The sequence below is a fragment of the Meles meles genome, chromosome 8 (assembly GCF_922984935.1).
Source record: "Meles meles chromosome 8, mMelMel3.1 paternal haplotype, whole genome shotgun sequence".
Taxonomy (NCBI): Eukaryota; Metazoa; Chordata; class Mammalia; order Carnivora; family Mustelidae; genus Meles; species Meles meles.
The window spans coordinates 14,186,305-14,258,393 of NC_060073.1; the positions used below are offsets into that span (position 1 = coordinate 14,186,305).

The 72,089-nt window shown below is 37.0% G+C and overlaps 6 protein-coding genes and 1 pseudogene across 6 annotated transcripts in view; 6 read left to right on the forward strand and 1 right to left on the reverse strand.

The window, feature by feature from the left end:
* The first annotated feature begins 9,845 nt into the window (after window positions 1–9,845).
* LOC123948585 (olfactory receptor 5M11-like) lies at window positions 9,846–10,823 on the forward strand. The gene has a single exon (XM_046015793.1). The coding sequence runs from the start codon at window positions 9,855–9,857 to the stop codon at window positions 10,821–10,823; it is 969 nt and encodes a 322-aa protein (XP_045871749.1). The 5' UTR covers window positions 9,846–9,854.
* Window positions 10,824–23,101: 12,278 nt separating this feature from the next.
* Window positions 23,102–24,058, forward strand: LOC123949247 (olfactory receptor 1030). The gene has a single exon (XM_046016615.1). It carries the CDS (start codon window positions 23,102–23,104, stop codon window positions 24,056–24,058), a length of 957 nt encoding a protein of 318 aa, XP_045872571.1.
* A 12,433-nt stretch (window positions 24,059–36,491) lies between these two features.
* Window positions 36,492–37,430, forward strand: LOC123948586 (olfactory receptor 5M8-like). Its single transcript, XM_046015794.1, has one exon. It carries the CDS (start codon window positions 36,492–36,494, stop codon window positions 37,428–37,430), a length of 939 nt encoding a protein of 312 aa, XP_045871750.1.
* Window positions 37,431–39,538: 2,108 nt separating this feature from the next.
* LOC123948587 lies at window positions 39,539–44,987 on the reverse strand (annotated as a pseudogene).
* Window positions 44,988–45,141: 154 nt separating this feature from the next.
* LOC123948588 (olfactory receptor 5M3-like) lies at window positions 45,142–51,708 on the forward strand. Its single transcript, XM_046015795.1, has 2 exons — window positions 45,142–45,150; window positions 50,743–51,708. Exon 2 carries the CDS (start codon window positions 50,746–50,748, stop codon window positions 51,706–51,708), a length of 963 nt encoding a protein of 320 aa, XP_045871751.1. The 5' UTR covers window positions 45,142–45,150; window positions 50,743–50,745.
* Window positions 51,709–63,752: 12,044 nt separating this feature from the next.
* LOC123949476 (olfactory receptor 5M3-like) lies at window positions 63,753–64,684 on the forward strand. The gene is given in 2 exon segments (XM_046016963.1): window positions 63,753–64,410; window positions 64,413–64,684. Coding segments are annotated over 2 exon segments (930 nt in total).
* Window positions 64,685–71,481: 6,797 nt separating this feature from the next.
* Window positions 71,482–72,089, forward strand: part of LOC123949510 (olfactory receptor 5M3) — a 2,774-nt gene continuing 2,166 nt past the window's right edge. The window contains exon 1 of the mRNA XM_046017024.1: window positions 71,482–71,490. The gene's annotated coding sequence lies outside the window, so the exon portion shown is untranslated. The remainder of the gene's footprint in view (window positions 71,491–72,089) is intronic.

Here is a 72,089-nt window from a genome sequence, read left to right on the forward strand (position 1 = left end):
CCAGGTTTTCTTTGTATAAGATGATATCATCTGTAGAGACTATTTTACTTCTTTCTTTCTGGTATTGGATGCTTTTTTCTTGCCTAATTGTTCTAGCTTGAACTTCCAGTATCATGTTGAATAAGAGTGGCGATAGTGGTCACCTTTGTCTTATTTCTGACCATAGAGGAAAACTTTCAAGTTTTCACCATGAAGTATGATATCAGTTGTGGGCTTGTCAAATATAGCCTCTATTATATTCATGTAGGCTTTTTCTATACCCAATTTGTTGAGAGTTTTTATGATAGGATGGTGAATATTATAAAATATTTTTTATGCATCTATTGAGATGATCATATAATTTTAATATGTTATTCTATTAATGGGTACATCTTTTTGTTCACAAATAACAAATCCCTATAGATAAAGTGTACTATATAATAGTTAATGGGTACACATGAATTTGAAATTTGCTTTTTAAGTTTGATATGTGTACTTTGAACAAGGGATTTAACTCCTTTTATCCTTGAATTACTTTTATTTGGTAATAATAGTAAAATATTATAGGTTTTTAAACATATTAATTTATTTTTGTGTAATTTACATGCAATAAAATGTGTCCACTTTAAGCACAACTCAATGTGTTTTGACAAATGTGTATATCCTTATAACTGCCACCACAATTGATAAATAGAACATTTCATCACTTACAAAATTTCCTTTTTATCCCTTTGCTGACAGTTACTTTCTTGCATACCTGGCTTTTGGTTATCACAATGTAGTTTCCTAACTATATTTCGTATAAATGGAATAAAACCATATACAGTATTTTGTGTGCATATTCTGGGACTTAGCAAAATATTTTTGAGAATCATCCAGTTATTCTATGAATCCATAATTTGATATATTTTCTATTAATGAATAGGATTGCATTTTTTAAATTTACCACAATGTGTTTATCCACCCATCCATTATTGGAATCCGAGTCATTTTTTTAAGTTTTCGACTGTCTTAAGTATCGGTCTTCACAAAGGAGTGATTTCAAGTGCAAAATAAGATTCTCCCACCAACCTGATATAAACTCACATGGAACAGATGTGATTCAATTAAAAACCATGACGTTCTACCTTCTTATGTAAAAGGTGCCTTTTTCTTTCTTCCTCAACTGATCAAGGCACCATGGATATAAAGTCATCACCTCTGAGTTTCCTTGCTAGACTTTTGTAGGCAGAACTGATAATTTTCCATATGAATGTTCTTATTCTACTTTTAACTAAAATTTTGGATGCATTTCTGCTATATTCAATAATAGGCCAAAAAATTAAATTAGGTTATTAGAAGATAAAAATAAGTTTAGGGATCTTCAGCAAACCACAGAGAACTTGCCCTGTAATGGAGGAAGCTTCTCCTCAGCCCTCATGTGCCTCCATGCTAGAATGCAAGCCATGCAGAGTCAGATTATATTGATCTTTAGAAGAATTTCATGATTTTGTAACTCGTGCAAAATTTGTCAATTTAAAAACACTATGTCGGGGCACCTGGGTGGCTCAGTGGATAAAGCCTCTGCCTTTGGCTCAGGTCATGATCCCAGGGTCCTGGGATTGAGCCTGACATCGGGCTCTCAGCTCCACAGGGAGCCTGCTTCCTCCTCTCTCTCTCTGTCTGTGTCTCTACCTACTTGTGATCTCTGCCTGTCAAATAAATAAATAAAATCTAAAAAAAAAATGCTTTAAAAACACTATGTCAACCCAAAGGCATTGTCAGGTGAAATACTGCTCTATTTTTTCAGTAAATTCACTCAAAATTTATGTATGGAACACTTAGCATGTTTGAGTCCCTGTGCTGAGTGTTGTGTATAGAGTGAATATGAAATTTCAGTCTCTGATCCTCTCGGAATTCATGGCCTGGAAGGAAAGACAAATCTTGAGCCAACAGACATTCCATTTACAATTACCATTGTAATGAATGTCATAAAGGAACTGAACGAGGTCACATAAGTGAGAATAGTTACTGTGGTGAGGAGGCTTAATTAGGTGGAACAATTCCTCTCTCAGAAGTTGACATTGAAGCTGCTGTCTAAAGGATGAGCAGGCATGAACGCTAGGACGTTTGGGAGAAGTGGTATTCAAAGCAGGGACATGGCTTACCAGAATTTTCTGAATTTGAAAAAATGATTGTCATGAGACCAGCATGGCTAAACCAGTGAATGAGGGAGAGATTGACAGAGAACGTACAGGTAGATGATATTAGGAACTTTGATTTCAATACATCATTTGCAGAATGTGCCACAACTGAAGACTTCACAGTTAGATTAAGGACTATAAGCACATGGACCATATCATTTTATCTTTGTATCTGGTGGATGAGTGGATAATTGGACACTTGGTAAATGGTAAGAAAAGATAGGCATACTATTTTCACATTTAGCATGTTTGTATTCACTTGTTGGCAGATGAACAACTTGCTGTTAAATGATATGTTCACCAAGTTTTTCATGAAATATTATCTTCTAACACCGAGACTTAACCTCTTGAATGAAATCTGCTGTGGCTCTTTATGATATCTTATCCAAATGATTTTACTCACTGTGTTTAATAACTCACTGCTTTATTCTAGATATCAAAGTCCTTTCAGCAAACGTTCATTCAATAGCAACCACGTGGACAAAATGCAATTCAGACTAGGGAAAATCACAGAAACATAAATCCCATGTATTGTATCATTATTTTATGTCTTTATTAATTGTCCTATATACCTGATTAGAATAAATGGTGATCCATAATGCAACGATTCCATGAGAATAAACTTCTGATCACTCAAAGCAATCAGTTCAAAATGATTACCAGCTGGGGGTTCCTGGTCAGCTCACTTGTTTAAACATCCAGCTCTTGATTTTGGCTCAGGTCATGATCTCAGGGTCATGTTCTCGGGATTATGAGATCCAGCCCCACCATGGGACCTGTGCTCAGCAGGGAGTCTGCTTCAGGTTTTCTCTTCTCTCCCCCTTTTCTTCTGCCCTTTCCACACCACATGTTCACTCTCTCTCTCTCTCTCAAACTAAATAAATAAATCTTTAAAAAAAATTACTACTAACTGATGCAATCACATTGTGAAAATCCCAAGACTCTAATTAGTGTATCTACACAAATAACTATTTCCCTGGAGTTTTCTCTTTTAGTAATACTGTAATTATTTCTTCAGGGTAGGTAACAATATTTTAGGAATAAGAGCTTCAATTTACAGTTTGGGTATAAATCACTCCCAGGAACTCATCCCTTGGACCACTAGTGTCTCTGAATCTCTCCAGGGATCAGGTAGGAATGACACCTCTGACTTCTGTACCTGCACTTTCTCTCTTGTTTCAGTTTTGGAGAATTTTATCAGTAGGACTTAGGTGACAACAAAAGCAACTTTGATTGTTAGCTTAATTTCTTGGCCAGTTAGAATGTGTTAGTGTGTATATTTTTTTTAATTATTCACTAGAAATCATAAAAGTCTCATTGGAATTATGTGTTTACACTAATCATTTTACTTTAAAAATCTTGTTCTCCCCAGTCATTCAATAATTTAACACACACTGAATAAGCATATTAGACGAAGCACAAGATAATCTCATAATTTTTAAGAATAATATCTGTTGAATGAACCCCCCCAAAACTTAATCAAATAATTGAAAAGAGACAGAGCAGGAATTGTTATACTCATTTTAGAAAAAATAAAGCTCTTATAGAACTTTATAAATCCTTTTTAAAAAATTATTTGAGAGAGAAACTTTGAGGAAAATTTAATATTAACTAAGAGACACATGGCTAGTAATGAGTGTAGGATTTGTAACTGCATAAATGCTGAGTCAGAATGTTATCAATGAGGCACATTTTAGAATTTATTTAGTCAAAGTCCTGAAATGAATAAATGGGGACTGAAATGGGACTATATCAAGGTAAAAAAAAATTGTTTTCTAAATGAAGCCTCAAAAGTGTTTTTACTGATAGTATTCGTTGGTACGAAGCCATCCTGTGTAACATGATCCAAAATTTAGGTTTATTCATTGTAATCAGGTAATGTACCCTGCTCTTAAATTTGTGAGACTTTGGAATGGAAACTGAGAGGGGAAGCTGCTGGAGTTCATTATGGTGGAGGAGACAAGGAAGATGCTCCTTCTGGGAAATTAATATTCACACGAGATGATTGATGGCTCCACCAACTAACTGACTTGTTTACCTGTTTCTTCATTTCCTACCTTAAAATATCACTATTTTCCCAGATATTCGTGAACATTTATCTATCTATATGACCCATTGAGGTTGTGTGTATGCTGGATTACTGACCCTATACTTCAATAATCCTTATTTCTCTTGTCTGTCCTTTCCTTGGCTTCAGTTATCTCCTAGTCTCACACTCAATCCATCTTATAAAACAACAAAATGGTAACTTTATGCACATGGAATAGTTCCTAAGTGTAACGACAGCTCAACCTTATCCTGCTCCCTTGGACATGTGCACTTTCTGGACCCTGAAGAGGGCAGACTTTTCCCCAAATGAACATTTCAACATGCAGGGTGTCAGGAACCAGTGATAACTTACAGAAATGAGGTTTGCACTTTAAGTGGGAAAATAGGAAATTCTTGGAACTCCACATGTTCACCATATATTCATCATGTTTACTAATTTACCACATAGGACATGTTTTATTTTTTTCTCAATAATCCCTACTAAATTGCAAAGTACTGTTTTTTTTTCTTGTATTTTTATGTAATAAAATACATATGCATAGCGACATCCTTGTGAATCAACTTCGTTGGCATGAAAAAAATCTGTGTAGTGTATTATCTTGTTTATCTATGAGCATTCCAAGCAAATTGACATTATTGAGGCACTGAAATCTTATGCTGAGTTTTATTTTCATTATACTTTTTTTGAAATAAAGGACACAGATTAAAAAAAAATTCATTGCTACTTGCATTGACTTCTAATTACCCAGAAGTTTCAAATTGGGCACGGATGTCGTAAGGAGACACTTGTTTAGGAGGATGTCTGGTTCCCTTCCTCACTTCCAATTATTTTTCTGGGTGATATTTCTCATACAGGCAGCAAAATATGCATGAGCAATCTCTCCAATAATTCAATATGAATTACTTGGCACTCTATGTTGAAATAGGAGTTAGAAATTCAGAGTCGTGGAGGATAAATTTTGCTACTCCTTGAATAATTATCAAATAAATGAACCATCTTTCCAACTACAGGGCTTGCTGGGTCCAGTAAACTTAAATAGGAAGTTTCTAAGGCAGTTCCCACTAGAAGTGCAAGCTCTACAAACTTCTGTTTATAGAAATAGAAATAACATTCAGTTGAATTTCTAGCAAGTATCCCAAAATCATTCAGGTACTTATTTCCAGTGGAAAAAATGCTTTTGTTCTAATGCAGCAAATTTGAATTTACCATTGATGTCTACCAAAGAGATTTAAATTTGCCTACAGTATTTATCAAATACACATTTCAGATCTCAAATGTCTTCTTTTTTTTTTTTTTTTTGAGATATTGAGAATCAGATCCTTTTGGTCTTTATAAAATTTGAATCAGGCAAGAATCTCAGTTAGATTGGTTTTGGAAATTAGAGTCATGGATGGCAAGATAGGGTTATAAAAAGACAGGAAGAGCCACTAGGGAGGCATGATTTTAAAAGAACATGTAGTGGTTTCAACACAAAAAAGTTAAGATATGTGCAAATTATATGAGAGTATTTAAAATATTTGGAACTTATTTTATATCCATATATATGTAAATTATTATATACCTTATCCCAAACACTTAATAAGCAGCCATTATTTGTTTGATATGATATGATGTGCAAAAAGGTGCTCGTGCTTAGGGTCCTGCTGTAGAGAATATGCGTTTGGGAGTCGAAAAGTCCTATGCTCACCAGTGATTGATATACAGAGTTCTGTTGTCACATTGCATTCTTTTGCCCTGGGTGCCCTTAGATGTTTTTCTGCTTGCTTCTATTCCTTCCCATTTATAGAGTTCCTCTTCCATGCTCAGTAGTCCTTCAAACAGTTTTTTTGTTTGTTTGTTTCTTTTGTTTTGTCTTTTGAGACCATGAGTCAATGATAAATTCAAAAGTGCTTTAATATCGTACCAGGGTCACTACTGAAGGAAGGTCTTTTCCAAATAGTGCAAAAGAGTTCTTACATCCCAGTATTTTGCTTTGCTGCTGAGGTGCAAGGATTCTAGCAATCTCTGGTACTCAGTGTGGAATTAGGGTTTCTAAGAGAACACTTGAGATGCTCCAGGCTCTTTGAACTAGTAAGCTTGGGAAAGGCTGCATGTTCTTGCCCACCTTCTGAAGCTTCACAATGGATTGTGGGCATGTAAAAGGCTCTGAGATCTGAGATTGCCTGCAATCCAGAAACCCATTTGCCTTTTCTTTTGCAAAACTCAGCATTTAAAAAAAATTTTAAGAATCATTTTATTAAAAATCAAAGCAACACAAACTTTTTTTTTTTTTTTGGTTTGATTGTGAGCATATTAATTCATCCAGTCATCCAGATAGGGGGATTTTTCTTTAAATACTTAATCTTCTTATGAAAAAGAAAGTACAGTTTTTCCTCTCTTTGGATCTTTCCTTCTGTTCCTGGTCATTTCCTGTAAAGTATATCTTTTTAAGTTAAACTTATTTTTTTGTAATTTTTTTCCCAGTGTTCCAAGATTCACTGTTTATATGCCACACCCAGCGCTCCATGCAATACATACCCTACTTAATACCTACCACCAGACTTGCCCATCCCTCCACCCTTCTCCCATCCAAAACCCTCAGTTTGTTGCTCAGAGTCCACAGTCTCTCATGGTTTGTCTCCCCCTCTGATTTACCCCAATCAAGATGATTTACATCCATCTCCCGATGTCTTCCATGTTATTCCTTATGCTCCACAAGTAAGTGAAACCATGTGATAATTGACTCTCTCTGCTTGACTTATTTCACTCAGCATTTTTCAAACTTAATTTTACCATAGACCTATTTTGTTGCCTGATATCCAGTTATTCTGCTGCACATAATTTTGAAAATACTAATCTAAAAACTCAGGTGCTAACAAACTTAAGATTTACGGGTCTCGTTTCTAATTGTACTTGCTCTATATTAGTTGCAGCGTTCTTCTAAAGGTAAAATAAAATAGAATAGCGTCATTGCTTTGCAAACTGGAAATGCCTATGTGTATGGAAAAAAGTACTATAATCAGAATGTAGTCTTTTCTTCCTAAATTTTAGAACATGGTTGCTGAACCTATTTATGGGGAATTGAAGCAGGGAAGTTAACTTCCCATCTCTCCTTTATATATATTCTTAAAGATTTTATTTATTTATTTGACACAAAGAGAGACATCCCAAGGAGGCAGAGAGGCAGGCAGAGAGAGAGAGGGGGAAGCAGGCTCCCCACTGAGAAGAGAGCCCTATGTGGGGCTTGATCCCAGGACCCTGAGATCATAACCTGAGCCAAAGGCAGAGTCTTAATCCACTGAGTCACTTAGGCCCCCCTCTCCTTTCTATTTTTATTGTCCTTATTAGTTGTTTAATGTAATATGATGGCCAAGCAGGTGTTAGCATTTAGGGCATAGTTATACAGATTTAAAGATTAGATGAGTCTCATAATGCTCTCAAAATGGAAGATTTACGTGTGAAAGTGAATATTTTCTAAGTAGTCATCTTTTTGGTAAGTGAGGAAAAAACACATTTGCTTTTTATACAAATTCAGATTCTCGAATTAGAGTGATTTTCTTCTCAACGACCAAAGTTGTAGACTTAAGCCCTGCAACTTCCTTCCACTTCAAATTAACAGGGAATGTTGGTTCTAACCCATCACCATAATTTAGGTGTGGTGGATATAGACACACACACCACCTCAGATATATATCCCAAAGGTGTGCTACTGTGTAGATTTCAGGAGTGATCATACTTTTTTGGCTTGGGATAGGGACTTTAGTTTGGTTGCTTACCATGTCTTAAATGTTTTATTTGGCACAATAGAAGACCCATCTCTGCATCTACCTGCAATATCTTTGATTTCTCTGGCAAGCCTCCTGTCTCTGTATATAGTATTCACTCCCTCTGAAAGTCCTTCCTTCTTTTGCCTTTCTAGAAACTTCTTAGCTATCCAGCAAGTGCCAGTTAAACGTTATCAATCTTTGATGCTATCCTGATTTCTGAACACATCTACTATGTTCAAATATTTATTACTGAGTCCATTTTAACCTTAATTTTCTCTTCATATTCCTTTACCATATTTATTTACCATGAAGGCACCAACCAGTGCTCTCAGGAGAAGCACTGTTACCCACTACCTTATCTGCCTAAACATCACTGAGCCAAAGTAGCTAACTTTGGAGGGTACTTGCTTCATTCTTCAGGAACAGCTCAGATACTAGAATAGAAACCCAGTTGGTGACATTGGCATTGAATGATATTACTATTTGCATCTCAGTGGATCAGTCTTACAGACTTCTTTTGTGGTACTCTGGTAAGGATAGGTTTACAAATGGAATTATTTGCCAACATTGCATGCGGTAAGTTTCACATTAAATAGTGCATTCTGATACCTGTTTAAATTTGGAACTCTTAAGATCTTGGAACATGGAGCCCACATCACTGTGTAGTAACCTGAGTGGCTGCTGGCTCTTTGGTTCACTTCTGCTCACCTTTAGACCAAGCCCACATCACTCATTCTTATTATCCAAATGGCTCCCAGAGTCATTTGGGTTCTGATCCCTTATCTTATTTAGTCTATTACTTAAAAATTAACACAGGAAAACACAGAGAATCCATGATCAAAATACATTCTTCAGACTCCTGGAAAAATAATTCATCATTTAATTTTTAAATTATAATTCATAGTACAATGGAGCGATAATTTTATCTAAAAGTGTAATCCTTTTGTTATAATTAGTATCACCTGCACTCTGTGCTAAGAATGATTCTATCTCTCCGAATTGATTTTTGCTTTATAATTTCTGGGCATTGTAATTCTGTGGTGAAGAAGGTTGAACTATTTACATAATGCTGCTAAAGAGTTTAGAGTCCTATTTGTGTTGTCTCAGTAGCATACACAGCCAACTGTGCCCTTAAATGCTTTCTGAGAGAAATTAAAAAAGGAATGGATAAACAAACAAAACTATAATCTAAGTCTTGGCCTCTTCTCTTCCCCCCAAAACACGTGGCTCCCTTTCCTTATTCATACAAGTGCTTCTGAATGAAAGTCCCTTCATTAGTAATTTATATTGGGCTTTGCTATTTTCAAATTTGTGATCTTTATCTTTGGTCTACTTGCATAGGAATACCACATTTCCCTGTATTTTATTGATAGGGCAGCTAAACAGGTTCCCAAGAATATCCTTCAAACCCCTATAATTTGGTGCTCTTTAATACAGCCAGTAGGGAGTGCAAGTCTCAAGAGTTAAGCTTCTAAATATGCAAACCCTGTTGACTGTTGACTGCTTTCAAACATGTCACCATTTTGTCTGACACCATTCCCGGGATCAGTGATGAAGCCCATGATTTTACAGTGAACTGTAAGTGACAACTCATCCTTCAATCCATTCGTAGACAAACTTTTTTTTGTCATAAGGCCCCCCCATTCCAGAACAGGCTGTGTCACGGGGTCTGCAGTCTTGGGAATCATCTGCACATTACACACCCAGCTAATAAGGACTCCAACCTTCTTAAAAGTCTCATGTCTTCCAGCTGCAGACACTGATACTAATTTTATGCGAGGATGATGGAGAGTGTGAGAACGGAGAATGAGAGAAAGAAAGAAATGCATAATGGATTTCTCACTCACTTCTCACTTTATTTTCTTCATCTAAGTGAACACGCTGGCAGCTAAGAAAATGGTCAGAGGAAATTCCACCCTGGTGACTGAATTTGTTCTCTTGGGATTAACAGATCGTCCAGAGCTTCAGCCCATCCTCTTTGTGCTGTTTCTGGGTGTGTACCTCGCCACCCTCTTGGGCAACCTGGGCCTGATACTAATGATCAGGCTGGACTCTCGCCTTCACACACCCATGTACTTCTTCCTCACTAATTTGGCCTTTGTAGACTTGTGCTACAGCTCAAATGCCACCCCGCAGATGTTGAGTAATTTCTTGTCAGAGAAGAAGACCATCACCTTTGCTGGCTGCTTTACACAGTGTTACATTTTCATCGCACTTCTCCTCACTGAGTTTTACATGCTGGCAGCAATGGCCTATGACCGCTACGTGGCCATATGTAACCCTTTGCGCTATAGTACGAAAATGTCCAGGCACGTCTGCATCTGCTTGGCCACATTTCCTTATGTCTACGGCTTCTCAGATGGGCTCTTGCAGGCCATCCTGACCTTCCGCTTGAGCTTCTGTAGATCCAATGTCATCAACCACTTCTACTGTGCTGACCCACCACTGATTAAGCTTTCTTGCTCTGATACTTATGTCAAAGAGCATGCCATGCTCATATCAGCTGGCTTCAACCTCTCCAACTCCCTCAGCATCATCCTGGTGTCCTACACCTTCATTATTGCTGCCATCCTCCGGATCAAATCAGCAGAGGGAAGGCACAAGGCGTTCTCCACCTGTGGTTCCCACATGATGGCTGTGACCCTGTTTTATGGGACACTTTTCTGCATGTATGTAAGACCACCTACAGATAAGACTGTCGAGGAATCCAAAATCATAGCTGTCTTCTACACCTTTGTAAGTCCACTGCTTAATCCACTGATATACAGTCTACGGAACAAAGATGTAAAGCGAGCCTTGAAGAATGTCCTCAGAAGAAATACGGTCACTAAAATGGAACTGCCTCCAGTTTCCAGTAAATCATAAGTGAACTTGTGGTTCAAATATCTTTGCATCCTGATGATGTATTTTGATATTTTCTATGAATATGTCTCAAATATCTCAGCTAAAAATCTCATGTCTGGGAAAAAATGAGTTTCACTTATTAATCTAGGCTCTTGTCCCTCAACATGTGGTCCACAGATAAGCAGCAACAACATCATCTTGGGATTTGTTAGAAATTAAGCACCACATTCTGCACTTAGATCCACTGCATCCAAATCTGGGTTTTAATCACATCATAGGTGATTTGTAAGCATATTAAATTTGAAAAGCACTGTTCTACGAGAAAATTACCACTTAACATATCATAGGACATTCCCGTGTTCTTATTGTTTACAACGATAAACAGGATAAAGATGCTCTTAGCTCAGTTCCATGGATTTATTTTATTCCTATTACCATCTGTCTTTTGGGACTAGGAGTTTTTATGAAACATCTTTCTATACTTCTCTGACCTACTAAGTAAAGCTAAAAACCATGAGTCATGAGAGTGATTCCTGTATCTTGTGAATGTGCTTTTAGAGAAGGTCAGTAAGGGAATGGGAAGAGAGAAATACAGCGATCTTTTTTTTTTTTTCCTTCTTCAGAGTTGGTGGATCCTGTCTGTGGCCTCTGAACTATAGGGACTGACTTCTTCCTTCTCACCTGCAAACCTGAATTTACATACTCAGGTCTAGGAAAAGAAAGAATACTTTCTCTGTCACTTGAATTCTAAAAACTGATAATCACTTGGCATTATTGTTGATATTCTTTTCTAGATTTTTAAGTGAAAGTTTAGATTATTGATTTGATTTTCACTTCTTTTTTCATATAAATGTTTATAGACTTTACCTAAACACGACTTTAGTTGAAAACCACTACATTTTGTACTTTTTACATTCAGTTTGCAAAATTTTCTTATTTTTCCCAATGCAGCCTTCTTTAGCCTATAGGCCATTCAGAAGACCGTGATTAATTACCATTTATTTCGAACTTTAAAAGATATTTCATTGTTATTTATTTGTAATTTAGTTTTGTTGTCTGAGAGCATATGCCTTATGATTTTAATCTTGGAAATCTACTAAGTCTAGTGCTTTTTTCTAGTTCTATTGAGATATAATTGACATTTAAGATTGTAGCTGCTTAAGGTGTACAATTTGATGATTTGATACATGTATATGTTGTGAAATGATTATCAAAAGACTATGAGTTAGCACATGAATTGTGTCATATAAGCACGATTTGTTTGTGTGTAGTGGTGGTAGCGGTGAAAATGTTGAAGATCTATTCTTTTAGCACTTTCCAGGATACAGGACAGTATTGTTAACTGTAGTCACCATGTGATACATTAGATTCCCCAGAACTTATTCATCTTATAACTGAAGGCTTGCTGCCTTTGACCAACATCTCCCCTTTTCTCATATCCCCAGCCCTGCCAAGCAGCATTGTACTCTGTTTCTGTGAGTCTGAGTTTTTAAAGATTCCACATAAAAGTTAGCTCATATAGTCTTAGTCTCTCTGTCTTATTTCACTTAACCTAATACCCTCAAGGCTCATCCATGTTGACACCAATGGCAATTTCCACTTTTTAATGATGGGATAATCTTCCATTGTATATCATCTTTGTTCCTTCATCTGCAAATGGACCCTTGTTTGCATGTCTTGACTATTGTGATTACTGCTGCAGTGCATGTGAGGGTGCAGATATCTCTACAAGATCATGATTTCATTTCCTCTGTATATATCCCCAGAAAGAGGGCTTACTGGATCCCATCATAGTTCTATTTTTGATGTTTTGAGCAAGTTCCCTACTGTTTCTATATTGACTGTACCGATTTACATTTCCATCAGCAAATGCACATGGATTCCTTTTTCTTCACGTCCTCTCCAGCACTTGTTATCTTTCGTCTTTCTGATAATAACCATTCTAATAGCTGTGAAGTTATAGCTCCCTGTGACTTTCATTTGCATTTCTCTGAAGCACTTTTTCATTACCTGTTGGTTATTTGCATGTTTTCTTGGGAAAAATTGATTCAGATCCCCTGTCCACTTCTTAATTTGTTCTTTGTTTTTTGTATTGAGTTGTATAAGTTCTTTTTTTTTTTTTTTTTTTTTCTCATTTTATTTATTTTTTCAGCGTAACAGTATTCATTCTTTTTGCGCAACACCCAGTGCTCCATGCAAAACGTGCCCTCCCCATTACCCACCACCTGTTCCCCCAACCTCCCACCCCTGACCCTTCAAAACCCTCAGGTTGCCCCAACCTCCCACCCCTGACCCTTCAAAACCCTCAGGTTGTTTTTCAGAGTCCATAGTCTCTTATGGTTCGCTTCCCCTCCCCAATGTCCATAGCCCGCTCCCCCTCCCCCAATCCCACCTCCCCGCAGCAACCCCCAGTTTGTTTTGTGAGATTAAGAGTCATTTATGGTTTGTCTCCCTCCCAATCCCATCTTGTTTCATTTATTCTTCTCCTATCTCCTACCCCCCCATGTTGCTTCTCCATGTCCTCATATCAGGGAGATCATATGATAGTTGTCTTTCTCCGATTGACTTATTTCACTAAGCATGATACGCTCTAGTTCCATCCACGTCGTCGCAAATGGCAAGATTTCATTTCTTTTGATGGCTGCATAGTATTCCATTGTGTATATATACCACATCTTCTTTATCCATTCATCTGTTGATGGACATCTAGGTTCTTTCCATAGTCTGGCTATTGTAGACATTGCTGCTATAAACATTCGGGTACACGTGCCCCTTCGGATCACTATGTTTGTATCTTTAGGGTAAATACCCAGTAGTGCAATTGCTGGGTCATAGGGTAGTTCTATTTTCAACATTTTGAGGAACCTCCATGCTGTTTTCCAGAGTGGTTGCACCAGCTTGCATTCCCACCAACAGTGGAGGAGGGTTCCCCTTTCTCCACATCCTCTCCAGCATCTGTCATTTCCTGACTTGTTCATTTTAGCCATTCTGACTGGTGTGAGGTGATATCTCATTGTGGTTTTGATTTGTATTTCCCTGATGGCGAGTGACGTGGAGCATTTTTTCATGTGTCTGTTGGCCATCTGGATGTCTTCTTTGCAGAAATGTCTGTTCATGTCCTCTGCCCATTTCTTGATTGGATTGTTTGTTCTTTGGGTGTTGAGTTTGCTAAGTTCCTTATAGATTTTGGATACTAGCCCTTTATCTGATATGTCGTATAAGTTCTTTATAGATTTTTGATGTTAACTTCTTCTGGGTTATATTGTTTGCAAATACTGTCTCCCAATCCATAGGTTGTGTTTTCATTTTGTTGATTGTTTCTTTTGCTCTGCAGAAGCTTTTAAATTTGATGTAGTCTAATTTTTCTTTTGTTGCTTGTGCTTTTGGTGTCATATACAGAGAACCATTGCCAAGTTCAATGTCAAATAACTTATTTCCTATGGCAGGTCTTCTATTTTAGTCCTTAATCCATTTCAAGTTAATTTGTCTGTGTGTGGTATAAGATAGAGGTCCAATGTAATTGTTTGTCATGTGGTTATCCAGTTTTCGCATCACCAGTCACTGAAGAAACTATCCTTTCCACACTGAGTATTTTTGACTCCCTTGTCAAATATCAGTTGACCTTATATGCATGGGTTTATTTCTAGGTTCACAATTCTGTTTCATTGGTCTATGTGTCTGGTTTCTTTGCCCGCTATGTTTTGTCTTGTTTTATTTTATGCCAGTACCATGCTGTTTTCATTATTATAGCTTTGTAAAATAAAGTGTGAGGCCCTGGTTTTGTCCTTTCTCATGTTTGTCTTGGCTATTGGAGGTCTTCTGTGGTTCCATTTGAATTCTAGGACTTTTTTTTTTTTTTTAATTGAATGGTATGAAACTCACAGATGGGTTTGGGGTGTATGGACATTTTAACAATTTTCACTTTCTTGAATCCACAAACCCTTAGTATCTTTTTTATTTATGTCTTTTTCAATTTCTTTCATCAAAGACTTATTTTTAGTGTACAGATCTTTATGTTTTTTTTAAAGATTTTATTTATTTATTTGACAGAGAGAGCAGAACTAGGCAGAGAGGCAGGCAGAGAGAGAGAGTGGGGAAAGAGTCTCCCTGCCGAGCAGAGAGCCCAATGTGGGCTAGATTCCAGGACCCTGAGATCATGACCTGAGCTGAAAGCAAAGGCTTAACCCACTGAGCCACCCAGGTGCCCCAAGATGTTTGTATTTTGCTTAAATTTATTCCTAAGTATTTTATTTTTCTTTATGTTATTTTAAAAGGTTTTTTTTTCTTTATTTCCTCCTCAAATAGCCCATTGTTATTACTATATAAACATGTAACTTATTTTTGCATTTTGATTTTTCATTCTGCATAAACTTACTGAATTCATTTATTCTAACAGTTGTTTGATAGTGTTTTTAGGGTTTTCTTTGTATAAGATGATATCATCTGTAGAGACTATTTTATTTCTTTCTTTCTGGTATTGGATGCTTTTTTCTTGCCTAATTGTTCTAGCTTGGACTTCCAGTATCATGTTGAATAAGAGTGGCGATAGTGGTCACCTTTGTCTTATTTCTGACCATAGAGGAAAACTTTCAAGTTTTCACCATGAAGTATGATATCAGTTGTGGGCTTGTCAAATATAGCCTCTATTATATTCATGTAGGCTTTTTCTATACCCAATTTGTTGAGAGTTTTTATGATAGGATGGTGAATATTGTAAAATACTTTTTATGCATCTATTGAGATGATCATATAATTTTATTTTATTTATTTTTTTTTTAAAGATTTTATTTATTTATTTGACAGAGAGAGATCACAAGTAGGCAGAGAGGCAAGCAGAGAGAGTGAGAGGGAAGCAGGCTCCCTGCCGAGCAGAGAGCCCGATGCGGGACTCGATCCCAGGACCCTGAGATCATGACCTGAGCCGAAGGCAGTGGCCTAAACCACTGAGCCACCCAGGCGCCCATAATTTTAATATGTTATTCTATTAATGGGTACATCTTTTTGTTCACAAATAACAAATCCCTATAGATAAAGTGTACTATATAATAGTTAATGGGTACACATGAATTTGAAATTTGCTTTTTAAGTTTGATATGTGTACTTTGAACAAGGGATTTAACTCCTTTTATCCTTGAATTACTTTTATTTGGTAATAATAGTAAAATATTATAGGTTTTTAAACATATTAATTTATTTTTGTGTAATTTACATGCAATAAAATGTGTCCACTTTAAGCACAACTCAATGTGTTTTGACAAATGTGTATATCCTTATAACTGCCACCACAATTGATAAATAGAACATTTCATCACTTACAAAATTTCCTTTTTATCCCTTTGCTGACAGTTACTTCCTTGCATACCTAGCTTTTGATTATCACAATGTAGTTTCCTAACTATAGTTCATATAAAAGGAATGAAACTATGTGCAGTATTTTGTGTGCATATTCTTGGACTTAGCAAAATATTTTTGAGAATCATCTAGTTGTTCTATGAATCCATAAGTTGATATATTTTCTGTTAATGATAGGAATTTTGTTATTTTTAAAATTTACCACAATGTGTTTTGCAACCCATCCGTTATTGGCATCTGAGTTGTTTCATTAAGTTTCAGACTGTCTTAAGTGTTGGTCTTAACAAAGGAGTGATTTCAAGTGCAAAATAAGATTCAGACCAACCTGATATAAACTCACATGGAACAGATGTGATTCAATTAAAAACCATGATGTTCTACCTTCTTATGTAAAAGGTGCCTTTTTCTTTCTTCCTCAACTGATCAAGGCACCATGGATATAAAGTCATCACCTCTGAGTTACCTTGCTAGACTTTTGTAAGCAGAACTGATAATTTTCCATACGAATGTTCTTATTCTACTTTTAACTAAAATTTTGGGTGCATTTCTGCTATATTCAATAATAGGCCAAAAATTAAATTAGGTTGTGATGTTGGGATGGGTTATTAAAAGATAAAAATAAGTTTAGGGATCTTCAGCAAACCACAGAGCACTTGCCCTGTAAAGGAGGAAGCTTCTCCTCAGCTCTCATGTGCTTCCATGCTAGAATGCAAGCCATGCAGAGTCAGATTATATTGATCTTTAGAAGAATTTCATGATTTTGTAATTAGTGCAAAATTTGTCAATTTAAAAACATTATGTCAACCCAAAGGCATTGGTAGGTGAAATACTGCTCTATGTTTTTCAGTAAATTCACCTGAAATTTATGTATGGAACACTTAGCATGTTTGAGTCCCTGTGCTGAGTGTTGTGTATAGAGTGAATATAAAATTTCAGTCTCTGATCCTCTTGGAATTCATGGCCTGGAAGGAAAGACAAATCTTGAGCCAACAGACATTCCATTTACGATTAGCATTGTAATGAATGTCATAAAGGAACTGAACGAGGTCACATAAGTGAGAACAGTTACTATGGTGAGGAGGCTTAATTAGGTGGAGCAATTCCTCTCTCAAAAGTTGACATTGAAGCTGCCGTCTAAAGGATGAGCAGGCATGAACGCTAGGACGTTTGGGAGAAGTGGTAATCAAAGCAGGGACATGGCTTACCAGAAATTTCTGAATTTGAAAATAAGGTTGTCATGAGACCAGCATGGCTAAACCAGTGAATGAGGGAGAGATTGACAGAGAACGTACAGGTAGATGATATTAGGAACTTTGATTTCAATACATCATTTGCAGAATGTGCCACAACTGAAGACTTCACAGTTAGATTAAGGACTATGAGCACAGATGGACCATATCATTTTATTTTGTATTAGTGAATGAGTGGATAATTGGACACTTGGTAAATGGTAAGGAAAGATAGGCATACTATTTTCACATTTAGAATGTTTGTATTCACTTGTGGGCAGATGAACAACTTGCTGTTAAATGATATGTTCACCAAGTTTTTCATGAAATATTATCTTCTAACACCGGGACTTAACATCTTGAGTGAAATCTGCTGTGGCTCTTTATGATATCTTATCCAAATGATTTTACTCACTGTGTTTAATAACCTCACTGCTTTATTCTAGATATCAAAGTCCTTTCAGCAAACGTTCATTCAATAGCAACCATGTGGACAAAACGTAATTCAGTCTAGGGAAAATCACAAAAACATAAATCCCATGGATTATATTATTATTTTATGTCTTTGTTAATTGTCCTATTTACTTAACTAGAATAAATGGTGATCTGTAATGCAAAGATTCCATGAGAATAAACTTCTAATCACTCAAAGCAATCAGCTCAAATGATTACAAACTGGGGGTGCCTGGGTGGCTCAGCTGTTCAAACATCTAGCTCTTGATTTTGGCTCAGGTCATGATCTCAGGATTAGGATATCCAGCCCCACCATGGGACCAGTGCTCAGCAGGGAGTCTGCTCCAGATTTTTTCTCTCTCTCCCCCTTTTCTTCTGTCCTTTCCCCACCACATGCTCTCTCTCTCTCTCAAACTAAATAAATAAATCTTTTAAAAAAATTACTACTAACTGATGCAATCAAATTGTGAAAATCCCAAGACTCTAATTAGTGTATCTACACAAATAACTATTTCCCTGGAGTTTTCTCTTTTAGTAATACTGTAATTATTTCTTCAGGGTAGGTAGCAATATTTTAGGTATAAGAGCTTCAATTAAATCACTCCCAGGAACTCATCCCTTGGACCACTAGTGTCTCTGAATCTTTCCTGAGATCAGGTAGGAATGACAACTCTGACTTCTATACCTGCACTTTCTCTTCTTGTTTCAGTTTTGGAGAATTTTCATCAGTAGGAGTTAGGTGACAACAAAAGCAACTTTGATTGTTAGCTTAATTTCTTGGCCAGTTAGAATGAGTTGGGATGTACTTTTTTTTAAAATTATTCACTAGAAAACATAAAAGTCTCATTGGAATTATGTGTTTACACTAATCATTTTACTTTAAAAATCTTGTTCTCCCCAGTCATTCAGTAATTTAACACACACTGAATAAGCTTATTAGACAAAGCACAAGATAATCTCATACATTTTAAGAATAACATCTGTTGAATGAAACCCCCCAAAAACTTTATGAAATAATTAAAAAGAGACGGAGCAGGAATTGTTATACTCATTCTAGAAAAAATATAGCTCTTATAGAACTTTATAAATCCTTTTTGAAAATTATTTGAGAGAGAAACTTTGAGGAAAATTTAATATTAACTTAGAGACACATGGCTAGTAATGAGTGTAGGATTTGTAACTGCATAAATGTTGAGTCAGAATGTTATCAATGAGGCACATTTTAGAATTTATTTAGTCAAAGTCCTGATATTGGATAAATGGGGACTGAAGTCCAAATAAGGAAACTCATTATATCAAGGTAAAAAAAAAAAAAATGTTTTCTAACGTTGGTACGAAGCCATCCTGTGTAACATGATCCAAAATTTAGGTTCATTCATTATAATCAGGTAATGTACCCTGCTCTTAAATTTGTGAGACTTTGGAATGGAAACTGAGAGGGGAAGCTGCTGGAGTTCATTATGGTGGAGGAGACAAGGAAGATGCTCCTTCTGGGAAATTAATATTCACACGAAATGATTGATGGCTCCACCAACTAACTGACTTGTTTACCTGTTTCTTCATTTCCTACCTTAAAATATCACTATTTTCCCAGATATTCGTGAACATTTATCTATCTATATGACCCATTGAGGTTGTGTGTATGCTGGATTACTGACCCTATACTTCAATAATAATCCTTATTTCTCTTGTCTGTTGTCCTTTCCTTGGCTTCAGTTATCTCCTAGTCTCACACTGAATCCATCTTATAAAACAACAAAATGGTAACTTTATGCACATGGAATAGTTCCTAAGTATAACGGCAGCTCAACATTATCCTGCTCCCTTGGACATGTGCATTTTAACTGGACCCTGAAGAGGGCAAACTTTTCCCCAAATGAACATTTCGACATGCAGGGTGTCAGGAACCAGTGATAACTTACAGAAATGAGTTTTGCAGTTTTATTTTAAGTGGGAAATAGGAAATTCTTGGAACTCCACATGTTCACCATATAGTCATCATGTTTACTAATTTACCACATAGGACATGTTTTTTTTTTCTCAATAATCCATACTAAATTACAAAGTAATGTTTTTTTCTTGCAGTTTTATGTAATAAAAATGCATATGCATATCAACATCCTTGTGAATCAACTTCATGGGCATGAAAAATTCTGTGTAGTCTATTATCTTGTTTAATCTATGAGCATTCCAATCCAGAGAAAAGCAAATTGACATTATTGAGGCAGTGAAACCTTAGGTTGAGTTTTATTTTCATTATATATTTTTTGAAATAAAGGACATAGACTTAAAAAAAAAATCATTGCTACTTACATTGACTTCTAGTTACCCAGAAGTTTCAAATTGAATATGGATGTCGTAAGGAGACACTTGTTGAAGAGGATGTCTGTTTCCCTTCCTTAATTTTCCCTAACTTAATTTTACCATGGACCATTACCATATTTTGTTGCCTGATATCCAGTTATTCTGGGGCACATAGTTTTGAAAATACTAATCTAAAAACTCCGGTGCCAGCAAACTTAAGATTTGTGGGTGCCTCGTTTCTAACTGTACTTGCTCTATATGAGTTGTAGCATTCTTCTAAAGGTAAAATAAAATAAGAGAGTGTCATTGCTTTGGAAACAGGAAGTGCCTATGTGTATGGAAAAAAGTACTATAATCAGAATGTAGTCTTTTCTTCCTAAATTTTGGAACATGGTTCCTGAACCTATTTAAAGGGAAGTGAAGCAGGCAAGTTAAATTCCCATCTCTCCTTTATATATATTTTTAAAGATTTTAAAGAGAGAGATCCCAAGGAGGCAGAGAGGCAGGCAGAGAGAGAGAGGGGGAAGCAGGCTCCCCACTGAGAAGAGAGCCCTATGTGGGGCTTGATCCCAGGACCCTGAGATCATAACCTGAGCCGAAGGCAGAGGCTTAACCCACTGAGTCACCTAGGCCCCCCTCTCCTTTCTATTTTTATTGTCCTTATTAGTTGTTTAATGTAATATGATGGCCAAGCAGGTGTTAGCATTTAGGGCATAGTTATACAATTTAAAGATTAGATGAGTCTCATAATGCTCTCAAAATGGAAGATTTACGTGTGAAAGTGAGTATTTTCTAAGTAGTCATCTTTTTGGTAAGTGAGGAAAAAACACATTTGCTTTTTATACAAATTCAGATTCTCAAATTAGAGTGATTTTCTTCTCAACGGCCAAAGTTGTAGACTTAAGCCCTGCAAATTCCTCCCACTTCAAATTAACAGGGAATGTTGGTTCTAACCCATCACCATAATTTAGGTGTGGTGGATATAGACACACACACCACCTCAGATATATATCCCAAAGATGTGCTACCGTGTAGATTTCAGGAGTGATCTTACTTTTTGGCTTGGGATAGAAACTTTAGCTTGGTTGCTTACCACTTCTTAAATGTTTTATTTGGCACAATAGAAGACCCATCTCTGCATCTATGTGCAATATCTTTGATTTCTCTGGCAAGCCTCCTGTCCCTGTATATAGTATTCACTCCCTCTGAAAGTCCTTCCTTCTCTTGCCTTTCTAGAAATTTCTTAGTTATCTAGCAAGTGCCAGTTAAACATTATCAATCTTTGATGTTACCTGATTTCTGAACACATCTTCTATGTTCAAATATTTATTATTGATCCCATTATAACCTTAATTTTCTCTTCATATGCCTCCTTTACCATGAAGATACCAACCAGTGCTCTCAGGAGAAGCATTGTTACCCACTACCTTATCTGCCTAAACATCACTGAGCCAAAGTAGCTCACTTTGGAGGGTACTTTCTTCAATCTTCAGGAACAGCTCAGATACTAGAATAGAAACCCAGTTGGTGACATTGGCATTGAATGATATTGCTATTTGCATCTCAGTGGATCAGTCTTACAGACTTCTTTTGTGGTACTCTGGTAAGGATAGGTTTACAAATGGAATTATTTGCCAACACTGCATGTGGTAAGTTTCACATTAAATGGTGAAATCTGACATCTGTTTAAATTTGAAACTCTTAAGATCTTGGAACATGGAGCCCACATCACTGTATAGTAACCTGAGTGGCAGCTGGTTTTTTGGTTCACTTCTGCCCACCTTCAGACCCAGCCCACATCACTCATTCTTATTATCCAAATGGCTCCCAGAGTCATTTGAGTTCCGATCCCTTTTCTTATTCAGTCTATCACTTAAAAAATAACACAAGACAACATTGAGAATCCATGATCAAAATACATTCTCCAGATTCCTGGAAATATAATTTATCATTTAATTTTTAAATTATAATTCATATTATAATGAACTGGTAATTTTATCTAAAAGTGTAATCCTTTTGTTATAATTAGTATCACCTGAACTCTGTGCTAAGAATGATTCTATCTCTTCGAATTGATTTTTGTTTTATAATTTCTGGGCATTGTAATTCTGTGGTGAAGAAGGTTGAACTGTTTATTTACATAATGCTGCTAAAATATTTAGAGTCCAATTTGTGTTGTCTCAGTAGCACACACAGCCAACTATGTGTAAACCCTTTAAATGCTTTCAGAGATAAATTTTTAAAAATGGATAAACAAACAAAACTATAATCTTAAGTTTTGACCACTTCTCTTCCCCCCAAAACCTGTGTCTCCCTTTCTTTATTCATACAAGTGCTTTTGAATGAAAGTCTCTTCATTAGTAATTTATATTGGGCTTTGTTATTTTCAAATTTGGGATCTTTATCTTTGGTCTACTTGCATAGGAATACCACATTTCCCTGTATTTTATTGATAGAGCAGCAAAACAGGTTCCAGAGAATTTCCTTCAAACTACTATAATTTGGTGCTCTTTAATACAGCCAGTAGGGAGTGCAAGTCTCAAGAGTTGAGCTTCTAAATATGCAAACCCTGTTGACTGTTGACTGCTTTCAAACATGTCACCATTTTGTCTGACACCATTCCCGGGATCAGTGATGAAGCCCGTGATTTTATAGTGAACTGTAAGGGACAACTGGTCATTCAATCCATTCGTAGACAAACTTTTTGGGTCATAAAGCCCCCCATTCCAGAACAGGCTGTGTCACAGGGTATGTAGTCTAGGGAATCATCTGCACATTACACACCCAGGTCATAAGGGCTCTGACCTTCTTAAAAGTCTCAGCTCTTCCAACTGCAGACACTGGTAATAGTTTTGTGTGAGGATGATGGAGAGAGTGTGAGAACGGAGAATGAGAGAAAGAAAGAAATGCATAATGGATTTCTCACTCACTCCTCACTCTATTTTATTCATCTAAGAGAACATGCTGGCAGCTAAGAAAATGGTCAGAGGAAATTCCACCCTGGTGACTGAATTTGTTCTCTTGGGATTAACAGATCGTCCAGAGCTTCAGCCCGTCCTTTTTGTGCTGTTTCTGTTGATCTATTTGATCACTGTGGGGGGGAACCTTGGGATGTTGGTATTGATCAGGATAGATTCACGCCTCCATACCCCCATGTACTACTTTCTTTCCAGTTTGTCTTGCTTGGATTTGTGCTATTCCACGAATGTGACTCCCAAGATGTTGGTGAACTTCTTATCAGAGAAGAAAACCATTTCCTATGCTGCTTGTTTAGTCCAGTGTTATTTTTTCATTGCCATGGTGATTACTGAATATTACATGCTAGCTGTAATGGCTTATGATAGGTACATGGCCATCTGTAACCCTTTGCTTTACAGCAGCAAGATGTCCAGAGGGGTATGTATTCGCCTGATTGTTGGTCCATATGTCTATGGGTTCCTTAGTGCCCTGATGGAAACCATGTGGACCTACCGCTTGACCTTCTGTGACTCCAATATTATTAATCACTTCTACTGTGCTGACCCTCCTCTTATCCAGCTCTCCTGCTCTGACACTTTCATTAAGGAGACATCCATGTTTGTGGTAGCAGGATTTAATCTCTCCAACTCCCTCCTTATAATCCTCATCTCCTATATCTTCATACTTATTGCCATCCTGAGGATGCAGTCTGCTGAAGGCAGGCACAAAGCTTTTTCCACCTGTGGGTCCCATCTGGTGGCAGTGACTGTATTTTATGGGACGCTGTTCTGTATGTATGTTAGACCTCCCACGGACAAGTCAGTGGAGCAGTCTAAAGTTATTGCTGTTTTCTACACTTTTATAAGCCCTATGTTGAACCCCATCATTTATAGTCTGAGGAACAAGAATGTGAAACAAGCTTTTTGGAAACTGATTAGAAAAAATGTACTTTTGAAGTAAAATTACAATGTATCTTTCTTTATAAATTAAATAAAAGCTATATTCATAAGAACTGGATCCAACTTTAACTGCATTTACAGTAAAGTTATTTTAAATCTATAATGAAAAGCTAAAATCTAATGACAAAACATTCAAGACATAGGTATAGGAGATTTATAGTTTTACAGGTGATGTGTGAGTGTGCATCGAGTGCGCAAGGGGTTGGAGGTCAGATATGTAGGTATAGTGGATAATTTCTCTTAAACACTTTTACATCGTTTGTTACTTTCACACTATAAAATTATACACTCTTATAGTAAAATATTTAATCTCTATAGAAGAGTCCAAAATAAAAGATTTTTCCCATTTTCTTCTCCCACCCTGATCTTCCATTGTCTCCTTTTAAGGTTACTATTATTAACAGTTTCTTATGTTTGTGGAAAATTTCTCTGAATCTACAAACCAATGTATGGCTATATATGCACACACACACACACACAAACAAATTTGTCAATACACACGTTGACTGTTATGAGCTAACTTTTAGTAGTTTGTAATTCTGTAGCATTTGCTATGCAGCGGTTTCCACTGCATGGTCTACAGCAATGTGACCAGAACTGCTGAGTAAGACTTGCTGTCACCTCTGGTAGAAAAACGTCAAGATAACAGCTCCATGTCCATGCCTGATGTCCATTTATTCCTCCCTGATTATGAGAATCATTTTTTTAAAAGATTTTATTTATTTATTTGACAGAGAGAGATCACAAGTAGGCAGAGAGGCAGGCAGAGAGAGTGAAAGGGAAGCAGACTCCCTGCCAAGTAGAGAGCCCGATGGGGGACTCGATCCCAGGACCCTGAGATCATGACCTGAGCCGAAGGCAGCAGCTTAAACCACTGAGCCACCCAGGCACCCCATAAGAATCATTTTTAATAAGATACTTTCTTCCTTCTGCCATAACAGTACACAACCAAAAACTTCCAATTAGCTTTTAGATATTAACTCCTGAATCAGGCAACGGATGTCTCATACAAAAACACATGGCTTGACTCAAATTGTGACTCTATAGAGTTTATCTCTGACATCACAGACTCTGCAGAGCCTAGGAGTCCTTTCATGCCTTCATGCCTTCCTTCATCTTTGTCTGAACTTTTTTTCAGGATGGGACAGATATTTTTTATTTGTAGCGTAATGCTAATTTTATCCACAAAATTTGCCCTTTGCTACCATTAGATACTATATATCTAATTTTAGAATTCAACATTGTGACTTATTTGTAAATATTTTGATGCTAAAGAATGCAAAAGACAAGTTAATTTTTAAGATGTTAACATTTCAGGTGACTTTGCAGCTACAAAGCATAAGCAGAGTTGATGAAATATTTACAGAGTATCTATAAGCCAAATACTGCTCCATTACGAAGGATTCCCCAAGGAGCTCTAGGATTGTATAGTTTTGTAGAGTTCATGAAACTGTAAAGAGAAGAATCAATACAATTTGTTACATTCTGTAATATAAGAAAATGAAATTGCTAATGCAACAGAGGAAAGAAAGAATCTATTCTAAGTTGAAGTTGGTCTCATATGATTGTACAAGAAGAGAACTTGTTCATCCTTTGTGCACCTGCTCCAGCATACCCATAGCTACTAGTACAATGTGAAGTCAGAACAGGCAGGGTCTGAACAAAATAAGTATTAGACATGATTTGTGATCACATATGTACATGTTACTTTCAATGAAAAAGGAAAACCACAGAACTGGCATTAGTCACTCCCCCTGGACACATGTTTCTCAGTTGTACTTCAAAGCTTCTTTTCTACCCAAGAGCACATTTCTGTTCAGTGTTTTCTACAAGCTAACATTTTCATATTTATTGATTCTTCGTTATTCCCTATAATTATTGCAACTTTCTATTACTAGATGTTGTTCTTTAAATATTTTTATTTTGAATGTCAAATTGTTGGGGCACCTGGGTGGCTCAGTGCATTAAGCATCTGCCTTCAGCTCAGGTCATGATCCGAGAGTCCTGGGATGAGCCCTGCATAGGGCTCCCTGCTTAGTGGGAGTCTGCTTCTACCTCTCCTCCCTGCTTGTGCTCTCTCTCACTATCTCTGTCTCTCTCTCTCTCAAATAAATAAATAAAAGCTTTTAAAAAAAGAAAGTCAAATTGTCTGTGAATGCTGGTAAAATACACGTCTAAACAAATTGTTATTTTTGTAAATTTTAACATTCAATTAATAGTGTGTTGGATTTTACTTAAACAAATACTGGATCTATTGCAGTTTAAGCACACACACATATGAAATTATACAAAACCAGCTCCCTTATTTTTCCAATATTCTAATTTCAGGGTCCATGTCTGTAGTTTTACAGACTAGCTTGGCACTAAACGAAGCTTTTTAAATGATTGCAGCATAGAAAAAAATAAGTGAACCTCCATTTTCAACGTGAACAAAGTACCTCCAGTTTGCATATGTCAGAGAATGTCTTTAAATGAACCAACAAAGGACTTTGTGGAAATATATGAGTTATAAGCTAACAGTATTGTTCAGAAATACCTGTGACCATGATGTCATTGACATTTATGACTGGTATTAGCAATATAAAGCCATTGTTTTGGCCACATGTTTGAAAGTCTAAAATAAAGAGGGATTTCACCTTGTGTTTTCATGATTGGTTGGCTGTTAGGAATTATACCATAGAGAGTCTATTTTTTAGTTCATATTGTGCTGTGCTGGAGATAGAGTAAGTATGTGCTTCTGCAGTGCTCTTTGTATTAATGATTTGAATTCCCTTATTAATTCCCTTATTAATTAAATTCCCTTATTAATTAAAATATCTCCCATGAGGAATTTTAAGAACAAACTCTTAAACTCTTGCTCTTCTTCTTTTAAAGTTGATTTTGTTGGATTCTAGATTTATTGAACAAATTAAGCAATGTGATATTGGAAGAATCTATGAGAAAATAGAGAATATTTTCCACACTTCCTTAAGGAACAATAATTATAAGATATTTTATACTTTTCTTCCCACCTATCTAAAGGTCATGAATCCAGTTGGTCATTTTCTCAGGAAATCTGATCCATGTGTACTTAAAAAATAAACAAATATTCCAGGGAATGATAGTGCTGTAAATCTAATATTTTTCTTCATATATCATATATTTCCTTGGAGCACTGGATATCTGAAGAATATTTAGGCTCTCACACTCATACACGCACACATGAAGGGGAGAGAAGGGAATAACAATGTTCATCAAAACTCAGACACTGTTTTAATACATGTTGTTTCACTTAATCTGCCCATCAATTGTCATCCGATTTTAAAGTTGAGCAGAGACTCACGATTAATTGCTTACCTAAAATCACATAGCTGTGAAGAGAAGTCCAAATGTGTCTGGCTTTGACATTTATTGTTTCTTTTTTCTACTATGATATACTGTTTTTCACTACACTTTTTTGAAGGCAAAAGCCATGAAATGAGTAAAACTATCATTTTCTGTATTCCAAAAATACTGTTGATCAGGTATTTGAAAGCTGAATGCACACTGACCAATATAATCCACTATGAGAAAAGATTTTATAGTGTTTATACAAATTCAATTTTTTCAGTAAAGTGAACTTTGAGTCAGATCCTGACTCCATCATTCATAAGCCAAATTAATAGTCATGAACATAAACTCTAGGATCAGATTTATTGATCAAATTAATCTCTCTTTGCCTCAGTATTTTCTTTTGTAAGATAAATATATATAACACTTTCTCATAGGGAACCTGGATAGAAAAATGGATTAATACATACGTTGTACACCTCAAACTAAGGTAACATTGTGTGTCAACTGTACTTAAATAAAAACATTTAAGAAATACCTATAAAGTACTTAGCACAATGTCCAATATATAGTATTCACTTAATAAAAGTGAACTGATTTTTATTATTAACTAGAAAGTTATTTCACCTTTTTGAGACTTGGTTTACTCCATAGCTTTCTGTATTTTTCTGTTATTGCATTTATTATTCTTCAGATATAATGCCCTTATAGTTTTGGTTAATTAATTACTTCCTGTGTTCCACATCTTGTAAATACCACAAAGTCATATCTAAAATTTGAAAGCAGTTATTTCTATATTTCTATGTTGTTCAGCTTGGTACATTGTCTGTGCCCCCTTAAAAACTAGAAAGGTGGTCCACAGATGGTAGATAATAGATATATAGATGATAGAAATTAGAGGATTCTTTCAAATTGAAAATTAGATCAGTTGTGAAAGGTGACAGCAATCAGAAAACATGACACACACTGATGGAATCTTAACCGTGTATGATTTACTCATGTACAATTAGTCAATCTATTTTTATTTTCTCCAACAGAAGAATTCATCTGGCATGTTCAGGATAAATCAGACCAGACAGAAGGAATTTGTCCTGCTGGGGTGGACCAGTTATCCAGTGTGGCAGCTTTTCTTTTTTGCCTTCTTTCTAGTAATTTGTATTCTCTTTCTTCCGGAAATCTTGAGCCTAACACTGCGGATCACATCCTCATACTATCTCTTCACTCATCTGCCAATCCCACATAGTCTGGTTAACTTTTTATTTAAGAAGGTCATTTCCTTGAACAGTTTATTTGAACAGAATAACATGGTCACTTTCCTGTTAACTCAATATTTTGTCTCTGATGCTATCTCTGACAATCACATCCACATGATCATTTGCTTTTCATGTATTTACAAGATCAGGTTAAAAGTGCTCTACATTTATATGGCTGCCATTTTCTATATATTATGTGTCATATAGATTTGTGTAACATCATAGTTGTTTTCTAAAGTGCTGGCAACATGGAACATTATTATCACATCCTGCTGCTTTGTAGCTTCTGAAGAAATTATATTTTGCTATAGACCAAATGGAAACTCCAGAACATGCTTAGGAGTATAATGGAGTCTCAAGTTTTCACTTTTATGAACAAATTTTCAATCTTTACAGTCACTGTAAGCCAGAGAAACCTCTCTGGTTTTGAATTCTATCTTAGAAATACCCTGGGCAATGGCACCTCCTTGAAAAAATCAGTAGCAAAATTAAAACTGTTTCTCTCTTATATGTTGTGACTCTTCTTTCGAACTATCAAATAATAAAGAGAAAGAATGTAATATTTGAAAATATGAGGAAACCTAAAGTGGAGTTACTACATAAATCTTTTTTATTCATAGCATGAAGAATCACCATAAGAATAATTTGAAAGTCTTATATGGATTGAATTTTTATTATGTAAGGTAAAAAAGTGTTTTTTTTCTTTTTTGTTTGTTTGCCTCTCTTCAGGGAAAGTGATTTAATTTTTCTTTTTTTTTCTTTTTTGAGAAAGAGAAAGAACATGAGCAGGGGGAGGGGCATAGGGAGAGAGAGGGAGGATCTCAAATAGACCTCAAGCACAGCATGGAACCCTACATGGGGCTTGATCTGACAACCCTGAGTTCATGACATGGGCTGAAATCAAGAGTTGGATACTTAATGGACTGAGCCACCCAGGTGCCCCAAGGTGATTTCTTATTTAACCAACAGAATAAAAAATATTGTAGAGTAAATTTCCAAAGAATGCCCAATCACAAGTGAAGAATGATAGCTAGATATGTGACTTATGGCAAATCTTTGGCTTGGAAACCTGATTCCTCTCTTTATAAATCCTAACTGTCTCATATATTACAAGTATGTTTGATTTCATTGTTGAGTAATTTTCTTGAGGTTTAAGGAGCATTTAAGAAATGATGTGATTGGGGTGCCTGGGTGGTTCAGTCATTAAACATCTGCCTTCAGCTCAGGTCATGTTCCCAGGGACCTGGGATTGAGCCCCACATTGAGCTCCCTACTTGGAGGGGAACCTGCTTCTCCCTCTCCCATTCCCCCTGCTTGTGTTCTCTCTCTCTTGCTGTCTCTCTCTCTGTCAAATAAATAATAATAAAATAAAGTTAAAAAAATGATGTGATGCTCTGATGAGTAAACTCAGGAAATCAGAATGCATGTGAAAGTAGCCATTGATTTGGGGATTGTAATACATTTATTTTTTTAAATATTTATTTATTGTTTTAGAAATTGCACACGGGCAGGGCAAGAGGCAGAGAGAGAGGCAAAGAATTCTCAAGAAGAATTTACAGCTAAGCATGGAGCCCAGCAGAGGGCTTGATCCCAGGACCCTGAGATCAGGACCTGAACTGAAATGAAGAATTGGATGCTCAACCGACTGAGCCACCCAGGTGTCCTGGGGTTATAACACCTTTTAAACCATTACCTATTCTGATGACCTTGAATTGGAAGATCTCTTATAATAAAATGGACTTTTTTCCTCCTAGAAGACTTGCTCCATTTAGTGACCTTATTGGTAATCTTTTCACACAAGCAAGACAATGTTGAGGACATGTTACCTCTTGCTTTACAATTCAACTGAGAAATATCTTAGTGTATTTGTGGTCACATGTTAATTTAACTCAGCTCAACAAAAAGTTATTCAGGCCTATCAAAGGCAAGGCATGGTAGGTTTCAAAAATATATACCCCCTCCTTCTGAAGAGTAACACTTATTTATGGAGAAACTTCACAACTATTTTACCATAAGACTTGGTTCAATAAGGGAAACAGTTAAAGTATTTGTTTAAATTGTTTTCTGGGAACAGAGGAAGAAAAGTATCCATTTGCTTAAGGCTATTAAGGTAGTTCTCCCAGAGGAAGTAACCCTTGATATGAGCTTTGGAAACTGAGTAGAACTTCAAAGGGGAGAGAATGGGGAAAGTCATTTCCTGAAGAAGGAACCAGTTGGTCCATGGAGGATAACTTGGTTGTACCTGGGACACCAGTCATGGATAAGAAAGTGAGAAAAGATGAGGTTGAATAGTAAACTAGATTAGACGAGGAGAGAAGGAATTCTTTGCTAACATACTTAGATTTATTTGGTATAGATGAGGAAGAATGAACATTTCCAAATCTTAGTGATATGAAGGCAATATGACTTCCAGTCATGATTCAGCATGTGACTTGGACTCAAGAATTCTGTGAAGAGCAATAATCTTGTTTTAACCAAGATAGAGAGAGACTACATGACTGGCCATGATCATTATTAATCCAGCAAATGAGAGTCTTCTTCACAAACCAAAATTTCTAGCTCTTTCTTTCCACCAAGAGATTGACTTTAGGAGAAATATTTGAACTGGTCATGAATTTATCTACTCCTATGTCCTTGCTACCTTCCTAGAACCCTCTTTTATTATGCATTTAGTGTTGTCCTGCCCATGTCCCTACTATCAAGTTCCCAAAGTGCATGGTGTTAAATCGCTCCTTGTTCCTCAAGTTGCTGAACAAAAGCTGAGTTTCACTAAGCTCTCAGGGAAAGAAAAAAAAGAAAAAAAATTTTCTAATAAAGGAAGTCATTTGTATTTGATTTTCTCAATTTTATTGATATTATGGTATTCAAAGTGCAGAACATTTGAATTGGAAGTGACCTAGGATATACTGTAGTACATGCTAACGCATTTCATTTTTTAAAAAAGGTTTTATTTATTTATTGGGAGAGAGAGGGAGAGAGCATGAGTGGGGGAGGGGCAGAGGGAGAGGGATAAGCAGACTCCCCACTGAGCATGGAGCCTGATGTGGGACTCAATCTCAGGTCCCTGACATTCATGAGTTTTAAAGATGAAGAACTCAAAGGACGACAACTTGCCTAGAATTAAAGGACTAACCTTTGTAAACAGAATTCCTCACTGGAACTAAACCCACTTTACTTGGTTCTCTCTCTAGCCAAATGTTGTAATAAATTTATTAGAAAGTGCTTCCATTAACCTAGAAAGCATGGGCATTTTTGATGCATTGTTGTAGATGTTTAATTCCTTCGTGAAATGAGATGATGTTCAATCCACCTCATGAAATAACATGAACTAACTGTGAGGAAAGCTGTGAATGTTAGTGGTTAAAGACAGAGAGTTGCAGTCAGATCGGCTTTCTCATCACATCTAGGTCACCTAGGAGCTTCTTGATTTTGAGAAAAGTAATGATCTTTTCTAAGGCTCAGTTCCTTCAGCTGTGAAAAAGTTTGAATAATATTAAGTGTGAGTTTTTGAAAAAATCTTATACATGAAAAAGGTTCAGTATGTCAGATTTAATGAATTTAGTTACTTTATTAATCAAACATATGAAAAACACTTACGCACTAAGAAATTCAACAGCTATACCAAGTACATCGTGGCCTAGGAAAGTAAGGAATTGGAAGCACTATCCATCCTGTGAATTGGTGTCTCCAATTACTTTCATTTCCTCTCAGGCTTTTCTAAAAAACAAAAAACCAAAAAACCAAAACCAAAACAAAACCCACACACACAAAAAAACCCAATATAAAACAACCAAAAAAGGGGTCTAAAATATCCATTTTTATCAGAGGAATGTATGATTGCTGCAGTAATACCACACGGTAGAATGTGCCTGTGCCACATGGTGGAAAGGTGCAATTAATAAGTAACTAACTGACTTTCTTTAGAGTGCAACTTGTTCTGCTGAGTCTTGGGGTCAGTGAGGGAGAAAGGACCAGGCAATGCATGGCAAGTAGTCCGTAAGTCCATTACTGAGAGAGACAAAGAAGACACAGAAGGGAAGCTTACACCATTCCTAGCTCCCCTGTTGCTAATCCTTCAGTTCTCTTCAGGAAACTTTTAATTAGCAGAATTGATTGCTTCATCTTGATATTTCAAAAATACCATGGGGAAAAATAATCACCCTTATAAATACAAGAAACAATTCCCCTTACTTATTTTTTGAAGGTGTATTGGTTTTCCGACTTCTTTGTAGGTAGGGCTGTTTATTTTGTGTTTTACGAGTGAGCGAAGTATTTCTACTTATACTTGGAATCCAACTTCTTATTTAGTAGGAATAAGTGCATGGTTAGAGATAGGTAAATGGCTACCTAGGCAAAAACTAGAGCTGGTCACATGGTAAATACCAATGTGCAAAATTGGGGAATTTTTTATTTTTCTCAGTAATAAACAAAGGGGAGGTAGACACTAAAATTTTCTTGTGAGAGACTTACATGCCTCCCACATGGCCAGAGGTTTACATACATTCTAAGTTTTAAAGATCTTCAGAGAGCAATCCTGCAGCAATATTTTCAAAGTGAGAAAACTCAGGCTCATAAAGATTAAGATATCTGTCATCACAGATTAAATAGGCAGCACAATTATATTTTTTCAAATTGAATTTGCCCAGTTGCAAAACCTGTGAGATGAACATCCATATTAAGCATCCTGGGAATATTTTAGCACAAAATAATTTTTTAAAGTTTTGAAAAGCCCGAAGTTACCTTAGTAGATTATTTTTACAGAAGGCAGGAGGGAAGGAAAGGGCATGAATACATAGAAGTGGGCAACATGCTGTTTCCCTGTTCTCTAGTAAAAGATGAGAAAAAGATAGTGAGCAACCCCATACCTATATACAACAAATAACCATTTTTTCTTCTCTCTGTCTCTTTTTCCAAATAGTTACTTATTTATTTTAGAGAGAGAGAAAGTGCAGGGCAGAGAGGCAGAGGGAGATGGAGAAAGAATCTCAAGCAGACTCCACGCTGAGCACAGTGCCCAATGGGGGCTTGATCTCACGACCCTGAGATTGCCACCAGAGTTGAAATCAAGAGTCCAATGTGCAACCAACTGTGCCACCCAGGTGTTCCCAAATAACTACCTTTCTATAGATGATGGTTCCTATTTTATGACAAGCCTTTTAGCTTTGCAAAACATCTTAATGTACTCACTATGTAAGCATCAGTTTAGAGCTGAGCTCAAGGATAGGAGCCAGCAAAAGGTGGACTGCTCAGGAAAAATGGAGTTCCTGAGGTCATTCCAGGAGAGAAGCGGTAGAGCTGAGAAATAGGAGTAGGGAGGAAATTAGAGAAACCAGATATGTGTTGGGAAGCTGGAGATCAAATGCTGTACAATAGTTCTGGAAAAAATCCTCTGTGGTTAGGGTGCAGGAGGACAGCTTAAAGAATACATATGACTAATTGTATTGTTAAATTATTTTGTATTAAATAGCTTTCATCTGCATTTGATAGAGTTGTGATGTGTGTGTGTGTGTGTGTGTGTGTGTGATCATAGAAGGAGGTTTATGACAAATTTAAAATGTCTCAAGAGGCTTGTGATTATTTAAACACTGTCATCACAGTTTTTTTTTAAAGATTTTATTTATTTATTTGACAGAGTAAGATCATAAGTAGGCAGAGAGGCAGGCAGAGAGAGAGGAGGAAGCAGACTCCCTGCTGAGCAGAGAGCCCAATGAGGGACTCAATCCCAGGACCCTGAGATCATGACCTGAGCCGAAGGCAGAGGCTTTAACCCACTGAGCCACCCAGGCGCCCATGTCATCACAGTTTTTAAGTCATAAAATTGTCTTTGGGTATCATCTCTGAGGAATTAATTTCTAACTAATAATTATCACCTGAAATAGTTTTTTATTATATAGATAAAACTTTCTTTTTTGAAGAAGGATCTTGTTGATTGAGTGGAAAATAAAACTCAATATTACATATAGATTTGCCTGGGGATCTATATTTCTCTTCTTAATAGTTATTTTTTTTAATTGTGGAAGCAAAAGTTTTTTGAATGCATACAGATTAAACTAATAATGACTGATGTTTCCAACTCTTAAGAGTTGTGCTTGTCACAGATTTTAAGTAAGTGTGGTCCAACAAGAGTATAGATTCTAAATTGCCTGCACCTTAAAAACCTACAAGAAAGAAGTAGTGATGAATGCAAATCTGAAGACCAGGACAAGCTCTATAGAGACTTATGGTAATCTTGGGCACTGATCCCAGAGGTCTCTATTAGTTGGATAATGATTTCAACTCCTACAACAGCAAAAAAAAAAAAAAAAAAAAAAAAAAAAAAAAACAACTTTAAAAATCCAACTCTGACTCCTATCAAATTCTGAGCTGGTATGTCAGTTCAGCTCTGCCACGATTTTAGTAGCATGACTCACTCATTTTTCTGCCATTCTTCCGTGGGTTCTGGGATAGTTCAGCACTACATCCATATGAACTGCCAGTAGGAAGCTGAAAGGAGGAAGGGAAGGGCAAACCTATGCCATAAAGAGATGGATTAAAGATTGTACACTTCTCTTTCACCACATTCTCTTGCCTAGAACATACTAGTTGGTTGTAGAAAATCTAGTTTGAGAATAAACAAGAGAAGGGAAACTTTGTGGTTGTGATGTTTTGTTTACTTTGGTCTTGCTTTGTTTTTGCTTGTTTGTTTGTTTGAAGTACTGTTCCATAAAGACCCACTCTGGCTCCAAAAGCACTAACATGGATAGAGGGGAGGTACTGCTTCTGGCCCAGGCTCTTGTCAAAACCATCTCTGCCTCGGGGCTGTCACTTTGCTCTTCCACGTGCTTTCTCAAAATGACCAAGTCATTTCTATTATCTAATTCAGGTCTGATAGACTGAAAAATCAGCTTCTCTAAATGTATGAATTGACTGGAAAATGTTAGAAGACTTTCTGAAAGCTTTCCTGTGCATTATATCTGTGGCCATACATGGTAAAATATTCACAATCATTCAACTTCTCAATGATTTCTTTCCTTTCATTTCCCCCTCAAATAACATCTAGTCTAACGCAGGAAGTACTGATTTCTTATCTCTCACAAAGAATGAATTAAGATGGGGCACCTGGATGGCTCAGTGGGTTAAAGCCTCTGCCTTCGGCTCAGGTTGTGATCTCAGGGTCCTGGGATCCAGCCCCACATTGGGCTCTCTGCTCAGCAGGGAGTCTGCTTCCTCCTCTCTCTCTGCCTGCCTCTCTGCCTACTTGTGATCTCTGTCGAATAAATAAATATAATCTTAAAAAAAAAAGAGAATGAATTAAGATGCATCTTTTAATGTATCACTTAGTTCCCTTTTACAAAGAACCTAAGGACTTACTGTGACATCTTCTGGAAGAAATCACTGTTATCAGGAAAAGAACTTCTGGTACAAGATTCAGAACTTCTAATTAAGTTATTGGGTAAATTCATTTTTCAGTGGTGGATTTTTGTTTGTTTATTGGTACTGATTGCCAAAATCTGGGGTGAAAAAAAAGCAATGTGAGGTTAGGTAAAGTATTGAAAATAGACATAGTAGAAGTGCAGGTGGGTAAGAAATATCCTGACAGAATCCAAAAATGTAAGTAGACAAAGAGAAATAAGAGGATAATTAGTAAAGGAAAAGTCTTCAAGCCCACTAGTGACTGGAACCCCGAAGTTTGCACTCACTAATGGTTAATTGGATACTGTTTCAAGTGAAATACTATTTCTAGTGTCCCCAGGGACAAAGAGTCATAGAAAAGGAAAGAAAAAAATGTAGAGGAAAAAGGTTCAAAATGATGTTCTAAGAAAATATGACTTTTTCTTTTGCCTTTAAAAAATTTCCATACTGATCCAATGTTCTCATTTCCCATTGAAGGAAATGATGAGGAAAAACTTCACCTCAGTGACTGAGTTCATTCTCCTTGGACTGACCAGTCGCCTGGACCTGCAGATTGTCCTCTTCCTGCTGTTTCTGGCCATTTACATGGTCACGGTCGCAGGGAATGTTGGCATGATGGTCCTGATCCACGTCAATGCCAGGCTCCACAAACCCATGTACTTTTTCCTGAGCCACTTGTCCTTTGTGGATCTGTGCTTCTCTTCCAACGTGACTCCCAAGATGCTGAAGATCTTTTTGTCGGAGAAGGAAACCATTTCCTATCCTGCTTGTCTGGTGCAGTGTTACTTATTTATTGCCTTGGTCCATGTGGAGATGTACATCCTGGCTGTGATGGCTTTTGATCGGTACATGGCCATCTGCAACCCTCTGCTGTATGGCAGCAAGATGTCCAAGAGTGTGTGCACGACACTCATCATGGGGCCTTACGTGTATGGGGCACTCACGGGCCTCATGGAGACCATGTGGACCTACAACCTCACCTTCTGTGGCCCCAATGAAATTAACCACTTCTACTGTGCTGACCCACCACTGATTAAGCTGGCCTGTTCTGACACTTCCAACAAGGAGCTGTCCATGTTTGTTGTGGCTGGGTGTAACCTCTCCTTTTCTCTGCTCATCATCCTGATTTCCTACCTTTATATTTTTCCTACTATCCTGAGGATTCGTTCCACCGAAGGCAGGCACAAAGCTTTCTCTACCTGTGGCTCCCATCTCACATCTGTCACCATATTCTATGTGACCCTTTTTATCATGTATCTCAGACGTCCCTCAAAGGAATCTGTGGAACAAGGTAAAATGGTAGCTGTATTTTATACAACGGTCATCCCCATGTTGAACCCCATGATTTATAGCCTTAGGAATAAAGATGTGAAAGAAGCATTGACCAAAGAGTTGTTAAGAAAACAAAGATTTTTTTAGAATCTATCACTATTCTTTTGGCCCCCGTGTTTTTCTTTCTTTTTTTTTTTTAAGATTTTATTTATTTATTTGACAGACAGAAATCACAAGTAGGCAGAGAGGCAGGGAGAGAGAGAGGAGGAAGCAGGCTCCCTGCCGAGCAGAGATCCCGATGTGGGGCTTGATCCGAGGATCCCGGGATCATGACCTGAGCTAAAGGCACAGGCTTTAACCTGCTGAACCACCCAGGCTCCCACCCCCCCGTGTTTTTCTAAAGATTTTTCCAGCATTATAGGTTGGAATCAATTTACTCTACTCTTATAATTGATGGCTTAGCTGAAATATCACCTCTTGCAGCAAGTCTTCCCTAATACATTCAGGTTGTATAGGTACCATATGGTGCTTTACCCATTACCTTACTTTTCAGTGCATTTATAACATGGAACTATAATCTTATGCGTAGCACACTCCTGTTTCTTCCACTATTCTAGGAAGTTCAGAAAGGAAGAGACCATATCTTTTCATCTTTTTCTCTATTACCATGGCAAAGAACACCCATTCCATTTGTTTGTAGAATTCAGGTAGTAGGATGGCCTGTATACTTTGTTCCAGTTGAACCGTTGGAAGCAATCTCCCAATTTCTTAAAGGGCCAAATGCTTATCAAATTGGCAAAAATGAAGAGGTTGCAGAGCTTCAGATATGGAAAACTCACCAGATATGGTTGAAAATATATCAATAGAATATAATCTTCATCACAGCAGGTTTTTTATTTTTTAATTTTTACTGTATTTCAGGCATACAGTACTGGACACATAAGTAGGTAGATGCATGTCAATGTCTATAGATATTGATATAAAAGTCAAGAATTGTTGTGTTTTGCAATGCTTTTTGGACAGTCATCTTATATAAGTCAGATGCAGACCCATGAAAATTAGTGATAAGACTGAATTGACTTAAATGTCTTCCAGCTTGAAAAATGGAGCCTTAAAATATTAATTAATCCTAATTAGAGGAATAAAGTTACATGCTTTACAATATAGATATTGTAGAACTGAAATTTAACCCACCACATCTACAAACAATTCTCTAAATTACAGCAATTAAAAATGAAAACCATATGTCTTGCATGATTAAATTATGCTAATTTTTCTCCTCTCCTATTAATAAAAACAATTTATCAAGGAATTTGAATCTTTTTTTACAGTGTTAAACAATAAAGAAAAATCAGCCATTATCTGGGAATTCAGTTGGGTGTTAGGGAAGTGTACTAATAATTTTAGAGAAGAAGAAGCCCATTTGGGGCTCATCAATGACATGTCAGTATGACATATGACATGTATCCTCCTTATTATCTCATTTTTTTTACAACACTTTCTTACTGAAAAATGGAAGGAACTTTCTATATTAATATATAGAATTGTACTTAGGTAGTACAGTTTGCTTGAAATATATGTTGTGACCCATGATTATTATCACGGGAAACTAAGACCCCCCCCCCAGCAAAGGTAACATAATAAACAGGATACAGACAAAACATTTTAAGAAAAGAATAAAGTAAAATATCAAGTTCTTCTATACCTTTTATTTTTTTAAGATTTTATTTATTTACTAGAGAAAGAGATAGCAAGAGAGAGCACTGAGCTGGGAGGAGAGGGAGAAACAGGCTCTCCTCAAACAGGGAGGCCAACACAGGACTTGATTTCAGGACCCTGGGAAGGGAGACACTTAACTGACTGAGCCACCCAAGCACCTTATTTTATTTTTTTTTAAATTGTAATTCCTCTGAGAGTCATTTTGCTCTTGAGATTCATTTCCCATTATAGACGATGCAATGTGTATCCTTTCTTTCTTTTTTTCTTTTCTTTTTTTTTTTTTTTTTGGTATAAAACTGTATCTTCTTTATTTTGCATACTTTAATCTCGGAACAAAATAAACAGAAAAAAACACAATACACATCCAAAACCCTCGTCAAATATCAGAAGGGATAGGGCTTGAGGGCCTTCTTTCCTGCCTCAAAGACAGGAGCAAGAAAAAAAATCAAAACAACAACAACAAAAAACACTAGACATCAGCAGAGGGAACCAGGGGAACAGGGCCACTCCAGGCTGCTGGGGAGCCCTGCGGACACTATAGAGAGGGCTCAAGGTCTGCAGGTAGAACTAATCTACTTCTTCCATGTGAGAGGCATCCTCATCACCCTCAAGGCAGGGGGATCTCATTAGGAACAGCAGCACTGGGTTCCTCTGTTGTCACTTCATCTTCATCAATGCCCAGGCCTAGCCTGACCATGTGGTAGATGCGGTTGGAGTGAGTCTGGGATCCTCAAGTGAGAAGCCAGAGAGAGCTGAGCTGTTTCAAACAGCAGCACCACCAGGTCCTTGACAGCCTTGTCATTCTTGTCCGCCTCTGCCTTCTGCCACAGCGTCTCCACAATGGGGTTGTCAGGGTTGATCTCCAGGTGCTTCTTGGCCATCATATAGCCCATTGTGGAGTTGTCCTTAATGGCCTGGGCTTTCATGATCTGCTCCATGTTGGCCGTCCAGTCATAGGTGCTAGTCACAATGCAGCAGGGTGAAGACACTAGCCTCTTAGAGATGGTCACCTTCTCAACTTTCTTATCCAAGATTTCTTTCATGAGTTTGCAGAGGTCCTCGAACTTGGCCTTGCTCTCCTCCATTTTCTTCTTCTCCTCTTCATCCTCAGGCAGCTCCAGGTCCTCCTTGGTAACTGAGACCAGACTTTTCCCATCAAACTCCTTGAGTTGCTGCACGCAGTATTTGTCAATAAATGTGTAGCTTTTTAATGATCTCTACAGGTCTCTGTCTACACTCTCCAGTGAGAAAGCCCCATCATGGGAGATCCAACCCTTATAAATCCTACTGATTTATCCTTCGATGATGACAGATGAGATGTTTCTGAGAACATTTTTCCTTCATGTACAAGTAGGTCCCTGCCCAGGTAGGTTCATGCACAAGGACAGTCTGTGTGTTTTTATGGAGTCAGTCTGAAGTGTTGGCCCTCTAGGTTGTCCTTGTAATTCTGCAGAGGAAGAGAACATTCTTGGAAAGGGTTATCAGGAAGTGGAATTAGAATCTTTGTTGCAGCAATGCATGTGAGTTGTGGTTGGCACCTGTGTCCTGATGCCTAGTCCAGGATCTGCAATCATTCAGTGGTGGAAATATGCACCATTGACCCAAAAACCAATGTGATTTCTCTATCACTGTGTGATAGTCAGATAATTATGCTTCTGTTTTCTCCATTAAAGACATTCTGTCTTTTAGTAAAAAGTATCATTTTCCATTTCTCTCACTTTATCCACTGTCTGTCTCCTTCTTTCCTCTTTGTTGCCCCATATGCATTTGCAGAGTCATGGAATGGAACTTTTACAAATTCTACCATCTGTGCTCAAACCAGCAGTATGTGTAAGCACAATGACTGACAAGCCCCCTTGCTCTGAAGACATTAAGAAATGACCCTATACTGCTTAAAACCCACTACTCCTTTACTGCCCCCTTCCTTCTACATGCTTGATGTTTGGAGTGAACCTGGAGACAAGCTGGGAGAACAATTTCACTCTGCATAAGATTTTTCTACAGTCCTATGCCTTGTTAAAAACAGCGCTCTGAAGATGTCTGTAAGATGCTGGCTGGTTCACTATGGGCCCAGACATTTCCAAGGCGAAGCAATTATCTCGGTTTGCCTAAGACTGAGGTGTTTCCCAGGATGCAAAACCAGGATATTCCTGGGAAGACTGGATGATATTTGATTTCCTACACATATTCCACCACAGACTGAGCTGGTCACAGACATAATGGGATGTCCTTATTGTCAGCAGTTCAAATCTCATTTTGTTCACCTGTCCAAATTGGTTATTAAACAGCTACTAAAATTTAAGATCTTCTTGGAAGTGGAGACTCAGCTCATATGGCTTTACTTGCTCACTGATAACACTCCTCTCTTCCTAATAGCATTTATCTTTTTCTTCTATGCTTTGATCCCATTTACCATAAGTGAAAAAGAAGCAGTTAAAAATGTTCTCATTACATATTACACATATGGTTTATTAATCACCCAATACATCAATGAATTTGTAAAAGGTGTTTAAGAGTGTTTGGATGAGTAGGCTGAGAACATAAACAGGTTTCATAAAGAAATAAAACATAACTAGAATAGTACTGCCAGTAAATGAGCTCAAAATATTTAAACTAGAGTATTAGAAGGTCCTAGATGGTACCCAGAATACAGATGGCTAGTCATCTTAATTTCATATAGTCAACAACTAAAAATAACTTCCTCTTCAACCCTTTAAAAAATGTCCTTAGCTTTTGGTATGTTTTAGACATGGCATTACTTTAAGCTTAAATACTCATAGAAGAGTATGGTAGGCCCTCACTTAGTATTTCGTCGTTCTTATTTTATTCAAAGTTCTAAGGCAGAAAGAAAGGAAGAAAGAAATTGCCATAGAATTTCTTAATGCTTCAAGATCCAAGGGAGAAGGACTTTCTGAAAGTAGAGGAGATGCTTGAAAGAGGTGGTGATGCTTGAATTTATTCTTATTAGATTTGTTTGCAATGTGGACAAATGCTGGCAATGATTCAATTCTCGATTAAGTTGATTTTCAAAATTTTAAAAATATTAAATCAATGTGATGCTTTAAAAGATTTTGCTTTTTTGGGATAAGGATAATTTGTTTATGGTAAACAATTTTATACAGTTGTATTAAGTCATTTTTATGATAAACAGTTCAATTTGCAAGGTTTATAAAGGAACATTGAACTTTCTGGTTATAAAACAGCTTTTCTTTGCTATGGCTTTGAGTAAATTTTTATTATATTATAGACCTTCAAAACTCCATAAATCTAGTGAATAAATAAAATGTATGCACATTTTAAAATGTGGGGCTGGTGTTAAAAGATCTTTTTGTTTCAGGAGATAGCAATAACAAAATTTCTCCATTTGGATTTTTTTTTTTATGAGAAGGTGTCAGGGAGGGGCAGAAGGAGAGGGAAGAGATAATCTTCAAAGGATGAATGGATATAGAAGATGAGTTTCAAATATACAATAGAATATTACCCATCAAAAAGGATCAATATCGACCATTTACATTGACATGGATAGAACTGGAGGGTATTATGCTAAGTGAAATAAGTCAATCAAAGAATCACAATTATCATATGGTTTCACTCATATGTGGAACATAAGGAATAGTGCAGAGGATAATAGGGGAAGGGTGGGAAAACTGAGTGGGAAGAAGTCATTGAGGGAGGCATACCATATGAGATTTGACTCTGGAAAACAAACTGAGGGTTGTGAAAAGAGAGGTGTGTCGGGGGATGTGGTAACTGGAAGATGGGAATTAAAGAGGGCATCTGATATGATGAGCACTGGGTGTTATATTCAACTAATGAATTGTTGTATACTAGATACCTAAGCTAATGGAATTTAAATAAAAATATTTAAAAAATAAAATATACTTATATTTTAAATAAGTATGTAGTCGGATCAGCTAAATGCTGTCTTGTGAGTTTCTTCATCAGGGTTGTCATAAAGAGATCCTTTGTCAAATGTGCCCCCAAATCCAGTCTTCTCTTCTCTTTTAGTGAAACATAAAACAAAATAAAAAAACTAGATGTGTTTCTCAGCTGTCCTTACAGATTCAGTGGCCAAGTGTCTGAGGTCTGTCTCAGGGTGTGCAGGTGGAAGTGAGTATTACATGCCCAAGCCTCACCATAACAGTCTCTCATGAGTCACTGTCTATTAACCTTTTATTTTTGTTTGTTCACCAGTTGCAAACAAAACTCTATGAGGCCCAGGGGATGGTGTGGAGTCACAGGAAAAAGTTCCACCTCATTCAACCCCTGGAAGGAAGGTCTCCCAGTAACATGTGCATCAGCCTGTTATATGAATAAGAAATCAATGTCTACTATGCTAAGCCACATAGACTCCAGAGATTTTCACGCCTATTAGTACTATATTAGCTAGTATGAACAGAGTTCATAACCATTTATACCAAAGTTCATGTGATGCCTACATATTTAACATATTTACACTTAATTAATTGATTGATTTAAAGATTTTATTTATTTATGAGAGAGAGAAAGACAGAGAGGAGAAGCAAAGAGAGGGGGACAAGCAGACTCTGCATTGAGTGAGAGGTCCAGTGTGGGGCTGAATCCCAGAATCCCGAGATCATGACCTGAACTGAAACCAAAAGTTGGAATCTCAACTGATTGAGCAACTCACGTGCCTCTACATTTGCTCTGAACCACTCAGAATTTATTTTTGTGTATGCTGTGAATCCAAAATGGAAAATGAATTTTCATAAAACTTTAGAAACCAGTATTTATTTAATAATCTCTGTTCTCCCAATTGTAAAATGCCAATAATATTACACATAAAATTGTTTCTTTTGCTCTATTTCTTAGCATTTTATACTGCTATTCAATTAACCCATTCACTCATTCATCTAGTAAGTATTGGATTAGTGTTTATTATACACCAGGCACTGTTTTAATATTTGTTACCAATTTCAGTTACCAACAGAAAACGAATCCTTGGTCTCATGAGGTTATATTCTAATGGTGTGAGATATACATAAATGATTATCATAATATGCAAGGGAATCATATAGTATGTTAAGTGATCACATGGCAAAATCTGAGAAAAAAATATTGTAGGAAAAAGGAACACAGGGGTGGTCTCTGTTTAGGCATGAGAATGAGGGTAAATTTTATTAAGAAAGAAGGTGATAGTAAGCAAAAATGTCATGAAGATGGTCTAGATATTAACCATGCAGGTTTGGGGGCAGGTAGTTCTCTAGGTACAAGAAACAACTAGTGAAAAGGGCTTACAATGCAAGCATTCAAGGAATGTTTCAGAGACAGATTGGAAGCCATTGCTGCTGGAGCCCAGGACAATGAGAAAATTAATGGACTATGAGATAGGGCATAATAGGTCTTAGCATAAGCAATATGAATTACATGGTATACAAATACAGGGGAGGAGATTATTAAGTTTCCTGAGGGACCCTTAAGGAAATGTTTTAAAGAAAGTAAGTTTTCATGACCCACATAGATAGATAATTGTGCTAAATAATCTTTGTGATTTAGACAGAACTATAACTAGAATAATGAAAACTCACTTTAATTGTTACTTTTGGGTAATAGGATGAGACGAGTAGCTGTACAAACTCTGGAATCGAAGTCTGGAATCAGGAATCTAGTTCCTGATTCATTAGAAGTATGACCTTGAGCAAGTCACTGAAACTCTCTAAGCTCTAAGTCTCTTGTCTGTGAAATAGATATCATAATGATGACCTCAAGAGATCGTTGTGAAAATTAAGTTAAGGTAGCATGTGTGAATGTAATATATGCTTTATTGTTGTTACTATTAAATTTCTTATGTTCTTACTTGTAAAATGAAGGATGCGAAGCAGATACATTTTCTTGCTCTGATATGCTATAGTCTTCATTGTAGGCAATGATGCTACTTGTTTCATCTTTCAATGGAAAAGCCCAGTGGCACAGACCGAGGACTGCAGAACACAAGACTGCCCTGTGCGGATTGAGTGACACCATCACCCAGTTGGGCTTGATGCAAACCTAAAGCAAACTGTGTTCTTGGATCCCAGGACACATGCAAAATAACTTGAGTTTGGGGAAAACCAAATTGTGCAAATCTGGTATTAAAAAACAAAACTCAATAGTGGACTCTTCCTCTAGAGGGCTACTAGCCCCTAGGGTCACTTGTAGGCAAAGCTTCTTAATTGGTTCTTCTTTGTTTTGCTTTACAAAGCAAACATTTAAGGGAAAATTCTCTTGTGGACTTCCAGGTTCTCTTTTCCAGGTTCCAGGTATACAAAGCTTATCATCTCTTATGTAGCATTTGCTTTTCACTTCTCCATTCTTACTGGGACTATTTCTGTTCATTCTCAGGTTGGTATAAAAATATATCCGTCTGGATCTGTCAGATTAAATTTGTATCTGGGATTTATCTTCTCTTATTCTTCATAATTAACATTAACTATACCATACATGTTATCTGTGTGGGAAGGTGTGTATTTGTGCATGTAGCAGAGACAGAGGTATGGGAAGGATGGAGGAAATAAACACAGAGAGACAAAGAGATTTTTTACTTCTTTTTTTTAAGGATTTATTTATTTGAGGGGTGGAGAGAAAGAGAGAGAGAGAGAGAGAGAGAGACAAGGGATAGAGGGATACAATCTCAAACCAGCTCCCTTCTGAGCACAGAGCCCAATGCAGAGCTTGATCTGTGACATCATGACCTAAGCCAAAATGAGAGTCGATTGCTCAACAATTTGAGCTGCCCAAGAGCCCCAATAGAGATTTTCTATAGAAATATGATTATTTGATTATTACAACTACTAATGGAGGCTATAATTTCCAGGAGTGTATTTAGTAATAATTGTGCCCTGTGTATTTATTATGTGCAAATATGTAATAAGTCTTTTCAAACTTATAATTAAACAATGAAATCAGTATTATTGTTACTGTTGCATCATATTAAGGCATAGAGAAATGAAAGACAAAGAAAACAAGTATAAAACCATTTCAAGTTCTTACATCATGGAGCCAAAATTCAACACAAGTCTGACAACAGAAACAGAATTCTTTAACTGGAATATTGGATATTTTCTCACGCCTGGTCTTGGGGGAAAAATCTGTATTTATTGGTAATTTATTTTGAAATACAGAGTGATACACCATGGGAAGTCTCTGTGTGTATTTTCACCTTTAGATGGTGAAGAAAGCCCTCTAAGTGCTAATGAGGTCTCCCAATCCTCTACTTTTTTCCAGACCTCATTCTTTTTTTTTTTTTTTTAATTTCTTTTCAGTGTAACAGTATTCATTGTTTTTGCATCACACCCAGTGCTCCATGCAATACGTGTCCTCCATAATACCCACCACCTGGCTCCCCTAACCTCCCACCCCCTGCCCCTTCAAAACCCTTAGGTTGTTTTTCAGAGTCCATAGTCTCTCATGGTTCATCTCCCCTTCCAGTTTCCCTCAACTCCCTCTCCTCTCCATCTCCCCATGTCCTCTGTGTTCTTTGTTATGCTCCACAAATAAGTGAGACCATATGATACTTGACTCTCTCTGCTTGACTTATTTCACTCAGCATAATCTCTTCCAGTCCCTTCCATGTTGCTACAAAAGTTGGGTATTTATCCTTTCTGATGGAGGCATAATACTCCATCGTGTGTATGGACCACATCTTCCTTATCCATTCGTCAGTTGAAGGGCGTCTTGGTTCTTTCCACAGTTTGGCGAAGATCAGGTCTAACTACTCCCCTCTCCTTGATGTCACCATTGCTCTCTATCAGTGGGCGAACCACCTCTCAGCTGTTCACATATGTAGCTTTTGCAAAGTCCATTTACAACTGTCTTTTATACCATTTCATTGTGCTGCATAATTCTTGATACTATGGGAACAGCTCTGAATTTCCAAGTAAGAATTCTTCTATTGCTAACCTTTGAAAAATGAGCAAGGGTGAAAAGCACAGGAAGCCACAGGCATATCCTGTTGATTCAGAGATCAGTCTAATCTGTTGATGTGCTTGTGATCACTTCTCTGATTAGAACCTCTCCTCATCTTTGTATTTCCTCTGTCACTTACAAGGGTGTCTAAAACATATTTGCATTAATTTCTCTTGTGTATGAACCTGTCCAACTTTCAAGATCCAACTACTTCTTGTTGAACAATTTCATCTGTTCCAAAAGTTTTATACATATAAACAAGTATATATATATACATATATACTTATATACTTGTTGGGCTTGTTGGGCATATATACATATATACTTGTTGAGCTTGATGTAAACCCAAATCTATATCTATATCTATATCTATATCTATATCTATATCTATATCTATATCTATATCATCTATCTATATCTATCTATATCTGTGATCTGTTCTATATGATATTGTTTTCTTTTGTTTTGTTTTGTTTTTTTGCTCCTGTTCCTGTGGACCGTAGATGAGAACAAGCAGGTCACAATAATATGGCCGCACATTTGAGGTAAATACCCAAAACACATTTCCTCCCCTTCTCAGACCCTTGAAGAGCCTATACAACCAGAGAACATAGCAACACACTACAGACCATATATCCAACAAAGAAGGGAAATATGTTGTAAAGCTCTCATCCTGCATGATATTGATTTTTCTCCCCCAAAATGCAAGCAATTGTTTTTAGGAATGGAACACAAGCCTACAAAACCAGGTCATAATTTTAGTGGACGTCAATGCTTAATATTAGTTTAAAATTAGGTTTATGCCAGAACAATTGCACAGAAGTTCTACAGAAAACAATAGTGGTAAGAGGGACTCACCAATCACAGGAAATAGATACAGGCACAATAGCAGTTTGTAACATGGTCATCGGACCCTGTCCAGAGAGAATCAGCACTGCCCATCATAGTCACTTAACTTCCAGTTGAAATGCAACTGATTTATGATTTTGTGTGCATTGTTTATCTTTATGGAAATTGTGTCAGTGCTACACACGGTTACTGTGTATATTTGGGAAAATTTATAATAACCAACCCAAAGCAAAATATATGTTCATATTACTACTTTCTACTCTGTGATTTGATGTCATCTTCTATTACTTAGGCTCACAAATATATTTCTTTAAAATGATAATTTAACTTTTGTGACAAGAATAATAAATTAGTAGGTAGGTAACCTTGGCCAATGTCTTTTGTTTATTTTTTTATTTTTATTTTTTTAAATTTTCTTTTATTTAATTAATTTATTTATTTTTCAGCGTAACAGTATTCATTGTTTTTGCACAACACCCAGTGCTCCATGCAATACGTGCCCTCCCTATCACCTACCACCTGGTTCCCCCAACCTCCTACCCCCGCCCCTTCAAAACCCTCAGGTTGTTTTTCAGAGCCCATAGTCTCTTATGGTTAATGTCTTAATACACATACTGTGAATTAGTGAGTGATCCATCACACAACATTTTGCTTAGTCTTTAATTTAAAGGAAACTTTGCTTTGTGCATAATGGATTGATGTTCAACTATAATTTAATGTGATCACATGCACTCTAAAAGTTTAATTTATCCCTGTATATCTATGTATGCTTCAACCTAAATGATCATGTCAAGCTGACCACTGGAAAACTCTCTTGGGGAGAATGAGTCCCATAAATGTTGCATGAGGCCCTACGGCTAGGAGTAGATAGGGAAAGACACAGATGTTACATGGAAAGGCTGACATTCTGTGTATCATAAAACAAAGGATTTTAGAGATAGACTTATTAAGTCTGTGACAGATTTTTCTCCCTATCCAAAAATATATTCCAAAGCAATTTATCCAATTTGAGACAACTTGAACTACTATTTTTCTTTAAAATGTTTAAGCCATTCCATAATGTCTTAAGTTTTCAGGAATTTTCCTGAGACTCTGGAGTCATATAATCTCAATCTAGTCTACTTCTGTTGGTAGAAAATTTTTCTTTCTAAGTGGGGTGAGTGGAAGTTACTTTTGTGGATAAGAGCCTGTTTTCATTATGGCCAGAAATGTATATTCCTGCCTGTTCTTATCTTTTCTGGTCACTACCCAGTGATAACAATGGATAGGGTCCATCAAACTGTCTTAAGCAAAGTGTAATGCTGGGGATTAAAACAAGGGTATTGGAAAAAAAATCACTGGCCCTAGAAATGACATTTAGCCATCGAAGAGCACAATACAACACCATATCCAACAAATTCATTGCCCCATTGAAAAGCTACCTCAGGATTCCTGTTGAACAGAAGTACACTCTGCATTCTACAGAACCTGAATGTTCGTTGATGCTGATGGAATCTCTCTCTCTCTCATTTTCTCTCTTCATCTTTCTCATTTTCAAGCTAAGTAAATGCTACCCTCATTGGTATAACAGAAGTCTTTCCAACAGAACTTTTCATAGTTTAACTTTATAGGCAGATCGTGTATCTCCAGGAGACTGATAGGATATGAAGAATTCTCATTATTGGACAAATGAGCAATAGTGGATTTTTCTCCATAATACCTATTAACATCATGCAAGGTGGTAGTGTGTTTTCAGGAAAATAATTGGTGCGTTTTTTGCCGGGGAAAAGGTTTCTATGACAAACCTATACCTTTGTTAAATAGAAATCTGAAGCTAAATAAATTGAAAATAAGTTTGCAGAATACCCAAGAGACTTTCCCAGAACTCCACTGGATCCCCAAAGTAGAGTGAATCATTCCCTACTTTTTGACTCCCCTCTAACTCTGTAAAAAGATATTATGGTTGTAGAAAGTTTGTTTGCAAAATTCTACTATAAGTGGTGACATTAATACCTTTGTTTTATGTATGTTTGAATCTCCAGAACATAGTAGTCAATAATATATAGTAAATTATAATTATATGTTAGAAATGCCAAAGACTCCACATCCAGGGAATATGTATGAATCTATGAATGTGTATAAGTAGTTTGTCCCTTTATACCTGCCTTTGATGACCAACGTGATCCATTTGTCCCTCATCAATTTAAATGGGTACAAGCACGAGATTAGATTAAAAATAATGTTTTCTCTAACACTTAGGGCTGGTGTAAGTGACTTCCTCCCTAATCATGAAGCATATGCCTATAATGAAAAAGTGATGAGGTAAAAAATTATTTTTACATTGGTTTAAAAAAAAGAATTATAACCCTTGATGAATACATTAAAATATGAAAGTACCACACATGCCAGTATTGGAAACAACAGATACTTAGGAAGTAGTCTTGGAAGTTGGGCTAAGCACAATATTTAGTATTAGTACGTTCCAGTCACAGTATTCAGTATAACCGTTACATATTTAGGACATCTCAGTAACTTTCAAAGAGCCTGCTACATAGCAAGTCCTCAGAAAAGATTTACTATAAGGAAAAGAAAAGTGTACTAATAGGGAGTGAATAAAAATAGAAAAAAGGGATTGAGATGCCAGGGTGGCTCAGTCCATTAAGTGTTTGCCTTGGGCTCAGATCATGATCCCAGGGTCCTGGGATCAAATTCCGCATCAGGCGCCTTGCTTAGCAGGGGCTTGTACTTCTCTCTGTGTCTGCTGCTCTCCCAGCTTATGCTCTCTCTCTCTCCCTCTCTCTCTGAAAAATAAAATCTTGAAAGAAAGAAAGAAAGAAAGAAAAGAAAGAAAGAAAAAGAGAGAGAGAAAGAAAGAAAAAGAAAGGAAGGAAGGAAGGAAGTGGCATGGATAAAGAGATACATTAATAAATAAACAACACCTCCTTTTAAACTTTATTTCCTTTTAGTTACCACTGAGATTTCTAACCAATGTTGATTTAGAGAAGAGAAAATGCTGAATTTCACCTATGTGACAGAGTTTATTCTTTTGGGACTAACCAGTCGTCAGGAATGGCAAGTCGTCTTCTTCGTCATTTTTCTCATGGTCTATGTGGTCACCATAGTGGGTAATATTGGCATGATCATGTTAATTAAGGTCAGTCCACAGCTTAACAGCCCCATGTACTTTTTCCTCAGTCATTTGTCATTTGTGGATGTGTGGTTTTCTTCCAATGTGACCCCCAAAATGTTAGAAAATCTGTTATCAGAAACAAAAACTATTTCTTATGCCGGTTGTTTGGTACAGTGTTTCTTCTTCATTGCCCTCGTCCATGTAGAAGTTTTCATTCTTGCTGTGATGGCCTTTGATAGGTACATGGCAATTGGGAAACCTCTGCTGTATGGCAGCAAAATGTCTAGGGCGGTCTGTATGCGACTGATTTCTTTCCCTTACGTATATGGCTTTCTGACTAGTCTGGCCGCAACCCTGTGGACATATGGCTTGTCCTTTTGTGGGAATATTGAGATCAACCACTTCTACTGTGCAGACCCACCTCTCATCAAAATGGCGTGCGCTGGGACTCTAGTAAAAGAATATACGATGACCATTCTAGGAGGTATCAATGTGACATATTCTCTGACGGTGGTGACCATTTCTTATCTGTTCATTCTCATTGCCATTCTACGGATGCACTCAGCGGGAGCGAGGCGGAAGGCCTTTTCCACCTGTGGCTCCCACTTGACAGCGGTCATCATATTTTATGGGACTCTCATGTTCATGTATCTCAGGCCACCCACAGATGAGTCCTTGGAGCAGGCGAAAATGGGGGCTGTGTTTTACACCACAGTGATCCCCATGCTGAATCCCATGATCTACAGTCTGAGGAACAAGAGTGTGAAAGGAGCCATGAGTAAAGTGATCAGGAGAACATGTTTAACAAAACAAAATAAAATTCTGTTAATATTGTCTGTGTGATTCATAAGCATTTATTAACAGAAGGTGATCCAATGTAGCACTTAAAGACTTTTTACAAGAGGTGTTTTGTGCATTAAAAATAAAAAAAAAAGAGATAAAGTCTCAAAATGGGAGAAAAAAAGGAGGTAGATCCATCTCTGTTGAAGTAAGTAGTGAGGATTAATTAAAACTTAAATTAATTCATTTAAAAGGTTGTTGGAACCAGTGTTCACAAGTACACTAATTGAAATTGTTCAAATACTTAGCTAGAATGAAAAAAATTTGTGTTTCTTATTACAAAAAAATGGGATGAATGAGATTGGGAAAAACTTACTAATTTACATATTTGGAGATTGAATTGGAACAGAAAAAATGGCATAGTTCGCTTAGTTTTCTAGAATGATGATACAAAAATGTGGGTCTCAGTTCATTCCATTATCAAAACAATCTGTGTATCTCCATTACAGACTATAGAAGTTTGCTAGAGCAAATACCACAGACTGGGGGGCTTAAACATCAGAAATTCAATCTTCACAGTTCTGGAGGCTAGAAGTCAAAGGTCAAAGTGCTAGCAATGCTGGTTTTTTGAGGACTCCCTTTTGGTTTGTGGAAGTTATCTCCCTGTGCTTGTCATGGTCCTCACTCTGTGCATGTCTTCGTACTCTCTTCTTCTTATAAGCAATCCAGTTATCGTGAATTGAGACCTAGTTCTAGGACTTCATTGTACTTTGATTTTCTCTTTAAAGACCTTACCTCCAAATATAGTCACATTCTAAAGTAGGGGGAGTCAGGACTTTGACATATGGATTTCAGAGAAACATGATTGAGTCCCCAATGCAAAGTAACACGGTAATAGAATTGTGACCCAAAGTTGGAACAGTGCTGTAGAAGAAACTGTCTCAGAAAATTGGATTAAGTTGAAAATCAACCTGGGAAACAGGATGCAATCAGCATCCTGGAAGCGTCCCTGGAAGACGTCAATGTTACTGGAAAGACTTTCAAATGTATGAAGGAAAATACTGAGCCTGAACATAAAGGAGGAAAACCCTATACAGTGGTGAGCTCCAATGTTTAATGTTCACTGTGCCAGTTGTATTTCTCCAGAGGACTCATTCAGTGAAAACAAAAATAGATCTAACAAGGTAATTGCCTCCTCTTTAACTATTTTTGCAATCTCTTAGGGAAATGGAGTGAACAAACAAATTCTGACTGCATTAGTCACCAGAAGAGTCACTGATATTCTTTGTAAAGGTAGTTCTTCCCCTGTAGCTAAGTAAGTTTCTTTATTCTGGGATTGTGTATAACCATGAAAACTGTTACTTATTTGGGCAATCGTATTCATTATCAAAATTGAATTTATGATTTATAACTACCTGGAATGAAAAATGTCTATTACCAGTAAGGTGCAAACATTGAGGACTTCCAGTACTGTTATTTATAAAACTGATCAAGTAATGAGCCTAGAAGGTAAGGGAATCAGAATACAATATTCTCTAGAATTTGTCACTTCACATGACAGAGAGTTAACATTTATGGAGGGCTTGATACGGATTATTCACAGTGCTATGCATAGAACATACTTTATTTCATGTAATCTTTGAAATAGTCCTGCCCATTTATGAAATCCCGTTTGCAGTAGAAAAAACTTAAACTCCAAAATATTAAGAAATATTCCCAGTTTAGTTACATCAAAGTGCTAAGGCTAGAATATGAACTCAACCAGTTGACTACACAGCACATTTTGGTTTTGTTTTTGTTTTGTTTTGATTTTTTAAATCAGAAATGGGACTGTGTATAATATTATCCTATATACCAAACGAGAAAATTCCCATTATCCATAATGACAAGGACCAAATGCAATGGGGTTGTGTAATGGTTAAACGAATTAGTATTTATAAAACACTTGAGTCAGAGCTTGGCGTATAAGACACACTGATGTCTGTGCTTTATAAATATTAACTGATTTCACCCCCAAAGCGATCCTATGGCATTCTGTTCCTCAGCATTCATCTTCAAAGAGTAGTTTTTTGTGGGACTTTCTTTCTTTTTTTTTTTTTTAAATTTTTTATTTATTTGACAGAGAGAGAGAGAAAGAGATCACAAGGAGGCAGAGCAGCAGGCAGAGAGAGAGGGGAAAGCAGGCTCCCCACTGAGCAGAGAGCCCAACATGGGGCTCGATCCCAGGACCCTGGAATCATGACCCCCAGCCAAAAGCAGAGGCTTAACCCACTGAGCCACCCAGGCGCCCCTTGTGGGACTTTCTTAAGGAATGTAGATGACTTCCATATATAGAAAAATAAACATGGACATTTTAGATAGTATTAAGAGTCTGAATTTTTTTTTTTCTTTCAAGCAACCGAAGCCAACTCTAGCTGTTCAAGCAAAAAGAAACTACTGGCCTTTTCCCTAAGTTATAGGATGGAATTGAGATGAAATGAGAAATATGGTACATCAAAGGGGAACATTGCATTTTTAAAACTTTTAATAATTTTTTAAAGATCTAAACATGAGAAGCAAAATTTCATTTTAAAACTTTACATGACTAACCATGAAAGACTGTGGACTCTGAGAAACAAACTGAGGGTTTTGGAGGGAAGGGGTGTGGAGTGTTGGGTGAGCTTGGTGGTGGGTATTAAGGAGGGCACGTATCGCATGGAGCACTCGGTGTGGTACATGAACAATGAATTTTGGAACACTGAAAAAATAAAATTTAAAAATAATAAAAGAATTTACATGACTTTACTTGTCATTCATTTTGCTCACTAGTTATTTTAATTTCTTTGCCATTTGGGCATATGATGGCATTATATTTCTCCTCTTTTGGGTTTAGGTGGAAGTATTTCTAGACAATGAGTTAGATTAGAATTCATACATATCACTTCCAAGCTGAGCATTTAATTGTTCATGAGAAAACCCTTCAGGGTTTTTTTTTTCCCTTGTTCTGGTGACCAGCAATATTTAAAATTTAAGATGTAAGGATGGGTTCTTGAGTGAGGACATGTGGAAAAGCTCCCTCCACCAACTTACACTAGAAATGTGGAATGGATGAGAAGTGCCCTCTGTCTTACAAGCTATTATCGTATGTTGAGTTACTTTTTTTCCATGGCAGGGAGTACCGTCTTCTCACTGATACTACAGTAACTATACAAAATTCGAACACATGAATGCATATAATGGAAATTAAATACCACAACCTCTAAAAAATCAAATTTGAGATTTTGTTTTTAGTTTTTTTTTTCTGTATTTACATATGTGCATGTTTTCAGTTAAAATATCTTATTGTAATTATTTAAAATTATTAATGTAAATCATATACGTTGTTTAAAATGTCAAATAGTGCTACAGGCTTATACATGCTTCTGTCTCACTTCTCCCCTCCCTATCTCCTCATAGACAAAAAACTTCTTTCTGTCTTTGGGCATTAATTCACTTTAAATTATAGGCTTATGTGTGTTTTTATTGATTTTCAAATATGCGCATGATTGGTTGGCATCTATTTCCTAAAGTTAAAGTATAAAACTTCATCTTCCAATCCCTGCATTCCTACCCAAGAACCACCAGTTCTTTCTCCTCTTCTTTCTAATACAGTCTCACTTGAAGTTTTTCTTTAATTGATACATGTGGTTAAAATAACTCTAAATATATCACTAGTAGTACCTTAAGAATAATGTGAGTGACACTATGAACATTATGGATACTAATTACCAACACTGTGAGTAATATTATGAATGTAACCTTCTTCTGGCACAATTGTTTGATTTTCAGAGTTACTGGTTGTTTTTACTTTTGCTTTTTAAAATTATTTCTTGCCAAACTTCCACAGAACTAAGAAATACCTCTTACAGAGACAGACCAATAGGTGACCTATAATTTACACATCTCCCTGGAAACTTTCTGTCCTTGTGGTGAATTCTGAAGTGGTTGCTCTCTAGGTGTTTTAGAGAACTGTTATCTGGAGATAGTGATTGCTAATCTTGGTGTAAAATGTCTCATTCATCCAACCTATGTTGATTCCTGGGAAAAATGCTACAAACTAGAGTCTCAGGAATACACAAGGCAGGAAACATGCTTCATTATGTTTTAGACATGGGGGTATTTCGATACCAAGGATGCACACAAACAGATAATAAAATATTTCAGGCAATTGTAAGTACAATGGAGAAGGTAAAGCAAGGCAATGTGGAAGACAGTGACTTGCAGCTTCAGAAGTGAGGGTTGTGCTGATATGTCATTTCAGGGGCTGGGAAAGAACCCTTGGAAAAGGTGACACTTTGAATCCCAGCCTCTTGGACCAGAAGACAAATATACTGATTGTTGGGAACTGTAACCTGGAGAATCACTAACAAGTACAAAGTTTCGGGATGAAGCTTGGCATGTTGAAGACACAGAAGGAAAGCCATGTGGCTGGAACGTAATAAATGGAAGAAACGATGGGAAAAGCTGATGCCAAATAAGTGGTTTCCTTCTTTACTGGAAGGCACTGTGCATTGACAAGGCAAACAGACCGCACCAGTTTGTGTTCATGTCCACAATTTGGTTGCTGCCAGGTGTTAGGTGGCCCACGGCCCCTCAGGTTAGGCAGAATGGGAAGTAGTAGTTTTGTTCATCAAGTTTTTTCTTTTTTTAAAATTAATATTGTGTTGAATCAGCAAAGATCAGTTTATGGAACACTTATGCCCTTTACACTACCCAGCTCCAAAGGTCTTGCACACATTTCTCTATATAATTTACAACTTACCTGAAAGCTTGTTGACTGATACATGTTCCCAATCATATTTCTTTCTAGGTTATCATTGTTAAGCATTCTATTCAGGTTATGATAGTTAATATTACACAATTATCAATTATATACATACATACTAGACAAGGAAGAAGGAATTCGGAAGTAAACAGTAAATGTGAAAATGGAGTTAATTAGAACATCCAGAAAAAACATCCTAACTTGGAGGAAGGAGAGAGACAAAAGGTAAAGTTAAAATTTTCAGTTTGTGGGGGCACCTGGGTGGCTCAGTGGGTTAAAGCCTCTGCCTTTGACTCAGGTCATGTTCCCAGGGTCCTGGGATCGAACCCCACGCCAGGCTCTCTGCTCAGCAGGAAGCTTGCTTCCCTTCTTCTCTCTCTCTGCCTACTTGTGATCTCTGTCTATCAAATAAATAATAAATAAAATCTTTAAAAATTTTTTTTCAGTTTGTGTTTTCCGAAGAAATAGAGGAATCCATGTTCTTCATCCACTTTTTCTGCATATGATTTGGGAATTGATGGAGGTCATAACACCCACTCCATCACATTTATAGAATTCACGTAGGATAGGCTGTATTCTTTGTTCTTGTTGAACCATTAGAAGCCACAAATTACCCAATTAATAATTATTTCAGCATGTGTCTAGGGAGGTATAAGTTCAGCCTTTTAAGAATTTCTCTGTTCCTGTACAGTGTGGTAGCTCCAGACTGTTCCCAATTTCTTAAAGGCCAAAAAGCATATAAAATTGGTGAAAATTAAGGTTGAAGTGATCTCTTTTTTAAGACTTTATTTAGTTATTTACTTACTTAGTGGGAGGGAGAGTTAGAGGAAGGAAGAGAATCTCAAGCAGACTCAGTGCTGGGTGAAAAGCCCCACGGGGTGGGGGGGCTCAATCACAGCACCCTGAGATCACGACCCGAGCTGAAATCAAGAGTTGACTGCTTAACTGACTGACCAGCTAGGTGTCCCAGTTGCTGAGTTCTAAATATGCAAAACTTATCAGATAAGGATGAGAACATATCAGTGGAAGATCATCTCCATGATAACAGGTGATTTTAATTTTTTTTTTTAAACTGTATCTCAGGCCCATAGTAAGTGGAGACATAACTAAGTAAATGCATGTCAATGCATATAGATGCGGAGGCCAAGGTCAGGAAATGTGTTTTTCAATGCATTGTAGCACATTCATCTTGTAGAACTCAGGTGCAACTCCATGGAAAGTAGGGACAGGACTAAAGTGACTTGAATGTCTTCCAGTTTAAAAAATGGAGTCGGGGTGCCTGAGTGGCTCAGTGAGTAAAAGCCTCTGCCTTCGGCTCAGGTCATAATCCCAGGGTCCTGGGATCCAGCCCCGCATCAGGCTCTCTGCTCAGCAGGGAGCCTGCTTCCCTTCCTCTCTCTCTGGCTGCCTCTCTGCCTACCTGTGATCTCTGTCTGTCAAATAAATCAATAAAATCTTTAAAAAAAATGGAGTCTTAAAATAGTAATTAATCACAATTAGAGGAATAAAGTTGCATGCCTCACAATATAGAGGTTGTAAACTGAAAATTAACCCACCACACCTGCAAACAATTCTTGAAATTAAAGCAATAAAAATTAAAACCTTATGTCTCCAGATTAAATTCTGCTAATTTATTTTCTATTCTAAATAAGTAGATACTACACAAAAGGAGAGGATGACTATTAGAAATCATCTTCTATAATAAAAAGTATTTATCAAGGAATTCCTTTTTTTTTACAGTGTTAATAAAATATTATCAAACTTAATCTGGGAATTCATTTAGGTGTTAGGGAAGCATATTCTTTTCAGATGTGGAGAAGCCAGTTTGGGGCTCATCAACGACATGTGAATATGATCATAAGACATGAATCCTTCCTTATTCTCCCCCTATTTTTATTTTTTTACAACTCTTCCTTACTGAAAATGAAAGGAACTTTATTAATGCACAGAATTGTACTCATGCAGTACAGATTGCTTGAAATGTATGTTGCGACTGATGTAATACTGACATGATTATTATCACACCGGAAGCTAAGAACCACCCCCCCCCCACACACAAACAAATGTAACAGAGTCACTAGGGTACAGACAAAACAATTTAAGAAGAAGAAAGTCTCAAGTTCTTTAGCCCTTGTACTTTGCTTATTTTAACAATTGTAATTCCTCTGAGAGTCATTTTCCTCTTGAGATTCATTTCCCATAGTAGATGATGCGATGTGTAGCTTTTTAATGATCTCTACAGGTCTCTGTCTACACTCTCCAGTGAGAAAGCCCCATCGTGGGAGATCCAACCCTTATAAATCCTACTGATTTATCCTTCGATGATGACAGATGAGATGTTTCTGAGAACATTTTTCCTTCATGTACAGGTAGGTCCCTGCACAGGTGGGTTCATGCCCAGGTAGGTTCATGCACAAGGACAGTCTGTGTGTTTTTATGGAGTCAGTCTGAAGTGTTGGCCCTCTATGTTGTCCTTATAATTCTACAGAGGGAGAGAACATTCTTGGAAAGGGTGATCAGGAAGTGGGATTAGAAGCTTTGTTGCAGCAACACGTGTCAGTTGTGGTTTGGGCCTTTTTCCTGATGCCTAGTCCGAGATCTGCAATCATTCAGTGGCAGAAATATGCACCATTCACCCAAAAAACAGTGATTTCACTATCACTGTGTGATAGTCAGATAATTATGTTTCTGTTTTCTCTATTAAAGACATTCTCTCTTTTAGTAAAAAGTATCATTTTCCATTTCTCTCACTTTATCCAGTGTCTGCCTCCTTTCCTCTTTGTCCCCCCATACACATGTGCAGAGTCACTGAATGGAAATTTTACAAGTTCTACTGTCTGTGCTCAAACCAGCAGTATGTTTAAGCACAATGACTGACAAGCCCACTTTCTCTGAAGACATTAAAAAATGACCTTGTACTGTTTAAAACCCACTACTCCTTTACTGCCCCCTTCCTTCTACATGCTTGATGTTTGGAGTGAACCTGGAGACAAGTTGGGAGAGCAACTTCACTCTGCATAAGATTTTTCTATAGTTCTCTGCCTTGTTAAAAACAGTACTCCGAAGATGTCTGTATGATGCTGGAAGGTTCACTATAGGTCCAGACATTTCCAAGGCGAAGCAATTATCTCGGTTTGCCTAAGACTGAGGTGTTTCCCAGGATGCAAAACCAGGATATTCCTGGGAAGACTGGATGATATTTGATTTCCTACACACATTCCACCACAGACTGAGCTGGTCACAGACATAGATGGATGTCCTTAGTGTCAGCAGTTTGAATCTCATTTTGTTCCCTTGTCCAAATTTGTCATTAAACAGCTACTAAAATTTAAGTCCTTCTTGGAACTGGAGACTCAGCTCATACAGCTTGCCTTACTGATAACACTCCTCACTTCCTAATAGCATTTGTCTTTTTCTTCTATGCTTTGATCCCATTTGCCATAAGTGAAAAAGAAGCAGTTAAAAATGTTCTCCTTACATATTACACATACGGTTTATTAATCATCCAATAAATCAGTGAATTCGTAAAAAAATTTTTCTTAAGAGTGTTTGGATAGAGTAGGCTGAGAACATTAAAAGGTTTCTTGTGTAAATGTGTGAAAATTGGGTAATTATTTGGAAGAAAGTGAATGAATCATATAGATCTCCCTGCAAAGCAAAAAGGATCCGGAATAGAGTTGACAATGCCTTCTCTTTCACTGTTTTTCAAATTCGTGGTTAGAGGAGGTAACAACACTCTGAAGGTACCATTTTGGCGGAGAGGACCTATCCTGCAATCCCTTTCCTTTTGCCTCAGTCACTCCCAATAGTATAGGGAATGATGAAAGACATCTCTTGTTTTTCCAATCACCATCTGATTTCTATCACATAAATTTGAAGCAGGAGATGAGCAGTGGGAAGCACAAATATAGCAGGAACACTAAGATAGAGACAAATCCTAGAGAATAAAGAGGGCAGGACAGATCTCAGATGATAATGGGTAAGAACAGTTAGATGTCTTTTCACACAAGAAACAGGTTGAACATAACAGCTTATTATGGATAATAGAAGAACCAGTGATTTTTCCGGAAAGTATTAACTACATAAATGAATGAATGAATGAATGAGTGAATGAGTGAATGAATAAATATTAAAATACTGATTATGATATTTTTCTAACTTGTATTTTGCTGGAAAATACAACAGGATTTTATGAAGAACCAATTATCAGTTGTGCAATCTATTTTTTCATAAATAAATAAAATATAAATAGAATATTACTGCCGGCAAATGAGCTCAAAATATTTAAACTAGTGTATTAGAATGTCCTAAATGGTATTCAGAATCCAAGAAGTTAGCCATCTTAATTTTATACAGTCAAAACTAAAAATAACTTCTCCAACCCTTCAAAAATGTCCTTAGCTTTTTGGTATGTTTTAGAAATGTCATTACTTGAAGATTAAATATTGATAGAGGAGTATGATAGGTCCCCACTCAGTGTCTCATTATTCTTATTTTATTTAAAGTTCTAAGACAGAAAGAAAGGAAGAAAGAGTCTGTCATAAGATTTGTTAATGCTTCCAGACCCAAGGGAAAAGATGTTCTAAAAAGAGGTGATGCTTGAATTTATTCTTATTAGATTTGTTTGCAATGTGGACAAATGCTGGCAATGATTCAATTCTCAATTAGGTTGATTTTCAAAATTTTAAAAATCTTAAATCAATGTGCTGCTTTAAAATATTTTGCTTTTCTGGATAAGGACAATTGGTTTATAGTAAACCATTTTATACAGTTGTATTAAGCCATTTTTTTGAAAAACAGTTCAATGTAGAAGATTCATAAATGGACACTGAACTTTCTGATTATGAAATAGCATTTCTTTGTGGCTTTGAGTAAATTTCCCTATATTATAGACCTTCAAAACTCTATAAATATAGTGAATAAAAAGTGTACACACATTTTAAAATGTGGGGCTGGTTTAAAAGGTCTTCTTCTCAGGAAATAGCAAGAACAAACATTCTCCTTCTGATTTTTGTTTTGTTTTGTTTTTGAGAGGGAGAGAGAGGAAAGGGAGGGGTAGCAGGTAAGGGAGGAAGAGAGAAAACCTTAAGCAGGTTCATTCCAAGTGAGGATTCTGACCAGGGCTCATTCAGTCACTGGAAGGAAAGTCTCCCAGTAACATCTGCATCAGCCTGCTATATGAAAAAGAAGTCAACTTCTACTGTGCAAAACCATCAAGATTCCAGAGATTGTTATAACTGCTAGTATTATTATTATTATTTTTTAAGATTTTATTTATTTATTTGACAGACAGAGATCACAAGCAGGCAGAGAGGCAGGCAGAGAGAGAGGGGGGAAGCAGGTTCCCTGCTGAGCAGAGAGTCCGATGTGGGGCTCGATCCCAGGACCCTGAGACCATGACCTGAGCTGAAGGCAGAGGCTTTAACCCACTGAGCCACCCAGGTGCCCCTAGTATTATTTTCTTTTTTTTTTTTTTTTTAAGATTTTATTTATTTATTTGACGGAGAGAGAGATCACAAGCAGGCAGAGAGGCAGGCAGAGAGAGAGGAGGAAGCAGGCTCCCTGTGGAGCAGAGAGCCCGATGCGGGGCTCGATCCCAGGACCCTGAGATCATGACCCGAGCCGAAGGCAGCGGCTTAATCCACTGAGCCACCCAGGCGCCCCCTTAGTATTATTTTCTTAAAGATTAGTAGGAGAAGGAGAGTAAATCCAAAGCAGACTCCCATATGAAGTTGGAGACTGATGCTGGGCTCGATTTCACAACCCTGAGTTCTTGACCTGATCTAAAATCGAGAGTCAGTCACTTAATTGACTGAACCACCCAGGCACCCCTCCTAAAATTTTTGTGTAGACAAGAATAACTATCACAATTTCTATTGGTGTGTTTCTATAATTTTATATTATTTTCCTATTTTCTCTATAAAAATTCTCATACAGAGTTTCATGCATAAGAGAAAGAGAGAGATACTGCTAAGAAAAGATTTCTGAGAAAGAAAAAAAATACAAAAACAAAAAGAAAACTAGCAGAAGAATTGAAAGAGAATGGGTTAAGAAATGATATTAATCTTATTGATTCTTTCAAAGAACCAGCTCCTAGTTTCATTGATTTTTTCTATTGTTTTTTTTGGTTTCTATTTCATTGATTTCTGCTCTGATCTTTATGATTTCTCTTCTCCTGCTGGGTTTAGGGTTTCTTTCTTGTTCTTTCTCCAGCTCCTTTACGTGTAGGGTTAGGTTGTGTACTTGAGACCTTTCTTGTTTCTTGAAAAAGTGCTCCACGTCACTCGGCATCAGGGAAATACAAATCAAAACCACAATGAGATATCACCTCACACCAGTCAGAATGGCTAAAATTAACAAGTCAGGAAATGACAGATGCTGGCGAGGATGTGGAGAAAGGGGAACCCTCCTCCACTGTTGGTGGGAATGCAAGCTGGTGCAACCACTCTGGAAAACAGCATGGAGGTTCCTCAAAATGTTGAAAATAGAACTACCCTATGACCCAGCAATTGCACTACTGGGTATTTACCCTAAAGATACAAACATAGTGATCCGAAGGGGCACGTGTACCCGAATGTTTATAGCAGCAATGTCTACAATAGCCAGACTATGGAAAGAACCTAGATGTCCATCAACAGATGAATGGATAAAGAAGATGTGGTATATATACACAATGGAATACTATGCAGCCATCAAAAGAAATGAAATCATGCCATTTGCGATGACGTGGATGGAACTAGAGCGTATCATGCTTAGTGAAATAAGTCAATCGGAGAAAGACAACTATCATATGATCTCCCTGATATGAGGACATGGAGAAGCAACATGGGGGGGTAGGGGGATAGGAGAAGAGTAAATGAAACAAGATGGGATTGGGAGGGAGACAAACCATAAATGACTCTTAATCTCACAAAACAAACTGGGGGTTGCTGGGGGGAGGTGGGATTGGGAGAGGGGGAGCGGGCTATGGACATTGGGGAGGGGAGGCGAACCATAAGAGACTATGTACTCTGAAAAACAACCTGAGGGTTTTGAAGGGTCAGGGGTGGGAGGTTGGGGCAACCTGAGGGTTTTGAAGGGTAAGGGGTGGGAGGTTGGGGGAACAGGTGGTGGGTAATGGGGAGGGCACGTTTTGCATGGAGCACTGGGTGTTGTGCAAAAAGAATGAATACTGTTACACTGAAAAAATAAATAAAATGAAAAAAGAAAAAAAAAAAGAAATGATATTATACAACAAGCACAGCTATATTTGGTCTGTGTATTTTGTGATTTCTGTTTATTTTATTAGATAACATGCATCTTTACCTGGATCAGATTTAAGAAAATGCTCAATTTTACTGATGTGACAGAATTTATTCTTTTGGGATTAACCAGTCGTCCTGAACTACAGCTCCTTTTCTTTGTGGTGTTCTTACTGGTCTACATTATCATACTGATTGGGAACATTGGCATGATCATACTAATCAGGATTAGTCCCCAGCTCAATAGCCCCATGTACTTTTTCCTCAGTCACTTATCTTTTGCAGATGTGTGGTTCTCCTCTAATGTTACGCCGAAGATGTTAGAAAATTTAGTAGCTGAGATCAAAACCATTTCTTATCCTGGCTGTATAGTGCAGTGCTTTTTCTTCATTGCCTTCATCCATGTAGAGGTGTTCATCCTTGCCGTGATGGCCTTTGACAGATACATGGCGATTGGCAACCCTCTGCTCTATAGCAGCCGGATGTCAAGGACCATCTGTATTCGACTGATCTCTTTTCCTTATCTATACGGCTTCTTCATTAGTTTGATCTCAACACTGTGGACCCATGGTTTGTACTTCTGTGGGAACATTGAGATCAACCACTTCTACTGTGCAGACCCAGCCCTCATCAAAATGGCCTGTGCAGGAACCTTCATCAAAGAATACACCATGCGCACCTTGGCAGGTCTCAACTTCTCTTATTCCTTGCTAGTCATTATTATCTCCTACATATTTATCCTCATGCCATCTTAAGGATGCGCTCCACAGAAGGAAGAAAGAAAGCCTTCTCCACATGTGGTTCCCACTTGACAGCTGTTACTATATTTTATGGAACCCTATTCTTCATGTACCTCAGAAGTCCAACGGAAGAGTCTGTGGAACAGGGCAAGATGGTGGCTGTGTTTTACACCACAGTAATTCCTATGTTGAATCCCATGATCTACAGTCTCAGGAACAAAGATGTAAAGGAGGCCATGAGCAAAGCAGTCAGTAGAACAATTTTAACTAAGTAAAACAGAAACTTCAAATGCAGGATAAGACCCATAGTTCACTAGGAGTGCAAATTGACTTTCAAATCATTCTGAGAAAATTTGTTATTTCTGTTCTCAATAAATAGACAAAGAATCCATAATTGAGACAGGAGTAATAGCACAAAGAAAAGGGAAGCATATTGTAAACCAGACTCTCTGGGTCTCTGAGACCTGAGATGATAAGATGTGTTGACAATAGCATCCATTCTTTCCTTTTCACCCAGTGTCAAATTCAGTAGTTTATTTTGTGACTGGGAATGTTTGTTCATGGCTTCTCAATACTTCACAAGTCACTCTTTTGCGTATGGTTTTAAAAGAACTGTAGTGGTCTCTTCTTGCACCTAGAATAGATATTGGTTTGAGATGATAGGTTATTATTTTAAAATGCTTCAATTGAATATAATTTCACCAGGAAGCATTGTTAAATTAGAGACAACGTCTGTGACAATTGGGTATTTTATGTAGAATGTGATGTAATAAGATCAATGTAACTATGGTAATTAATGTAACTTTATACTATATATAATGTGACTATGTAACTTTATACTTTATATAATGTAACTTTATACTTTAAAGGCAGATGAATGTCTGCCTTTCAAATATGTAATAATTAATTCAATAAACTTTATTCCTAGTGAACATACTTGACATCCTATGGTATCCATTTAAGATCCATTTTATGTCTTTTGTTACAATGACTATGGTGGTGATAACACAATCTCAGTGAGTTTTGGAACTTGGAATTGTATTTCCATAAATATATTTCAACAAGTTACCTGTAGAAAATTTCAGGGAGATGTAGAGATAGCGTTACTCTTTTTTTTCTTTGATGTTATGTCTCATATCAGACTTTCAAGTGAACACAACATTGTTCATATATAACACATGATCTATCTTTTTAAGAATATTGCCTTAGTTCCAAAAATGCTTTTCTTTAAAAAAATAAATATTTCAAGGCATGAATAGCTAAATGTGATTGTGATTTACAAAATCTATAATCTTTTATATGCTTGCACATGTATGCATATGTGTTTCACAAGTATACACATGTATATGTATGCATATTTGTGTGGTGTGTATGTGTGTGTTTCAGAGTAGTCAACTTGATAGCACTTTCTAGGAGTTCTTAACGAAAAATTTCCTTTAGAATCCAACTTGTTGTCACACAAAATAACCACTATGATTATATCACTTATAATCTTACATGTCATAATATTATGGGTTTTCTTATTTTACTACATTATTTCCACTTTCACTACATTTAATTTTAAAAATCCAAACTGCCTACCTCTCTAAGAGCACAATTCCTTTCTCTACATAGCGATACCCTGACACACATTATATAACTTATTCTAGTTATAGCCAGAAAATTTCCTTACTTTTTAAAATTTAAATATGTTTGAATTTTAGTGACACCAATTGTTACAACATATCACTTGGGCATTTGAAATATTTTACTTCTTTTTTGCTTTATTTTTCTACTTCTCTTTTGCAGAGTTCATATTTTTTGTACTGCAGCAATGATTTCTCTGATAACTCTCTGTTTTAAAAATATTATCTCATTGTACATTAAGTTCTACGAGAGAAGAAACCATTACTATCTCGATCATCACTGTAATAATACCAGCATTATAAACTCAGTACTTAAGAAATAGTTACTAAGTTTTTGTTAATTAGATGAATAGACTGGCTATATTATGTCACATCTTTGTTTACAGCTTGGTGTTCATCTTCCAATTTAGTTTAGAAATGCGTTTTTAAAACATGCTTATAGAATGAGATACCACCTTGTACCAGTCAGAATGGCTAAAATTAACAAGACAGGGGAAAACAAATGTTGGCAAAGATGTGGAGAAAGAGGAACCATCTTACACTGTTGGAAGGAATGCAAGCTTGTACAGCCACTCTGGAAAACAATATGGAGATTCCTCAGGATGTTAAAAATAGAGCTACCTTACAACCCACGATTGCACTCCTGGGTATTTACCCCCAAAGATACAGACGTAGTGAAAATAAGGGACATCTGCACCCCCAGGTTCATAGCAGCAATGTCCACAGAACTGAGATGTCCTTCAATGGATGAATAGATACAGAAGATGAGGTCAAATATACAATTGAATATTAATCACCCATCAGACAGGATATCTACCATCTTCATAGACATGGATGGAAATGGAGGGTATTATACAAAGTGAAATAAGTCAACCAAAAAACCATAATTATATGTGGAACATAAAGAATAGTGCAGAAGACAATAGGGGAAAGGAGGGTAAACTGAATGGGAAGAACAAATTGAGGGAGACAAACTAAAGGAGATTTGACTGCAGGAAACAAACTGAGGGTTGTGGAAAGGGAGGTGTGTGTGGGGGGATGTGGTAACTGGAAGATGGGAATTAAAAATTGTATGTGATATGATGAGCACTGGGTGTTATATTCAACTAATGAATCGTTGTACACTAGATACCTAGGCTAATTGAATTTAAATAAAAATATTTTAAAAATAAAACATATATTTTAAATAAGTATGTAGTCAGATCAGCTAAACTGTCTTGTGAGTTTCATCATCAGGGTTGTCATAAAGAGATCCTCTGCCAAATGTGCAGTAGTAGAGTACGTTATGTTGTCCGCAAATCCAGTCTTCTCTTTTAGTGAAACATAAAACAAAACCAAAAACTAGATGTGTTTCTCAGCTGTGCAGGTGGAAGTGAGTATTACATGCCCAAGCCTCACCATAACAGTCTCCCATGAGTCACTGTCTATTAACCTTTTATTTTTGTTTGTTCACCAGTTACAGACAAAAGTCTGTGAAGCCCAGAGATGGTGTAGAGTCACAGGAAAAAGTTCCAACTCATTCAGTCTGGAAGGAAGTTCTCCCAGTAACATGTGCATTAGCCTGTTATATGAATAAGAAATCAATGGCTACTATACTAAGTCACGAGGATCTCAGAGATTTTTCTGACTACTAGTATTGTATTAACCAATACAAACAGACTTCATAACCATGTATACCAAATATATGTACTTAAAATATTTATAATTAATTTAAGCCACTCAGAATTTATTCTTGTTCATGGCCTGAATCTAGAATCTAACATTAATTTTCATAAAACTTCAACTACCACTATTTGTGTGCTAATCTCTCTATCCCTCTAATTATAAAATACCAATAGTATTATATATAAATTTGCTTTTATTTATCTAGTTCTATTTTTTAGCATTCTAAACTGCTGTTTAATCAGTTCACTCAATCATCTAGCAAGTTTTATCTGAGTGTATATTACATACCTGGCAGTTTTAGGTATTTGTTATCACTGAACCAAACAGAAAAAAATATCCTTGGTCTCATGAAGCTTATATTCCAGTGGTGTGAGACATACAAAAACAATTATCACAAAATACAAGTGAATCATATAATAAGTTAGTAATTGTATGGCACAATCTGAAAAAAAATTATTGTAGGACAATACGGGGGTCTCTGACTGAAGCATGAAAATGAAGATAACTTTTATTGAGAAGGTGACTGTAAGTCTACGGCCAGACCACCCTGAACACGCCTGATCTTGTCTGATCTCAAAAGCTAAGCAGGGTCGGGCATGGTTAGGGCTTGGATGGGAGAAGGTGACAGTAAGCAAAAACCTCCTGAAAGTGGTCTAGATAGTAACTATGCACATGTGCATATATATGTGTGGGGAGGTAGTGCTCTAAGCACCAAAAACAGCTAGAAAAGAGTTTAAATGCAAATATTCACTGAATATTCAAGGAAAAATTGGAAGCCATTGCTGTTAGAACCCAGGACAATGAGAAAAGTAATAGAATATGAGATCAAAGGCATAACAGGGTCTTAGCATAAGCGATGTGAACTAAGTTGTATGAAATAGAGGTGGGGGAGATTATTAATTTTACATAGGGGCCCTCAAGGAAATGTTTAAAAGAAAATATTTTCATCCTCAATGGGAAAAAGCTTGCAGCCTTCCCGTTGAGATCAGGAACACGACAAGGATGCCTACTCTCACCACTCTTGCTCAACATGGTATTAGAAGTCCTAGCAACAGCAATCAGACAACAAAGAGAAATAAAAGGTATCCAAATTGGCAGTGAAGAAGTCAAATTCTCTCTCTTCGCAGATGACATGATTCTTTCTATGGAAAGCCCCAAAGACTCCACCCCCAAACTACTAGAACTCATACAGCAATTCAGTAACACGTCAGGATACAAAGTCAATGTATAGAAATCAGTGGCTTTCTTATACACTAACAATGAAAATACAGAAAGGGAAATTAGAGAATCGATTCCATTGACAATAGCACCAAGAACCATAAGATACCTGGGAATAAACCTAACCAAAAAGGTAAAGGATCTGTACTCGAGGAACTACAGAACACTCATGAAAGAAACTGAAGAAGACTGAAAAAGATGGAAGACCGTTCCATGCTCTTGGATCGGAAGAATAAACATTGTTAAAATGTCTATACTGCCTAGAGCAATCTATACTTTTAATGCCATTCCGATCAAAATTCCACCAGTATTTTTCAAAGAGCTGGAGCAAATAATCCTAAAATTTGTATGGAATCAGAAGAGACCCCGAATTGCTAAGGAAATGTTGAAAAACAAACACAAAACCGGCGACATCACGTTACCTGATTTCAAGCTTTACTATAAAGCTGTGATCAGCAAGACAGCGTGGTACTGGCATAAAAACAGACACATAGACCAGTGGAACAGAGTGGAGAGCCCAGATATGGACCCTCAACTCTATGGTCAAATAATCTTCGACAAAACAGGAAAAAATAAACAGTGGAAGAAAGTCTCTTCAATAAATGGTGCTGGGAAAACTGGACAGCTATATGTAGAAGAATGAAACTCGACCATTCTCTTACACCGTCCACAAAGATAAACTCAAAATGGATAAAAGACCTCAACATGAGACAGGAATCCATGAGAATCCTAGAGATTCTCCTAGAGATCCTAGAGAGAATCCTAGAGAGAACATAGGCAGTAACCTCTTCGATATCAGCCACAGCAACTTCTTTCAAGATATGTCTCCATAGGCAAAGGAAACAAAAGTGAAAATGAACTTTTGGGACTTCATCAAAATCAAAAGCTTCTGCACAGCAAAGGAAACAGTCAACAAAACAAAAAGGCAACCCGCGGAATGGGAGAAGATATTTGCAAATGACAGTACCGACAAAAGAAAAGATTTTCATGTTCCATATAGGTAGATAATTGCATTAAATACTCTTCTGGAGAGATCTCTGGTTAGAATAATAAAAACTCAAATTTCTTTCTCTGTGCAAGTTGTCCTAGCTGGATTTCTCCATGCTAAATGAGCTGTTGTCCTGGCTTTTTATACTGAGAACCACCCTTTAACATAAAACCTAGAGCAATCACATGAGGCTTTTTAGTGTCTTGTAGAGGCTGGCCTTAAAAATTAAACTTATCACAATATTTGGGGGATAAAATATAATTAACTTACCATTGAGAGAAATTCTGGGTCAGAGGTAGGTTACTATTTATGATATAGACCCAAGACTTCTGTGGACAGTAAACCTTTGGTCCTAAGTAGCAAACTTATGCTCTCAAGTAGCAGTTACTCTCAAGACCCACACAGAGTTGTAACTCATATATGCATAATCAACACTCCTCAATTCCAAAATATGGTTTCATGGTAAGCCTGGAGCTTCTCAACACTATTCTGAGAAATATCTAGGTGATAGTTAGACATGTGCTTGTCTTAGTTATAGAATTCACCTATTGAAAAGATGATTATTTTACCATTTTCTTTAGTCAAAAATTATTTCTTGTATATCTACCATGTGCCTCCATCCTAGGTAGGCCATGAACAAGGCAGTTGCTCTGCTGAAAATCTTCTTGCAGTGAGAGAAGAAGAATGGATTTGGTGGGAAACCAGTAATTCCTCCACTGATCTCAGGAAGCTGAAATAGGCTCTTGTTGCAGGAACTAAAGTAGGGCTGTATGAGCATGAGCTGGAGCAGTCAGGTCAGAAGAGGGAACAACTTGGAGGGCATACATTGCCAGGCACTCAAGCAAAGTGATCAACTGCGTATTTTAGCTATACAAAGAACATATTTTTGTTCCTTCAAGTTCATAAAGACTTTGATAAAATATACTCTATAAAATACATTATACACACCAATCATATAGTAGAAATGAGAGTCATTTTGGATCAGTAGTTGAGATTTGGATCTGCACAATTAATAGTTACTTTTGGGATTGAAGTGAGTAGCAGTACCAACTCTGGATTCAAAGTCTGGAATCAGGAACCTAGTCCCTGATTCGTTAGAAGTATGACCTTGAGCAAGTCACTGAAACTCTCTAAGCTCTAAGTCTCTTGACTGTAAAATAGATATCATAATGATGGTGGTGGTGAAAATTAAGTTAGCATGTACAAATGTAATATATGCTCTATTGTTGTTATTAACTTTCTCATGTTCTTATTCATAAAATGAGGGATGTAAAGCAGATACATTTTCCTGCTCTGATATGCTAAAATTTTCATTGTAGACAATGATGCTACTTGTTTCATCTTTTACTGGAAAAGCCCAGTGGAACAGACTGAGAACTGCAGAACACAAGACTGCCTTGTGCAGACTGAGTGACACCATCACGCAGTTGAACGTGATGCAAACCCAAAGCAAATTGTGTTCTTGGATCCCAGGACGCATGCAAAATAACTTGAGTTTGGGGAAAAACCAAATTGTGCAAACCTACTATTAAAAACCAAAACTCAACAGTGTGGACTTTCCTCTAGAGGGTTACTTGCCCCCAGGGTTCTTTGTAGGCAAATCTTCTTAATTGGTTCTTCTTCTCCTTTTTTTTTTTTTTTTTCCTAAGACAAAGATTTAAGGGAAACTTCTCTTGTGGACTTTCAGGTTCTCTTTAACCTGGTATACATTGCTTATCATCTCTCATGTAGCATTTGCTTTTCACTTCTGCATTCTTACGGGGAATATTTCTCGTCATTCTCAGGTTGGTATAAAAATATATCTATCCAGATCTGTCAGACTAAATTTGCATCTTAGATTTTAACTTCTCTTGTTTTTTTTTTTAAAGATTTTATTTATTTATTTATTTGAGAGAGAGAGCAGGAGCAAGAAAAAGCTAGATAGCACAAACAAGGGGAGCAGCTGAGGGGGGAGGGAGAAGCAGACTCCCCGCTGAGCAGGGAGCCCAAAGCAGGGCTGGATCCAAGGATCCTGGGATCATGACCCCAGCAGAAGGCAGCCACCCAACTGACTGAGCCATTCAGGTGCCCCTATCTACTCTTATTCTTTATAATTACCATTAATTATTCTATATATGATATCTGTGTATGAAGGTGTTTATGCACATGGAAGAGACAGAGAAATAGGAAGGAGGGAGGAAAGAG

Bases quoted from the DNA above. Each gene is read 5' to 3' on its own strand.
- LOC123948586 (XM_046015794.1), top strand. From the start codon at position 36,492: ATGATGAGGAAAAACTTCACCTCAGTGACTGAGTTCATTCTCCTTGGA.
- LOC123949247 (XM_046016615.1), top strand. From the start codon at position 23,102: ATGCTGGCAGCTAAGAAAATGGTCAGAGGAAATTCCACCCTGGTGACT.
- LOC123948588 (XM_046015795.1), top strand. From the start codon at position 50,746: ATGCTGAATTTCACCTATGTGACAGAGTTTATTCTTTTGGGACTAACC.
- LOC123948585 (XM_046015793.1), top strand. From the start codon at position 9,855: ATGGTCAGAGGAAATTCCACCCTGGTGACTGAATTTGTTCTCTTGGGA.